General features: G+C 36.0%; 2 protein-coding genes across 2 annotated transcripts; one reads left to right on the plus strand and one right to left on the minus strand.

The window, feature by feature from the left end:
* The first annotated feature begins 1834 nt into the window (after nt 1-1834).
* LOC129247122 (cullin-associated NEDD8-dissociated protein 1) lies at nt 1835-16075 on the plus strand. Its single transcript, XM_054886065.1, has 10 exons — nt 1835-1990; nt 2048-2431; nt 7956-8245; nt 8307-8469; nt 12720-14087; nt 14139-15086; nt 15178-15421; nt 15483-15629; nt 15760-15892; nt 15966-16075. Exons 1-9 carry the CDS (start codon nt 1949-1951, stop codon nt 15888-15890), a joined length of 3717 nt encoding a protein of 1238 aa, XP_054742040.1. The 5' UTR covers nt 1835-1948; the 3' UTR covers nt 15891-15892; nt 15966-16075.
* An 11289-nt stretch (nt 16076-27364) lies between these two features.
* On the minus strand, nt 27365-28666 carry LOC129248785 (uncharacterized). Its single transcript, XM_054888400.1, has one exon. It carries the CDS (start codon nt 28664-28666, stop codon nt 27365-27367), a length of 1302 nt encoding a protein of 433 aa, XP_054744375.1.
* Between the last annotated feature and the right edge of the window lie 37252 nt (nt 28667-65918).

Raw genomic sequence — 65918 nt, forward strand, 5'->3', positions numbered from 1 at the left:
TCAGCTCATGATATTGTTGCTGCAAAAGTAACAGTAAAAATCGTTTGTGTTTTTACTAATATTACTGAAAACGAAATAAAATTGGATTTTCTTAGTTTTTATGGCCGATTCAATTTTAGTTGCGCGTAATATCTCGATTGAAAGTAACAAAATGGCACGAAGTGCGTATTTACCATTAGAAATGCGTAAACTTGTTATTAAATTCTACTTGGAAAAGAAGTCTCAGGGCGAAATCTGCCAAGAAATTGGCAAATCGCATTCTACGGTGCAAAGTATTATTGGTAATTACGTTAATACTGACAAATTGAAAGCTAATCACCACCAAGTCGGAAGGCGATAATTATTGACTCCAAGTGAGGAACGCAACAAAGTAGCATCAGCCGCGCATAATCCAAAAATTGCCTCCATGTTACTATGCCGAAATATTCAAGAGTCTTTGCATAAAAAAGTAAGCCCACAAACAGTTCGTACTATGCCGAAATATTCAAGAGTCTTTGCATAAAAAAGTAAGCCCACAAACAGTTCGTAACTGTCTGTACAACGCTGGTTATTATAGTAGAATGGCACGCCGCAAGCCCTACATTTCAGATACTAACAGAAAGAAGAGATTGCAGTTCGCCAAACGCTATAAATGAGACAGATTCTTTTTAGAAAAAAGTTATATGCAGTGATGAGTCGAAATTTAATGTTCTCGGATCAGATGGCCCTCCAAAAGTTTGGCGAAAAGAAGATACAGAACTGAGTGAAAAAAAGTGTATTCCTCTCGTTAAGCAATAAGGAGGAACTGCAATGGTTTAGGGGTGTATATCTGCATCTGGAGTAGGAAAAATGGTTTGTATTGATGATAAAATGGACAAACATTTGTATTCAAAAATTTTGAAGATTAATTTGCATGATAGTGCCGTTAAACTTGGACTGGATGCTAAATGGTTCTTGTTTCAACAAAACAATAACCCAAAACACTCATCTTATCTCGTGCAGGAAAGGCTTATTTACCACTGTAAGCAGCTTAAAGCTCCACCCCAATCAGCGGATCTGAACCCAATATATATCAAAGGCGTCATTAAGGACAGCTTTAAGTGTTGAGTGGGAGAAAATTGCAGCTAATGTACCAAGGTATTGGTAAAAAGTATGCATCCTCATTTGAAAGCAGTTATTAAAGCTAAACGCGGTTTAACAAAATACTGAATACGCGTTTTTTCTATTATTTTTTTTAATAAAATATTCTTTATATGGCTATGTACGAATAATATTTTTGCAGGAATAATATTTCCCATCTACGGTTCTTGAATTAATATTATGTCAGGCTTAATACACTTACTTGTATTTGGTTTTTACAGTTTTTTATACTGAATGTCAAAATTTTCATGGGAATATAAACAAACAAAGAAAGTACCAACAAAGAAGCAGGCTACTTTGTCACGCGAAACGCAAAATAAGTTGCATTAGTGCCATCACCTTGAATAAATTCGACTTGGCTATTTCTGCTAATTCAAATAATTTTTGGCAACCAGTCAGTGCACGTAAATTGAAAGAAAAAAATTAATTAGTTCAGCTAGTCGGCAAACCCACTTCAACCCGTCTTTCCTTATTTATCCATACACTACTCAACCGTGGCGCCTTCAAATACAAATTTTAAACATATATGTACATCATAATTTAAAATTTTCTTCAAACGATAAATCAAGCTTGAAAAGATCTCTATACACTACTCAAACAGTTTGGTCAAACTGGAAACTTGTACAGTTTGACTGGTGTATGCCTTCTAAATCATGAACGTGTAAGTACACAGTTAGTTTATCGAGTAGTCATTTAGAAATACCAGTACTGAAAAGTGATTTTCTATTCATCGATTGAAGTCTTTGTTTTATATACCGGTACAGAAGGTTGATAAGAAATACTTAACAGTGATTCTAATTTTGTAAGCGTTTTGATTTAGTTTGTGATCATGTCCTATCAATACCATCAAATTGCCAGCTTACTGGAAAAAGTAATGTTAAAATAGATGTGTGCTTGCAGGCTACCAAAATAATACATTTTTTTACAGATGACTTCTAGTGACAAAGATTTTCGTTTTATGGCAACAAATGATTTAATGACGGAGTTACAAAAGGATAGCATTAAGCTTGATGACGAGTCTGAAAAGAAGGTTGTGCGAATGATCTTAAGATTATTAGAGGATAAAAATGGCGAAGTCCAAAATTTGGCGGTAAAGTGTTTGGGGCCCTTAGTAAACAAAGTGAAAGAAAACCAAGTAGAAACTATTGTTGATTCTCTATGCTTGAATATGATATCAAATGTTGAACAACTTCGCGACATTTCTAGTATTGGACTTAAAACTGTTATATTAGAACTTCCGCAGTCTTCGAATTCGTTAGCACCAAATGTGTGCCGGAGAATAACTGGAAAGCTCAATAATGCAATAGAGAAGGTATTTATAATGGAACTAATATGAAAATTTTAAACAATGAAAACCGCTTGGGAAAAATTCATAGGTAGTGTAAAGCCATCACCCACACTCCAAAACAGAAATATTTTGGGTAAAACGTATTGAAAGCCGGGTAGAGGATGGTCTAAATGTGACGCTTCTCTTTCTCTCTCTCTTTTTACACGAATTTGATTTAACACAAATTAAAAAGAAAAATTCTTTTTTACCCGAATTGTTTTTTTTTAACACGATTTTCAGTATTTTATGAAATTTTCATGAATCTAATAGAGCAAATAGAGTGAGACGCATGTACGAAGAGTTTAAACTAGCCAGGAAAGGCCTCTGGCACTCGGTAGATTTTGCTCTCACCGTTTAATAATTTATTTCTTATATTATAATATATTTAATTAATTAAAATGTGTAAGCAAAAAAATATATTCTTAAGTGAACTCTAGAACTTGTTTAAAATTGTTTTCACCTTATTCTCTTTTTACACGAATTTGGGAACGTAGCTATCGTGTAAAAAGAGAATTAGGTGTAATTGTGACAATACCAAATTGCGTTTTTGAGAAATTTGTACTTAGAGTCACTTAATTATGTGAGCACAAGAACAGTGCTATCATCATCCGTGAATTTTTGATAAAGAACGAATCGCCATCGGATTCACCTGTCATGGTTCTCTGTAATTTTGTTCTGTTGGATCGAGTCAAAAAACCACTACGAGAAATGCGTTTTAACAGCAGAAAGGATGATGGCTATACCAAAAAAGAGTTTGAGATATGTTCCTAGAGCTGAATCAATCGCTGACATAAGCGCGTTGCAGTTGATGGGGAGTACTCAAGGCGCATTTATTGAAGGTGGTGGCACTAAACCGACAACAATGTTTTGTACGTTTGATTGTCACGGCAAGGTATTGGCGAAGTAGAAAACGAAAAAATGAATCGCCTTGTTTTATTCTGTGCGGACAATTACATGTACACAGCGAAAAAAAAAACAAATCAGCTGATTTACCACTACCACCTTTAATAGATTCGCCTTGGGAGTTCTTTAAAGATAATAATTGAAGAATAAACTTGTATTTTAAATTTTCTTAATATATATATTCCGGTTTTTTTTATCAAGGTGGTACTATGTATATGCATATGAAACAACACGGTGATCATTTTGTTGCATTATCCACGATGACGTGAGTCGTACTTTTTAGGTAAATTAAACTCAAAATTTTCAGAAACATTTCGGGTATGCAGTTTTATAGACCATCGAAATAAATTGCAAGTTCCAAGGGGTTGAAAAATCGCGTTGATTTTGAACCATGTTCTCTGCTGACGGTGTTGGGTATTTTCTTTCATATAAAAAATGTGGAGTAGGCGTTCAATGGAGAAAATGCATAAGACCGCGAGTGAAAAAAATTCTCAATAACCAGTTGGAGTTTTGGCCTACTTGAAAGTTGAATTTTATAAACCAAAATTTAATGAGCTTTAAAATTGCATACTTGAAAATTTTTCAGAAATTCTAAGTAAAAAGTTTAAAATTTTTATGAAAATTTGGCGAATTTTCACAAATTTTATACAAAGTTCGAATTTTTTACTTTATATGGTTCTTGTAGTGTGAATTATATTTTTATAAAAAAATATTGGAAATTACAAAATAAATAAATGATAGTCGAAACTTGTCAACATGCAGTGTATGGCGTTGACTGTATGTAAACTCGTATTTAAATCCCAGGCATTACTATAGCTGTTATAGCGACCGTCGTAGCCGTATGAGATTGTGTTTGAATACCATTCGGTAGTGCTCGGGCTCGAATCATGCTGATAGAAAAGGCTTTTTATAATAGCGGTCGCGCCATGGAAAGCAATGGAAACCTTCCGAGTGTGTTTTCGCCTTGAAACATCTCTTAATAAAATTCACCTGGCGTTCGTATGCGGCATAAATTTGTATGCTCGTCCATTTGTCGAAATCATCAATTATGCACAAATTGGGGGGAGGTGCTTGGCCAAACACCCAACAAATGGTGTAAGCTCCAATTATATGCATGTGTCTAAACAGGGTGGTATATATAGTGTTTTTTTTAATCATTTGTTATTCTGTCAGTGACAGTTCTTTCCCGCTATAGGTCTTGACAGAAAGTCAGTATCATCAACGATGCGAAACATTGCAAACTTATTTTGTTATGTAGTCCAAACAGTGCGTTCATTAAAAATAAGTCAAAATCATCTTCTGGCGAAGCTATGTTAACAAGCAAAATTGCCGCATCTGGGGATCGGCAAATCTGCAGCTGATCTTCCAGAAACCAATGCATCCTTAGAAAGTGACAGTTTGGTGCGGATTTTGGAGCGGTGCCTTCATTGGCACTTTTTTCTTTGAAATTGCTGCTGCAAACGTCTTTAGATCAACGGCGAGTACTGCAGTTGTTTAACGGGATGCGGGCCTGCTAAACCAGCATGAAATCGTATTCTATAAATATTTGGTATGTTACCTCTTTTGAATAAACCGACAATACACTGGAAAAAATTGATTTTTGCTCATTTCTTAGAATTGAAAAATAGAAACTACTGTATGGACCACCCTATAAAAGTGACGCATAAATCGGTCGATGAATAGTTTCATAGTGGACATAATTTTTTTTATGGGCACATTTCACGAAAACTTCTGTCGTAAACCCTACCATGGAACATAAGCGTTTAATATCCTTGGCGATGATAAAAAATCCTTGGAGTTGATTCTGTCATTGACAATGTTATTACAGAAGAGTAGTGAAGTACAGATTCTCCTATCATGCACTGTCTGAACATAAAGCAGATGTCGTCTTGCATTTGTGTAGAGTAATTTGTAAAGATCCTTTGGACCATATCGATTTTTTCTGAGCAATACGCCGGATTCTAGCTGAGCACAAATAAACCATCAGAGGTTCTTCTTTTGAAACCAATCATTGCAAACGCTACATTCCCATGGCAGCCGGTTCTACGTTACCGGAATGACTCGGGTTTTTACTCCCGACCAAGGGCTGCCGCCCCAGTACACTAGCCCTGTCTAGTGCACCGTATTTTACCCTAACGCTTTCGAAACAATTAAAACAATATGTTTTGAGAAGGAAAAGTTATAGTAAAAAAGAAATAAGGAAGTGCTAAATTCAGTATTGGACAATTCGGTACTAGCAGCATAGTTCGTTGATATACTCATATGAACATATGCAAAGATGATGTACCACGTTTATGCGTATGTCTATTTAGGAGTTGATCTCATAAAATATAGTTAAAAATGGTAACATACACTTACGCTCTTCGCTATGTACATACATTCTACTTATGAATTAGGTATGCCAATGCTAGCTGAAAATTTGCATTCCCTGATTTGGGGATATTTTTAATGTAATTCCGGTATACCCGGATTCGCCCTGTGATTCAGGCATGCGTATATTATTAATCAGAATGCAAATTCAAAGTAATTTTGAAATTAATAATTAAAAAAAACATGAACCTGGCGATGATAAACAACAGTTTTCGATTCATACTGTCAAAAATATAGTCATAAGCTATTTGAAGATAATGACACCAAAACTTCTTCTGATTTTCTGATTTTAAGGAATTTGAGTAGATTGCTTTGTAGTGCTTTCTTTTCTTTCTTTTATATGCCGATATTACAAATTGATATGCGTTCTGTGAGAATGTTGCTGAGCACATATAATAATGGAATAAGAAGAATTCAACACTTCCATAACTCCTATTTTTTTGTAGCAGTTAAAGTTTGAATTAAATATGAATTTGGGATCTTTTCGTGAATTGCTGACAAGAGCAAGAGGCATAAATGAATGTTATAATTTTTTACTTAATTGTACAAACGCATAAACGTGGTAATAAAATACAAGTTTGCCATATATTAGCTGTCTCCGCTTCGCCAAGCGTTAGCGAGCGGCGAATATATGCAGCAATTGGCATAAATAACGTATGGTACGTTGGAATCACTGGAAAATGGCTGCCGAAAATGGCATTTGTTTTGAAGCAATTAATGGGTATTAGTAATAAAACTTACCTAATATCAGAAAAGATAGTAAAAGAGAGTTGGCAGCATTGAATATAGTGAGTTATACCAGTTTTATGAGGTATAACCCAAGAATGATAGAAACAAGATTGTGCCCATCAGAGAGTGCGTGACGTCAAATTAGTTGATTTGTGCAGGGTTGCCAACCATTTGCTCTTTGCAATAAATTTAGTGTTTTTTATACCCAAAATGCGAAAATTTTTAAGTTTGGTGTTTGTTTCTTTTTTTAATGTAAAGCTGCCGAAAGTGTAAGTTAAAAAAACTGTATTATTCAACAAAAGAAGGTTAAAACAGGTCACTATGAGAAAATTTTGGTGCTAATTAAAATTTGTTGATTCTTAAACAATTCGATATTTTGAGAGTGCAAATTTAATGTTTTGCTTCTTTTAAGGTTATGCAAGAATATTAAATCTTTTTCTCTCATCTCTTCTTAACATTGAAAACCTTTGAATTGAAGCGTTTGAATTTACTGCATGCGAATTAAAACCATAGAGGTGTAATCATTTCTTCCGGTCTTCAATTCTTAGTGGGATCATCAATACGTGTATTCATAGTAAAAATAAGCAAAAAAAAAGGCCAGAAAATACTGAAGAAACCATAACGACATTTTTACAAAAAGAGTACCTTAACTTGTTACATAACCTCAAATATATCAAAAAAGTCGTTTTCTTAACAAAAAACTCATAAATTAAATTGTACATTATATTTTATTCAAAATAACACATTTATTAAAAAAAAAAACACACATTTAAAAAACAGTTTGGCACGCATACAATTTTTTTAAGTAATTAAATAAAAATTTGGTATTTTACTTTCTTTAAATGGGTATTTTAGTGCGTTTTTATATCCAAAGCTAGGCAATACTGCAATAGCGAGAGAGAGATTTGACTTTTGGAAGGAGAAGAACATCAACAATAACCGCAATCGCGGGCAATGTGTCCAGATGTTAAAAAAATGATAAAGCTAAATAAAACTGAGTGAATTACTGAACAAATTTAACAAAAAATATATTTTACAAAATTATAAACATTTAATTTTAATTAGAACATGCTAGCAAAATGTCACGAAATCTCTCATTATTTTTTCTATCATGGGTATAACCATACTCGCTAGTGGCGAATCTTGCTCGATAACTTTGTTATTGCTTTCATATGCAAGTTTTTCGTCAAGCGTAGTACATATCGATCAGAGAAGTGGCGAATCGCAGGTGGCTATTGTTAGTAACCTACCTAGTTCAGATACGAATGCACGTTTTGCGCATTCGTAGGTTTTACATGTATTGCTAACATCTGAGAATATGTGAATGTTTGCTGACTGCACTTGTTGATACTGCCAATATAAGAGTATTACATATATGAAGATTGTGCATTTCCTTGCGTGATTTTTTTTCTTTACATACAAATTTTTTTTAATATTAATTAAATATAAGTCGCTCTAATGTTCGCATCTAATAACGTATATTTAACGAATACTTTCATTATAACAGGAGGACGTTTCTGTTAAGCTCGAAGCTCTTGACATTCTCACCGATTTGCTTTCACGTTTTGGACCGTTTCTGGTTCCTTTCCACAATCCAATTTTAAAAGCATTAGTCCCTCAACTAGAGTCTCCTCGACAAGCTGTGAGAAAACGTTCAATCATTGCTCTTTCACATCTACTTTCGTTAGCAGATGATTGCATCTATGACAGTGTTATCGATCGCCTCCTCAAAGGCTTGAAAAACAACCCTAACTCAGGCGCTGTTCGCACTTACATCCAGTGTTTAGCATCGATTTGGTAAAGTATATCCACATTTATTTTTTCAATTATTGATTAAATATACATTTTTGAACCGTAGCCGACAGTCTGGACCACGTTTATGTAATCATGTCAATCCAGCTATTGAACACTTAAAGATGTATAGCTATTGTGATGACGATGAAGTCCATGAATTTTGCCTGCAGGCGTTTGAAGCCTTTGTGTACCGATGCCAAGACGCCGTTACTCCTCATGTGTCTAAGGTAAGAAGATTTTTAGTTTATTTTATTTCACAACTCAAAATGTTATTGTTATTATTATGAGGTGATTTAGCGTTGCGACTTGAAATATCTATTTTGGCCTTCATGGGTTAAAAGTATTACTCTGAGTATAAGTATATATACATATTTGCCCTATTGTATTGAGCTTTATTTCCTTCTCTGGTAAAATATGTTTGTCCAGCTGTTTGGTCCGCTTATGCATCTGTAGTACGATCCCAGTGATTTAATTTCCCTCCCTATATGTGGTGCTGATTTTCATCCCTTGGTAAATATCCTGATAACACCATAATCGGTATTTGTACCGCTACTAGGTCTCCAGATAAAAACTCCAAAAGACATAGAAAATTCATATTGTAAGTGAATACCATTAAGACTCTGGACCAGCACATCTAATGTCTCATAGTACCTGTGTGTTGTTTGCGCCCAAATCATTTATCTGGACCCTTACGTCCCAGGGTACTTGGACAAATTTAGACCTGAGAATCGCCGTTGCGATTACCGTCAAGAAATTATTTTGGCGGTATTAGTGCTTGTTGTTGTTGTAGCATGAACATTCCCCTTACATGCATTTGGAATGCTACTGGAGTGACAGCCCTTGATCGGATATAAATCCGTTTCGTTCCGGTAACGTTTTACCGACCGTCGTGGGAACGATCCTATAGTTGCTCTCCCTGATTGCTTTTATTGACTGGTCGTCGATGTTCATTGTCAATAGTTTTCAGCTCCTTGCTGTTGAAGTCCAGAAGCTTCTTCATTTCAACGGTAGCTGCTCGTGGTAGGTATTCAGTCATTAAGTGTACACCCTTTATATTGTTCCAATTACATGTGCCTAATTCTGGACCTTCTCAGTCGGATAGTTTTGTCGCCGTTCCACACAACCAGTTGACAGCTTCCTCGGTTGAAGAATCGACTAGTATCAATCCGGCCGAAAGTGTTTCCCTTTAAATTTGAGTTGGGATTTATACCTCTAGTACATATACATATTCTATGAGGAATTCCTCATAGATTTGGGTAAAACAGCCAGTCTTAAGTCCTTAACGATGGTAGCATAGAAACTCTAGGGCTTGGAATTTATTGCACTCGAATCTTCAAGTACTTTACACTTGCTTGCAGGTTGTGCAGGTTGGTCCGTTTTTTGGGACAGTTGCTTTCAGCTGGGCTTATTTTCGCAGCGTCACGTTTACTTTCCTTTGGAGAACATATGGCACGGCCCAGCACATACAGCTTCGCGACCTCTGGCGTAAAGCATTCTTTAAGTTAGTGTAGGTATCATTTGCTGTCTCAGTATCAGACCAGTAATGTTTCTGGCCTCCCCGAAGCTGGTAGTTTGCACAGAACCCTACCCAGTACTAGTGCTTGACTTTGGGTTAGCCCTATTAGATGTTCGACCACAGTTGCCTTGCACTTTCCATCCGGGAGGCTGTTACTTTGCGGGTCGTAATTTCTGTCGACGCCGATCCAAATCTATCAGGTACTTTGGTATCGTTGCCCTCCGCCAGTCTTGTTGCCCACCGTTCGGGAGTTAGTACCTAGCTAGCTCAGCCCCCGCGGCTTCACAACGGACCCATTTCGTGGTCTAAGTGGCATCGTTGTCTCTATGTGCGATGCGGCTGCCAAACCTAACCTAACCTAGTACCTAGCTATCCTGGAAATGTACCTCCACTAAATCGGCTAGTTGAGATGCGGTTTCGATGGCCCTTATGGCATGCCTAAGCAAACCTGCCGAGCACGTCAGTGATGTACCCAAGCTCAACCAGTCAAGGTTTAGATACCAAGGAAAGGTAATTATTCAGAATCATGTGACATGTGATGAAACTTGTTATTAACTATTCGTGTTTTCGTAAATCAAATCATTCCTTTGTTATTGTTGTCGGTGCAATGTAGATACTTTCCATAGTTTTTTCTTCTTAAGTATTTCTATTTTTTTCAAATTGAATTTTCGAATACATAATTAATTTTGGCGCTTTGATTTATTTTTCTAGAATATAACTTGATTATTATAAAATTTATTTGGTTGCCATTTACTTTAAAATTTGTTCTGTAAAAACTTGTGTTATATTAATTTTAATCTTATCTGAGAAAAAAAATTGTGTTTAAAGGTGGAAATATCTATCGTTAATTATGTATTTACAATATATGGGCGAAAACTCTTGAAGTGGCCACCCCAAAAGCTGTGGGTCAACTGAATTTTAATCCTAATTTCATATACCAAAGGCTTCGATTAAAATAATTTTTTGTTGTTAATTTTAACAATCGATGATTTTTATTATCTCTTTATCCAAAACACCATCATAATTTCAGCTAGGAGGTATCGATTTGAAAAATTCGACCGGCTAGCGATTCAAATAGGATTGTACTTTAATACAAATACAAATTTCTAGAATTATAATATTTATTAATTAATTTTGTTATTTTTGCAATGTAATTGTTTACAACAAAATAGTACCGTTATATAATAATTCCATTGGGGGATAAATGAATTGCATTTAGTTTCAAAGCTATAGGGTGGGCCATGTAAAATTTGCTTTTTGAATCGGCTATAAAAAAAAAAACAAATCAATGTTTTTTCAAACTTTTTTTTTATTTTGAAGGTTGGACATTAAGCACATTTTCGATTGTTTGGGCTCCAATTTCATGAATGGCAACTTCGATTTCGTGTTTTAAAGCATCAATTGCCTCTGGATGGTTCGTATAGCATTTGTCCTTAACGGCTCCCCACAAAAAAAAGTCTAACGGGCTTAAATCACAGCACCGAGGCGGCCAATTGATATCGGAATTTCGCCTGATTATTCGGTTTTCAAAAACGGTAGCCAAAAGTTCGAGTGTAACTTTGGCAGTGTGACAAGTTGCACCGTCCTGTTGAAACCAAATGTCGTCCATGTCATCCTCTTCTATTTTTGGAAACAAAAACTCGTTGAGCATGTCACGGTAACGCTCGCCATTTACTGTAACCGCGGCTCCTCGCTCATTTTCGAAAAAAAATGGCCCGATGATGCCGCCAGACCAAAAACCGCACCAAACAGTGACTCGTTGTGGATGCATTTGCTTCTCTACAGTAACGTGTGGATTTTCTGAGCCCCAAATCCGACAATTTTGCTTATTGACGTAGCCTCCGATGTGAAAATCAGAAAAGAAGAAAAAAACCCACCATTTTGGGAATAGGTTTTCAATATTTCCCAATTTTTTTCAAGCATATGGGACGCTCCCATTTCGTAAATGTCAAACCTTTAAGTAAATTATGAACACATTTGACATGTCATTTGTGTTACCATTCTCAAAAAATAGGTGGTTCAAAAAGCAAACGCTATATGGCCCACTCTGTATATACGGTATATTCCTCATACTTACTCATTCTTTTGAAACAAAACAGCAGACTTTCTTTTTTTAATTCGCACTTTTGGTGGCATCTTTGGATACAATGACGAATTCTTACGAATAGTAAAAACAAAACGTACAAACATACCTAGTTTTGCATATAAAGTACGAAAATTGCTAATTTTAATGTTCGTTAAATCGCGCCTTGTGTAATTTTCAAAGTGATCTAAGTCATATATGTACATATTTCTTGTTGCGCGATAATTAAGAATTTGCAGTTGAGCAAATTAGAAATTTGTTTTCTCTTGCGACATATTTTTTCGGCTTTCTTTAGTAATTAATAATAAAAATTTGTAATGAATGTTATATGGCCGATGATTAAATGGGCGGAGGGAGAGGGGACGTTGCGCCTCTCATCCCGATTTTTAGAGATGACATGAACTGCCATTTCCAAAAATGAAACCCCCACCCCCTATGCCCCTTATGGATACCTAGTGGATCCTTAGAAAAAAGGCCAGAAATGAAAGTTTTTACTTGCGTTCTCACTTGTTTAAATTGAGGTATTGAATTGAATAAAAACGTATCAAACACCTTCAATTTAGACAGTTTACCACAGAATAATTTCTAATATGCTGGCATAGTTTAGCCAAACTATCCACCAAAACAAAAACAAACTATCTTTATGAACATTAGTTTTTTGTAGATAAAAAAAGGCCTACCACAGAACAATGAAGTTTATTTTTTCTACTTTTACATTGTTAGTCTATAATTAAACGAGACACTTTTTGTTTGAAAATATTGACATATATGACATAATTTTATTTTTTGTGTACTAATGCATTTTAGGTTTATTATAGTGCCATACTAGTATAATACTAAAATGGAGATATATATACTAATTTTTCCTCGCAATACAGATATTGGACATCTGTCTGAAATATTTGAGTTATGATCCAAACTACAACTACGAATCTGATGATGGTCAAAGCTGCCTTGCAATGGACACTGAAGAAGGAGATTATGCTGATAGTGATGATTACAGTGATGATGATGATATAAGCTGGAAAATTCGGCGCGCTGCCGCAAAATGTTTAGAAGCTCTAATAATAACTCGCAAAGAATTGCTTGAACGCTTTTGCCAAGATTTAGGTCCCATATTAATATTACGTTTTAAAGAACGAGAAGAAAATGTCAAATCGGACATATTTCATGTATATATAACTTTATTGAAAAGTACAAAGGCGCCAAACGCTTCATCTCCAGACCCCGATTCGATGGAAGAAGTTCCACGCACTATTGCTCTCCTTCAAGACCAACTGAAAGACATCATTAAAACTATTCAGCCCCTAATGCGTGATAGGTCAATGAAAACACGGCAGGACTGCTTTAGTTTGCTACGTGAATTGCTAAGCGTATTACCAGGAAGTTTAGGACCCTATTTGGATGATATTGTGCCTGGCATTAGTTATACCCTAAGTGATAAGAACTCAACAAGCAACATTAAAATCAATGCATTAGGATTTTTATGCTTATTATTAACAAGTCATACACCTTCGCATCTTTTTCAACCACATTTTTCTGTATTGTTACCACTTATCGTTAATGCAGTATTTGACTCATTTTATAAAATTTCTACAGAGGCACTTCAAGTTTTGCAAGAACTTGTAAAAGTTATTAGGCCTTTAGAAGATCATTCAGAGCTACTTCCCGCTACTTTTGATATAAGTCCGTTTGTACAAGATCTTTACTCTGCCACTTTAAAAAAATTAATGACTGCGGACGTGGATCAAGAAGTAAAGGATCGTGCTATAAGTTGTATGGGTCAAATAATAGCAAATATGGGGGATTATTTAGTTCCACAAGTAAAAACTTGCCTCCCAATTTTGATGGAGCGTCTAAATAATGAAGTAACCCGCCTAAGTAGCGTTAAAGCAATTTATATGATTGCGGCATCTCCTTTGCGAATTGATTTAACTTTGATAACAAAAGAAGTTATTCCAGTTTTAGGCTCATTTTTAAGAAAAAACCACAGAGCTCTAAAATTACATTCCTTGGATTTACTCAATAAGTTGATAGAAAATTATTCCCATGCATTTAATCCTCAAATATTACAGTTAGTTATTATTGAGCTCAAGCCACTTATATCGGATTCTGACTTACACATTGCTCAATATTGCTTAATACTTCTAACTACAACTGCCCTTAAGCACCCAAAAGCATTAGAAGGTATTCATGGACAATTTTTGCCAGCTGTGTTACTACTTGTACGCTCTCCCCTGTTACAAGTAAGTTATTTCTTTAATTCTTGCTTTTTTTACTAATACGTCTATTTTTAGGGTAGTGCACTTTCATGCACTTTAGATCTTCTACAAGTTTTAGTTCAAACTAATATACATAATTTGGACTACAATTCTTTGCTTAACAAACTTATGGATCCAATCATTATTGAAAACGAACAGCTCCACAAACAGGCACATCACTCCTTAGCTAAATGCATCGCAGCACTCACTCTAAAATGCCCCTGGGAAGCTATTCCTCTGGCATCGCGTCTTCTTGATTACATTCAAAAATCAACTCAATCTAATGATACTAAAACGAGCTTTTGTCTTCTGTCAATTGGAGAGATCGGTCGAAATTTTGACTTAAGCCCAATTTTTTCGTTGCCACAAACTTTAATTGAATGTTTTGGCGCAAGCTCTGAAGATGTAAAGAGTGCCTCAAGTTTGGCCCTGGGCGCTGTGGCGGTTGGAAGTTTAAAAACTTACTTACCTCTAATACTCAGAGAAATAGAAGGGCAACCGAAGCGTCAGTACTTATTATTGCATTCTTTAAAAGAAGTTATTTCATCATTATCTGCTAGCCAACATGGACTTTCTCAACTACTACCATCCGTTCCATCAATATGGGCACATTTGTTCAAGCACTGCGAGGGTTCGGAAGAAGGTTCTCGAAACGTTGTTGCAGAATGTCTCGGAAAGTTGGTTCTTGTTAATCCAGGTGAACTTTTACCACTGCTTCGCGATGCTCTGTATTCTAATAATGCAATCATGAGAGCCGTGGTGGTCTCTTCAATAAAATTCACAATATCTGATCAACCACAGATGATTGATCACTTATTGAAACAAAATTTAGGCGAATTTCTTTCATCCTTGCGTGATCCAGATCCAGGAGTGAGGAGAGTAGCATTAGTTACTTTCAATGCTGCAATACATAACAAACCAACATTGATACGCGACCTCTTGCCCACTTTATTGCCTCTCTTGTATTCGGAAACAAAAGTAAAGGTAAGCTGCGATCACTCTGTACAAAAATTAGACACTGAAAATACGTTTAATTTTTTAAATTTTATAGTGTGAATTTTTTTTAATTTTATAGTGTGAATTAATTCGTGAAGTTGAAATGGGGCCTTTCAAACACACAGTTGACGATGGTCTTGACATACGTAAAGCAGCATTTGAATGCATGTACACGTTGTTAGAACAAGGGCTTGATAGAGTTGATGTCAAACAATTTCTGGGGCACGTACAAGCTGGTTTATGCGATCACTACGACATAAAAATGCTAACATATTTAATGACGGCCCGGTTAGCTGTCTCGTGCCCAGATGCAGTTTTACAACGTAGGTGTACTTACAATTTTGGCTAAATTTATATCGAAAATAGTGACAATTTTATATTTAGAGCTTGACCAGTTCATACAACAGTTACGTGAAACATGTACTTATAAAGTAAAGGCAAATTCTGTTAAACAAGAACATGAAAAACAAGATGAATTAAAAAGATCTGCTTTAAGAGCTGTATCTGCATTATCGCAAATCCCTAACGCAGGTAATTTCATATTATTTTATCCAAATAAGCTTTTGTGGTACAATATCTTTTATTGCATTATTTTTGTTTTTGTTAGCTCAACGCTAACATTTTTAGTCTTTTAACATAATCGTGATTTTTACCTTTTCAGATAAAAATCAAAATTTAATGGAATTTTTAAAAACCATTAAGGACTCGCCGGAATTGTGTAAAGTTTATGACTCAGTACAAAAAGACTCAAATTCAATCAGTCCCGAGAGCACATCAATGGATCAGAGTTAAATGTAAATGGCACATATATTAAATTAATAATTTAAATAAATTAAAAGCCTTATTTACATATCTGAAACGTATTAGGTTGCCGGCGGATATGGATACCAAAACATATTATCTTAAAATGTGAAACTTTTGCCTACGTGTTATATGTAGATATGTTTTTATTTGAATAAACACACTTTTATTAATTATTTGCTTCTTTAGTTACAATAGTTTACAAATAAAAAAAATTGCGTGACACTTTATTTTTCTAATGAGCTTTGGTCTACCAAATTTGAAAAGTTTTTGAAAAAAAAAGAATAAAAAAGCGCCTACCGTGAAGCCACGTTAACTATATTAAAAGTTCCTATTAAGGATTTAAAAAGTTGAAAAGGTGGTAATCAGCGGCCCGAAATACCCTCGAGTAGTCGTTTTTAATAGCTTCCAACGTAGAGGAGGCCTTCCTCTTCCTCTGCTACTACCAGGTGGTACCGCATTGAATACTTTCAAAGCCGGAGCGTTTGTATCCATTCGGACAACATGACCCAGCCAACGTAACCCCTGGATCTTTATTCGCTGCGCTATGTCTATGTCGTCGTAAAGCTCATACAGCTCACCGTTCCATCGCTTGCGATATTCGCCGTTGCCAACGTGCAAAGGTCCAAAAATCTTACGCAGAATCTTTCTCTCAAACACTCCAAGCGTCGCTTCATCGGATGTTGTCATCGTCGAGAGAGGACTTTACTGCTCAGTTGCCTACTTAGTCCAAAGTAGCACTTGTTGGCAAGAGAGATTTTACGTTGGATTTCATGGTTGACATTGTATCGGTGTTAACGCTGGTTCCTAAATAAAAGAAGTCTTTTACAACCTCGAAATTATAACTGTCTACAGTGACGTGGGTGCCGATACGCGAGTGCGCCGACTGTTTGTTTGATGACAGGAGGTACTTCGTTTTGTCCTCGTTCACCACCAGACCCATTTGCTTTGCCCCTTTATCCACTTTGGAGAAGGCAGAACTAACAGCGCGGTTGTTAAGGCCGATGATGTCGATATCATCGGCATACGCCAACAATTGTACGCTCTTATAAAATATTGTACCAGAGCGCTTAAGCTCTGCGGCTCGTACGATGCTCTCCAACATCAGGTTAAAGAAGTCACACAACAGCGAGTCACCCTTTCTGAAACCTCGTTTGATATCAAACGGCTCGGAGAGGTCCTTCCCAATTCTAACGGCGCTGCTAGTGTTGAGCAACGTCATCTTGCATAGGCGTATTAGTTTTGTGGGGATACCAAATTCAGACACCGCGGCATACAAGTAACTCCTTTCCGTACTGTCGAATGCGGCTTTGAAATCGACGAAAAGATGTGTCTCGATTCTCTTTTCGTGGGTCTTTTCCAAGATTTGTCGTATTGTAAATATTTGGTCGATGGTAGACTTTCCAGGTCTAAAGCCACACTGATAAGGTCCAATCAGTTGGTTGTCGGTGGGCACAGAGCACATTTAAATTCCAATCGGCAGGCATGCTTTCATCCGACCATATTTTGCATAGAAGCTCATGCTTGCACCTCATCGCCGCAATGTTTGAATAGCTCAGCCGGCAGTCCGTCGGCGCCCGCGGCTTTGTTGTTCTTTAGCCGTGTTATTGTTATTCTCACCTCGTCATGGTCGGGTAACGGAACGACAATTCCGTCGTCAACGATTGGGGTATCGGAATCTTCACATTCTCTGTTATTGTTGTTTTAACAGCATAGTTTGCCCTGTCAGTGTAAGTATATCATCGGTCGTCTTCGTCTAGCTCATCTAGGGGTAGGCCCAGGAAACATGCTGTTTCGACGGGTTGGGTCCAGAGGGAGAGGGGGGTTAGATGAGTCTGATTGAGGGGGCATGTGAAGAGGTGGTTAGTGTCGTGCGGGGTACCTTCACATGCCGGACATGTGTTTGGTATGTCGGGGTCAATTCTGGATAGGTAGAAGTTTAACCTGCTACAATATCCAGAACGTAATTGTGCCAATGTTACACGGGTCTCACGGGGAAGCTGGAGCTCTTCATCTGCAATGGGTGGTGGTTGGACTACGATTACGGAGTCACATTCTCTGTGACATGCGCAGCTGTCACTGTTTAACAGGTTCGAGAAGTGCTCCCTCCATAATTTAAGATTGCTCTGTACGTCAGTCACCAGTTCGCCGTCTTTGTTCTTACAGGAAAACGCCCCAGTCTTAAAACCTTCTGTAAGCCGTCGAACTTTCTGGTAGAATTTTCGGGCGCTGTTCCTGTTGGGCAGCATCTCAAGCTCTTCGCACTCACGTATTTCGGCTTCTCGTTTCTTCTTTCGGATAATTTGTCTCTCTTCCTTTTTTAGCTCTCTGTAGCGATCCTACATGGCTCGCGTTGCGCCCGATTGCAGCGTGGCTCTATAGGCGGCATCCTTTCTTTCAGCGGCAGAATGACATTCCTCGTCGCATCAACAGGGTCTTCGGATCGTACGTACATCTAATACACTAGAAGCGTGTCTCCCATCTATCACAACATGATCGATCTGGTTTCGCGTTTTCGATCAGGAGACAGCCAGGTAATATAGCTTGATGTATCTTTTCGTTTTTGCTTAATAATAATAAAAAATGACGCGACTAAATATTTGTAATTATGTGTTTAAAAATTAATTCAATTGAAACGTAATAATTTAAATTGAAGGGAGTTTTGGAATTTTCCAAAGCCTCTTATATCCTTTTCGACTTCTACTTTCAATTAGTCTTACTTACATAATGTAATTTTATTGAAAACTGTGTGTTGGCTTATGTAAGTTTGTATATACGTAAATATTCTATGGTTGAAAAGCGTAGGTAAGGGAATTGAATTTGAGTTTGAGATATTTTAGAAAGATTAAAGGTAATCGGCTTTAACTTATTCTGTTCGTTGTTTGAGAATTTTTTTTGTTACCCACTTTCTGTGTTATATTCAAAAATCACAATATGTCATGTATTTAGTTAGAACTTATGTTTTTCGTGTTCATTACTATATTATTATTAAATTACTTTTGTATTTCAGTTTTAAATAATTTCATTTACATATAATTTTTTAAATTTTTTGCTTATTTATGTACATATTTCATACGGACCTATTCGCGGGATTAAAATTTCGCTCTAGTTATTTTTTTCATGAGTTGGCAGCACTGTTAATAACATCTGGTCCAACTTTCATGTGAATGTCATTATCAGTAATATATTTACGCTTGTGTTTACCAAACGACCAAGAGTGCATTATTCGATTTTTACAATGTCTGATTTGATTGAGCAGAGAAGTGCCATCAAATTTTGTTCGCGGAAGGAAATTTAGGCTGCGGAAACGTGTAGCATGTTGCAGAAGGCATTTGGTGATTCGACCATGTCGCAGAAAAATATTTATAAGTGGTACAAAGACTTCAAAGAGGGTCGAGAACGTGTTGATGACTTGGAGCGCTCCGGACGGCCATCGACGTCAACAGATGACCAACACGTCAATAAAGTGAAGGAGTTAGTGCTCAAAAATCGTCGGTTGACTGTTAAAGACCTTACTGACATGATCGGAATATCAGAAGGATCTGTGAAAACCATTTTGAAAGACCATTTGGGCCTACGAAAAGTCAATTCTCGTTTGGTACCGAAAACTCTCAATTTCTTGGAAAAAAGTCGTCGCGTTGATGTGTGTGAAACAATGCTTTCAGACTATCACGACAAGCTCAAATGCATCATTACGGGAGGTGAGACTTGGATTTATGCTTACGACCCTGAAACAACCGACCAATCAAGCGAATATCGTGCTAAAGGCGAGGCCAGACCGAAAAGAGAACGTCAAAGTCGTTCAAAAATAAAGGTCTTGATGACAGTTTTTTTCGATTTTCGTGGTGTGGTGCACTATGAATTCCTTTCACCTGGCCCAACTGTTTATAAGGAATATTATTTGAGCGTTATGCGTCGTTTACGTGAAGCAATTCGTCTAAAAAGACCAGAATTATGGGCCAACAACTCTTGGTTTTTGCATCACGATAATACACCGTCTCACACTGCACTCGTTCTTCGTGACCATTTCGCCAAAAATTCCACGCATATCATTCCGCAACCACTGTATTCGCCTGATTTGGCTCCATGTGACTTCTGGCTATTCCCAAAACTCAAGAGACCACTCCGGGGATCGCGTTTAGAGTCGGTTGAGGAGATAAAAGCTGAATCGAAGAAGGTGCTGATGGCTATACCGGAAATGGACTATTTGGCATGTTTCGGGGATTGGAAAAATCGTTGGCATAAGTGTATTTCATCGAGAGGCGACTATTTTGAAGGGGATGAAATTGATTTACAAGAATAAATAAAGATTTTTCATTATATAGTACAACCAAATTCACCTTACTTTTTGCCCACAGTAGTACATTAACGTTCTCTGATTAAGGTTAGTTGAAAGAGAGTAAACTCTATCGAAAACTACTGACATATAGGAGAACAGTATATGCATGTGTGTTCGTATGTTACAATTTAAATTGATTTACAAGAATAAATAAAGATTTTTCATTATATAGTACAACCAAATTCACCTTACTTTTTGCCCACAGTAGTACATTAACGTTCTCTGATTAAGGTTAGTTGAAAGAGAGTAAACTCTATCGAAAACTACTGACATATAGGAGAACAGTATATGCATGTGTGTTCGTATGTTACAATGTGATGTTGCTACACATGCGGCCTCACCGTGTTAGCCAGTCGACATGCTAGATAGATTATATAATTTATCGTTTACTGCATTCGAACACAAGCGGCTTGTTTCTTGAGACCTGGAAACGGTTCTTTTACGATTCAATGAACAAAAAAATCTCAAAGTGCAATTATTTTAAAAACATTAATAAATTTTATTGTTGAAAAAATACTGTAAACGCAGTATAAACTAGTCAAACAGTTTTTTTTAATTACTTTTGCTTTCGACTGTTCTTTAATATTTCTTCCTTTTTACCTACATTTTTTTTTCAATGCCAATTGCCTTGCTACGACTTTGGTTTGTAACCGTGCTGCAGATGTAATCGATATTTGCTCTCGTCGATAATGGCACCATGTCCGATTAGCCAACAATCCTGCTAATTGTGCATCGGAATTGATTCATCACTTGCTTTGGTGACATGGACTGTCATGATTGTTTTTAGCCTATAGTTGCTGGCCAGCTTCCAAACAAAGTTATTTCCAAACAATGCAATATATGTACTTCCAGAAATTGTACATTTTACTCAGCATTACTAGCACGTTCGGGATAAACTTATAACTTAAACATCGTCCTAGATTAATATTAGCGCCTAAATTCAATATATGTGACCTGGTGTATGAAAAGGTACCTTACGTGTCAAAAAATCATTTTTCACTTTTTTGTTGATTCGGGTAGTGTCTTGAATAGCTCTTTAAAATGGTGAAAACCAGAAAGTCATAATTTGTTTAAAAGTTTGTTAAAAGTAAAAAAAAAAGAAAAGTACAAATACAAAAAAGACTGATTTTTTTAGAAGTTTAAACTTTAACTGCTGTTTTCCCGAAAACCTGTTTTCGCACGTAAGGTACCTTTTCGTAGACCAGGTCACATATGTATGTATTTACTATCACAAAGTACGTATGATGAACATTAATGTGACATATTTTTTTTTATTTTAAGCGTTTTTTATTTAAAAAAAAGTCAAGAACTGCTTTAAAACTGACAAACTGGGTCTTAATATCCCCAGTAAACAACAACTGCTCATCAAAACAACCTAACCGTTTTTCACACATGTTTTTTATGAATATCTTAAGTTTGACAATAAAATAGTCCGAAGAAGAGCAGAATGGTGTATCATTGCTATAAAAGAAGTATCGACATCACAACACGAAAAATTCGGTTAATTCCAGCTACTGGTGGAACCGCTGACGGCTTTGGATAAAGTTGTTTGTCTTCATTGGCAGGATTCACCAACTGATAAGCCTAGAATTTCGCCCAGCTTCATTGGTGGTTTTAGTAGCTGTAAAGTAAAAAATATAAATAAGACAAAAATAATTTAGTCATATAGAGAAGTTATATATGTACATATTTGAAAATGAGTGTTCAAGAGCGTCCGCCGTGGCCGAATGCGCTTGTGCGTGATTAACACTCGGTGGGGCCCGTGTTGAAGATCCATTCTAGATCTAAATCCAATGACTTATTTGAGGAGGAACTCTGTGGTTGCCATATTTTGAAAGGGTGCCATTGGGAAAATTCTCAATAAAGGCTCGGCCTTTGGAGACGATCCAACAAAGTTTGTTTAGGAATATATTTTTTTGAACATCCTCGCCTGGCAAAGAGTTTAAAAAATTAAGCTAGAAAGGATGGCGAATATAAATCATTAGTGCCTTCTAAGGGGATTACTTGAAGCGAACAGCAGGCAAACAGACAACCATCTCTGCCTCAGAATTTTTTGGTGTTGAATGGGCCTACGAACTCGACTACTCACGAAGATACTTGTGGAAACTGTCAACATACGTGCGTTTAAATGTCTCGCGTTATGATTAACGCTGCCAGTGCGATCAGTACTGCCAATGGGACGACACACCACAGATCCAGCTGGATTGGAGCTATTCTGTCACTATCTTTGGGGCGCTAAGGAAATCTAAAGAAAACGAGCTTTAGTGAGGTACGGGTAATCAACAGAGCATGTACTCGTACTGATATCATAGGCAAATAGCATTGACATTGTTGGATTTATAAAACACTAATCACTGTTTATACCATCTTAGCCTCGCTCGAATATAGGTATATTACGGTGGTATATCTTTATTTTTAAAGTAATTGTAAATAATGGTAGCCTATATTATTAAATAAAACAAACAACAGTTTACAACACTCTTAACATTTAGCCATAACCAAGTGAAACAAACAACACTTGTACAGAGACACGTATATGCTTCGCTCCGTGCTCCTTGGTAATTTATAAAATGAATTGGTTTACTATTTGTATTGAATGCTTGGCCCGGTGGTTCTTAGATTCTGAGTCTATCACCAAAATTTTGCCATAGTGATATCGGTTCCCAACTCTAAAATTTATCCTCATAGTATTAAAACCATTTTTTCAGCTAAGCCGGCTGCAAAAAACGTTAATGTATGGAGAAGTCTCACGGGCTATGAATAGTGTAAATTGTCAAAAATGAAGTCTAACCAGAGAACGCAAATTCATAGAGAAGGCTCAGGAACGAATGAGCAGGTTTAATGTCAAATGCTAACAAAACGCCGGTAAAAAATTGTTATCATTTCACCACCGCCTTGGAAAAGTTAACAGAAGAGAGTTAACATAGTGCGGGCGTAGTAACAGAATTAAATATAGCGTTTGCATTGAAATGTAAAATGCCATGATTTGGTGTTAGGCAAAAGAAAATAACAGCAGACTCGTACATTTTTCTTTCATGATTATTTGCCGTCGGCATTTTGCATGCGCAAATGGATTATTTCTTGTGAGATAAATAAATTAATTCTAAGTATATGCATGCAGGCGGCCGCCGTAGCCGAATGGGTTGGTGCGTGATTACCATTCGGAATTCACAGAGAGAACGTTGGTTCGAATCTCGGTGAAACACCAAAATTAAGAAAAATATTTTTCTAATAGCGGTCGACCCTCGGCAGGTAATGGCAAACCTCCGAGTGTATTTCTGCCATGAAAAAGCTCCTCATAAATATATCTCGGCTTGAAACTGTAGGTCCCTGCATTTGTGGAACAACATCAAGACGCACATCACAAATAGGAGGGGGAGCTCGGCCAAACACCCAAAAAGGGTGTACGCGCCAATTATATATATATATATGTGTATATGTAGTTCTTCAATTGATAAAAAGTGCATAAAAAACATATGCATATATCTGTAAGGTAGAAATTTACTCTGAAATCAGAGTATCTGAAGGTTACTGTACATATGATGCTGTGCCTATGAATGTGCGCTGGATTTCTTGAGAAGTTTTAGGGAATCGTAATCGGCCTTATCACTAGAGCTGTGATAGTCATGCAAAATAAAAGGCCAAAATATGCATGCAAAAATGCATGAAAAACTCTGGAATATGCGCGAAAAAATGCAAAAAAAGACAAAATATGCACGAAAATATGTATGAAAACATGCAAAAAAAGCCCAAAATAGTATTCGAAAATCTCTCAAAAAATACCGAAATGTAAAAAAGGTATTTTTTTCTCCTGGGCTAGTAAACATTTTTATTTCAGTTAGCCAGATACTTATAGTAATTCATTGTTGCAAGTCAAAACAAGATGTTGTTTCAGACTATCGAACGAGAAACACCGCCGTTTTTCAGTTAAAATTGACTTGTAAGTTGAGAAGGAAAGTTCTAATTCCACCGATGTAGCAACAGAAAATTTAAAAAATGTTATTTCACATGGTGTCAATGCTGTTATATACTCATTTGAAGCGCTAGCTCGTGAATCTCCATTCAAAATATCATTAATTTCAAGCAAAGAACTATATCCAACATTCCGAGATAAGACTTCTTCGAACTTCTTCAAAAAACGGTCGTCGGTCATTGTGCCCAAGATAGAATGAACTTCTTTATACAGCTCTATACACTTTTTCAATTCAAGTCCTTTCGATTTTAATATTTTGATCTTGTCTGCGTCGAACATGAAGTTAGCTTTTATGAATGCCAAATCTTGTCAAATATTGGACGCTCTAAACGCTGAAGAATGCAGAAGTGGTAGAAACTCGTAGACACAACCAATCCATGGAAGATTTGATCAATGGTAAAAATTTAATAAAAAAACAAATGTTATTAGTTGAGCAAAAAAGCTTAAATGCGACTTCCAAAAAAAAAAACTGAAATTTATACATATGTATGTATGTATATGTACATTCCTTTAAATATATACAAGTGCCTATCAAAAGTTTAATAATATTTTTGAATATTACAGTCGTGTTAATGTTGAAGATATTGATTCCCTTATCCGAATAGCTGCATCACTATATGTTGAAGGAGAAGGTTCATACGTTTGATTAAAATGGTATTCTTGAACATTTTCTGAAAAATCATCAACCACGCAATAATGGACACAAATATAGTGCAATGCTGCGGCATCTGAATCGGTTCTTAAATACACCTATGGTCCTTTCTATAGTATTTCTCGCTTTTGCATGTATTTTATTGTAGTTTCCTTCGACGCTTTCTGTTGTAGGTGAACGAAAAGGTGTCTTTAACCATGGCTCCAGAGCGTATCCAGCGTCTCCTGTGGAATAAATAAAATCATTTTAGCAAAAAATTATTCAAACGGTCTATATAAGTATGCACATGCCTAAAAGCCAAGTGTTTCGTTACCCGTTTAGGTTTTTATTTTCAAAAAAAATTTCGCGCGCTACTTACGTTCCAAATATGAGCATCGTGGTTGCTGCCAGGATACTGCGCATTCACGTAACGAATTCTCATTTTATTATCGCATATCAGCAATAAATAAAAAATTAGAGATATATTTGAAATATCAGTTTTTGCAAGACTTACAATCATAGCATTGATGTTATAGTACCCTTTACGATTAAAATACAGAAATTTGTCTTTAGCTGGCGCAACAATTTTAATGTGTGTTCCGTCTACACCTAAAATCGCACCAGGAAACCCATATTTTTGATAAAAGTCCATCTTTGCTTGTCTTTTTTCTTCGTTGCTCAAATCAAGATTCACCCATGACATTGAAGAGTGGATAACACGTCTTTTAATATGCCACAAAATGTGGATTAAGCCATGGGAATGTCAAAGTCCTTTCCCACTCCATGTTGGTACCCACCCTCCGCAAAAAAACGTAATACGGAAGACAAACGATGGAGCGAAAGGATGGAGCACGGCCTCTTTGAGCGTGCATTCCCATCTAGGACATTTAAGACGTACAAAAAGGCCGCCTTATTCAAGCGGTAATTTTTAGTAAACCTGTAAAATAAAGTTAACCTATGAAGTTATGAAGATATTCCTATACTTACATTGTGTCCTCAACATCGAGCGGATTGCTTGCGTCCCTTAATATTTTTCGTTGAATTTTCATATTCGATCTACTTCTTTCACCTTCCGCCTCCATAAACATTATAGAAAATACCAACGAAGAATCCATAAAACTTAAAAGCTTTGTTTTTCCAATATATATTTCAGTCTAATTAAATTTATTTACCCTTGTCTTTATTGAAATTTCAATTTATTGCAAAACATCTGATTTCGAAACGTCAAAATTTAAAATATGCGTATAGCAACAACTATTTATTTCGAATTCACATGGGTTGCATGAGCGGACATTTACATTAGAAGATTTGCTACGATGGATTGTGTGATAGGGCAGAATATGCTTTGCTGTGGCAAGTACACACAGCATATACATATACATATATGCGCATATGTATATAAATTCACATATTTAAATTTGCATATGCCATCTCTCTGTGTGCCTGGTAATGAATAAATTCTCTATGAAGGATTTGATTTGGTTGAAGGGAATTCAGCAAAGTTTTACAGAAGTTAGACATAATATATGTACATATATATTTTGGATTATTTGCTCTTTCTACCTCACTTAGCATTTTTTGACGTGATAACGTCTTATAATTCGATTTAGCCGGCTGCACGCGCGAAAAGATGCGTCGTTATCTTGCTCAATCGTCGTTATCTTGCTCATGCGCCGTTACCTTGCTTGAACTGCAAGCGAGAGGGCGGAACGAACGACAAAGAGCGCAATCGGCCCCCACGTTCGGCAACGTTCGACATCTGGCTCTCTCCTACTTGAGTGAGCATATATATTTATGTATATGCGCATATGTATATAAATTCACATATTTGTATTTGCATATGCCTTCTTCCTGTGTGCATGGTAATGAACCAATTCTCTGTTGAGAATAGGACGATGATAGGAAAAGTAGGAAATGAAAGGGAGTGCTTCGAGTGTAATGTGTCTTGAAAAAGGCAAATCGATGATGTTGCCTCTTAGTGTTGTTGACTTATTAAAGTCTGATGCACAATCGAAATTGAATTTGATAATTGTTTCGACATATTTTACGTTTGTGTAAATGTAACTTGACCTATTCCATTGCGATTCCATTTACCACTTTCTCTATATCCAAGTTACGGACTTTGAGTCTGTTACACTAAAAAAAATTAAGGGCCAGCTGCCCAGGAAAGAAACACTTATAATTCTTTAAATAGTTTACAATTATTTTTATTCTACACAAATTACTTAATCTAATACAGCTAACCCGGAACCCGTCTCAAACTCCACTAACTGGACGTGGTGACGGTCGCTTACTTTACACCTTCATTCCCCAGCTGCGGCGCAGTCGTTGTGTAATTTGTCTGAGACCGGACTTGGCCTTGACTTCCCACGGGTGCATTATTGAATGTAATTGTGCAACAGGTAACGTCTCCTGTTGCGTTGCATTGTGAAATTTAAATATGCTGACACTGCGGCACGTGTAGCGAGCGGCCGTGGGAGCGTCGCAACAAATGCGACTGCAGCGTGTTAACTCTTTCCCCTCTAAAGATCTGCGTCCCGCAGATCATGATTTGGAGAGGTGACGTTTTTTGGTCGGTTCCGAGAACTTGATTGTAGTATCGACATATTCAGCTCAGGAAGTTTTGCTCCAGTTGTTAGCTTTCTCCAAATTAGCAAAATGAAGACCATTAGCAAAATAAGTCCTAGGGCTTCGGATGTTGCAAACCAGTTGGTTTTATCTTTCAGGTAACCCAAGAGTCGTATGTTTCCGGAGGTCATCTCGTGGACGAGATTGAGATCCACTGCCAGGCTTCTATTTGTTATGGTGGACAACACGGGTGGGAGCACCTGCACGCCTGAGCTGCTAGTACTCCAGTAGGTTTGGTTATTTATTGTAATAGTCTCGTTCTCCATCTGCAGAATATAAGAGCCAGATAAGTGTTTAGGTGTTTTACCTGACCATATGCTGCTGTTGAAATTATCCAAGAATATTGTGTCCTCCTTGAGCACCTCAACCGTTGTTTCCGTGCCAATTACGTAGCGGCAACTTGTTTGCCCACCCTTGAGTAGACGTGGTAGACATTCATCTTCGGACAATAAATCTAGGGCTTCCTGCTTGCAGACCATGGCGGTGGCGAGGTGGAGACAGCTATTTTTAATACCATATGTCAGCTGTTTATTAATTAAGATTGTCTTGTACTTCAGATCAACTCTATGACCATCCTTCAAAATAGAGCGCGTGATCAAGTGATTAAACCTCGTTTGAGCCACCTTTGGCATGGACAGCACGTAAAGTAGAAGAGTGCCGTTCGTGTAGATTGATGGTTCACTATATTCAATGGCTTCGACGACGTTACTGTACGGAAGGACTTCGATTTCGCTTATTAGGCTATTTATTTCCTCTTTATTCAAAAGATTGCTGTTTGCTACGCCTGCTTTGGCCATTTGACATGCCCGTATTAATTCACTAACGTCATCCTTGAGAATCATCAATTTGTGCTGAATCTCCTGTGAAAATTTGGCTTGGTGAGTACGTCCCAGGACGTCGTTCGTGGCCGTTGCAATCCCGTTCACAACCTGTAATAACTCTTCAGTTTTCTTGAAAATTTCAGAGTTTACCTTATACTGTAAGTTATTGTTGTCTATTATTTCATTTTGGCTCCGCAGGATTTCATCCCAATCTAAAGCATCAGGTGAGCCAGCAATCCACTTCCAAGCTGACCCAATCCAGTTGATTGAACGCTTTGGTATTTTGGCTGTAGGACCCTTCAGCTCCTCAAGTTGAGTTCGAATTTTTTGTAACTGATAAGTGGTGACATCTGTGATTGGATCGGTCTCGTTCATCCTGGCAGTTTCATATTCTAGCCGGTTTACAACCCTCTCGTAGCGCATTAAGTCGATGATGTGGACCAGTTTGAAGTGTCCGTTGATTATCCAGCCGTACCCATCACGAACAGTTAGAACAGGGGAATCTAGGTTGAATACAACATATGCTTGTGCGTTTGCACAGAGGCAGATTCTACAAATTAAATTACAAAATGTTAACTTAATCCTACTTTATTTTCCACACAGTTTACCATTTTATAAATTGAATTTAGACTAAGTAATGTTTACATATTTGGTTGGAAATTACGACAGAGGGAAATTTAAACGTAAATACCAATTAAATAGAATGCAATTGATTTTGAACTTAATTATAGCTACTTGAAATTTATTGTAGTTACAACCTTCGAAAACATTTCTCCATCTATTGGCAATCAAACTTAATAATAAGGCCTTAAATTTCTAATACTATTACTAGTGAGTGGAGTCTGGGAGGCTAAGGGTTATCGGAAGTTCGTGAGGACTCAGGAAGTGATGTTAAGAGTGGAACTTTCTTTGACAATTATTTTTTAGTATTTTATTACTATGGTTAGTTTCATTAGTAAACGTTAGTAAGTTAGACCAATTTTATTGTAGTAGTTTCTGTAGATTAATAAGTTAGTTTCGTTTATTAGTTTTAGTTAGCGAGTTAGTGATTCTTTATTTTTTTCTTTAGGAATGCTTTCCCGTTTTTTTTTTTTTTTTTTTTTTTTTTTTTTTTTTTTTTTGCGCTTTGTAGCGTTTATTCGTGTGCAATTCATGCACTTTTATTTTTATGGTCTTAAACCTTTCATATTTCCATCGCTTTTGTTTGCCATGGCACAATTTTATTTGTCGTTTTTTTTTTTTTTATGTTTTTTTTTCTTTAACCATAGGAATACAGACGTAAACTCAGATGACATTGGAAGGCTCGCGGTTATCCCTTTTAGCCATAAGCGTTAATGATTGCAAATGGCCTACTCATGGCACGAGTGACTTCACGTCAATTAAAGCCATAGCCTTTTGGTGGAGTTGAACCACTTCGATTGTCGTCACTCGAACCATCGAGTAAACTGGAATTGAACCAATATGACTTGATCGAATACAAACAAAATTTGTACCCAAACGCCTGGGACTTAAGGATCTATGCATGAGTTTTTTTGTCTCTTGACCAATGTTGGTTGAAAAATTCTTGACATTTTTTTGTCTCATTTGTGTGTGGGATTTCCCACTTTGGATAACATTAGTATTTTTATATTTTTTTTTCTTTTTTTTATATTACTAGACATTTCTTATGTCTGATTTGTGGAATTTTTTCCCACTTTGCGTGATAATAGTCGCATTTCTATTTTCAGCGACAGCTTCTTTTTTATAAAGCGGTTTCTTTTTGCTTTTAATTTGTTTGTTGGCGATAAATAATTCATCACCACTATGGAAATTGCGAGGGGGCGAGCGAGTTTTATTATGTCTTGTATTTCTACTTTCTTGTTCGTGTAATAGAAGGGCTTTTATGTCATCATTAGTATGCTCCCTAAAGTTTGTCAATTCTTGGTAATTTATTCTCGCAGTTCTGTTAAGGAAAATATCAGCGGGCTTCCGTTTTATTACCGAATGTATTGTATTATTGTACCTGTCTACCGTTATGGCAACGCGCTCTTCGGGTATTAATCTAGGAAACTCAACGCAAAGGCAGCGATATATTTCAATCAGAGTGGAATGTAACCTCTCGACTTGACCATTGGCCTCACTTCGCTGCGTTGGCGTTTGGTAAACCTCTATTCCTAAGGATCTAATATAGTTTAATACAAGTGGTGTCAAAAATCCACGCTCATTGTCCATAACTAAAGCCCGTGGCACTGTGAAGTAGTGCAGCGCAACTGTTAGTTTTATTCGCAAATGGGTGGAAGATTTATTTTTTATTGGAAATAGTTTGGCAAATTTTGTAAACTTATCGATGCAACTCAAATATTTTTGTCGCTCTATTTCGAAAATATCGATGTGTAGGATCTCACACGGATAACTAGGAATTGGGGTTGGCTGAAGATACGGTTTTGAAGGGTGCCTATCATACTTATTTAATTTACATGTTTCGCATTGACTAACATACTCTCTGATTTGCTTGGACATTGCTGGAAAATAGAATTTTTCAAGGATTTGTTCCCTGTTTTCGCGAGCATTTCGATGAGCACGTTTGTGTTCTTGCTCGATTATGTTGAATACCCTATCAGCAATCGTTACATCCTCTACTATGCGTTGCGTGATCCTGATTTTGTATCTACTGAAGTTATTAACATACGCATTTTGCAGATTATGAATTGAACCTTCAGGTATTTTAATTCCGTTTATTACGTTTGGGTTAAGATTCTTTTTGAGAAGAGGCACCAGGCTTTCACAATTTAGTATGGGCATCGTAATAAAGTAATAGGACTATGAATAAGTTCGTGCGGTTTCACAACAGATGGCGTAACTTGATTATTATTCCATCGATCCACATTTCCAAACATTCATTGGAGAGCTACTGTCGTAAGGCACAAACGTCAGTATAAGTTTTTTATTTGAAGCGTAAACAACAATATTTTTACCACACTTGAAAATGTCGAATTTCGTGCCAAATAATGTGTTTTTGCGGGGAATTCTTCTTCATTATTTTAATATGAAGAAAAAAGCAGCCGAAAGTCATCGTATCTTGGTGGAAGTTTATGGTGAGCATGCTCTAGCTGAGCGAACGTGCCAGAAGTGGTTTGCACGCTTTAAAAGTGGTGATTTTGGCTTGGAAGACGAAGAACGCGAGGGTGCGCCGCCAAAGTTCATGGATACCGAATTGGAGGAATTGCTCGATCAAGATCCGGCTCAAACGCAAGAAGAGGTTGCAAAAACTTTGGGAGTTGATCAATCAACCATTTCCAAACGTTTAAAAGACATGGGAATGATCCGAAAGGTAGGCCATTGGGTGCCGTATGAATTGAAGCCAAGAGACGTTGAACGCCGTTTTATGGCATGCGTACAACTGCTTCAACGGCACAAAAGAAAGGGTTTTTTGCATCGAATTGTGACTGGCGATGAAAAGTGGGTCCATTACGACAATCCAAAACGTCGGGCAACGTATGGATACCCTCGCCATGCTTCAACATCGACGTCGGCGCAGAATATTCATGGCCTGAAGGTTATGCTGTGTATCTGGTGGGACCAGCTGGGTGTTGTGTATTATGAGCTACTGAAACCGAATGAAACGATTACGGGGGATGTCTACCGACGACAATTGATGCGTTTGAGCCGAGCACTGCGAGAAAAACGGCCGCAATACGCCGATAGACACGACAAAGTTATTTTGCAACATGACAATGCTCGGCCACATGTTGCACAAGTGGTCAAAACATACTTAGAAACGCTCAAATGGGATGTCCTACCCCACCCGCCGTATAGTCCAGACCTTGCGCCATCCGATTACTATCTCTTCCGATCGATGCAACATGGCCTGGCTGACCAGCACTTCCGTAATTACGATGAAGTCAAAAAATGGATCGATTCGTGGATTGTGGCAAAACCGACCGAATTTTTCACAAAGGGAATCCGTGAATTGCCAGAAAGATGGGAAAAAGTAGTAGTAGCCGATGGACAATACTTTGAATATTAAATTTGTAACCATTTTACGTCAATAAAGTTTCAAATTTCGAAAAAAAAACCGCACGAACTTAACCATAGTCCTATTATCTTTTATAGCCCCTATGCGGTTCTTCGCTACATTCGCAACTCGCCCCCTGCCTAAGGATTATTTGGTTCCTAAATACGTTTATGGGTGCTTCTACGTGTGGTATGAGGTCTGAGCTATCCTGTTCGGCAGAATGCATAGTACCTTCCGATGCAGTATCTGTATCAGATGGTGCGTCAGCTACAGTACCCGATGGCTGAGCAACGATTGAGTCTGTGAGTGCGTTCACTTCCGTCTTAAGACGGGAGAGTGCATCGGCGACCACATTCGTCTTTCCTGGTTTATAAATTATTTCACAATTATACTCCTCTATTCGAGCTTTCCATCGCTTGAGCTTTGCGTTGTAGTTGCGATTACTCACTGAAAAGGTCAGCGGCTGGTGGTCTGTGTAAATCTTAATTTTCTTTGCACCATACACATAGGAACGTAGATTGTCAAGTGCCCAAACAATAGCGAGGAGCTCTTTTTCATTCGTGGCGTAGTTCTCTTCTGACTTATTCAGGGATCGCGAAATATACGCTATAGGTTTATCTTCGCCTATCACCCCTTGTGATAGAACCGCACCAATAGCGTAGTTCGATGCGTCTGTCGTCAGGTTGAATGGTTTGGCGAAATCTGGGAAGGCTAAGACATCAGCAGACACTAAGAGTTGTTTCAAATCGTGGAAAGCTTCCAGAGACTTTTCGTCAAGCTCAATTTTTACTTTTTTAGAGGCGTTGGCTTTTACCTGTGCATTTACCCCTCGTGTGAGGTTGGTCAAGGGTTTAGCGACCTTGGCATAGTCCCTAATAAACTTCCTATAGTATGAGGTCATACCAAGGAAACTCTTTAAATCCTTCAGGTTTTCTGGAGGTGAAATTATTTTAATTGCTTCGACTTTTTTAGGGTCAGCGCGTACTCCTTCGGGAGTAATTATATAGCCAAGAAATTCGACTTCTTTTTCAAAAAAACATGTTTTTTCAAGATTAACTTTCAAGTTCGCTTCTAGGAGTCTTGAAAAAACCTTCTCAACATTATCCAGGTGTTCGTTTGGATCTCTGCCAAATACGATGATGTCATCGATGTAGACATAGCAAATTTTGCCAATGTATTTCTTTAACACATCGTCTATCATTCGCTGGAAAATAGCGGGCGCATTTTTTAGACCAAACGGTAAACGGAGGAATTCATATTTCCCGTTCATCGTAGAAAAAGCCGTTTTAGAGATGTCCGAGTCTTTCATTGGTATTTGGTGGAATCCAGACGTTAAGTCTATTGTCGTGTAGTAATTCGCCTGTCCAAGGCTGCAAAGGGTCGCGTTTATGTCAGGAATTGGGTAAGTGTCAGCGATCGTCACTGTATTCAGTCGTTTGTAGTCGATCACCATTCGGTACTGTTTTTCCCCGTTCGCCTTTGGTTTTTTAGGCACTACCCATATTGGTGAATTATAAGGACTCTTTGAAGGCCGGATGACACCTTCCTCAAGCAGCTCATTCACTTGTTTTTCAACTTCGTCCCTCATACACGCTGGGTACGGGTAGCTTTTACTGTATATTGGTTCGGTAGTTGATGTTTTTATTTCAGCACGGATGTTTGTCTCTACGAGCTCATTGCCATTTAAAGGTTTAAAGAGCTCCGAATATTTTTTTAATAAGGTTTCGACCTTCCGATGAATTCCCAGAGGCAAATCCTTGCCTATTGTAAAATTGACATGGCAAGACGTGCGTGCCTTGAGTGGAATTTTGTAATTCCCTATTTTTAGTAAGTTATTTTTCCTATCAATTACCGCACCTAATTCTCTCAAGGTGTCGTCCCCAATGATCCCGCAGAATCCACTTAGAGTAGGTAATACAAAGAAGTCAAATTCAGTGGATTTCCCAATGCTTCCAAATAATTTTATTTGTACCTTATCTTTTATTGGCACAGTACCCCCCACAGATGCCACACTAAAAATTTTCTGCACCGGAGTCGTTTTTTTCGAGATGGTTTGTCTAATGAAGTTTTTGTTGGCACCGGTGTCTACTAAAAAATCTAAAACGCGGCCATCCGGCATCGTATATTCTAGGTATGGTACGCTAGATGGCCGGAGGACAGAAAATCCTCAGATTCTTCGTCATTGCTAGGTTCTTGATTGGCATCCTGTTCTTCGCTCACCCCTTCAGCTATGTGACTTTGCTGTTTGACGTCCTGCTCCTCGCGTTCCTCTTGCACAGTGTGATACAGCCTTTGTTGCTTCCGTGGGAGATTTTCAGACCTCGCACTACGTTTAAAAGGATTGGGTCGATTGATATAGTTTACTTTGCGTGTCTGCACTGAAGGATCAACCTCCATCCTCTCGACTGGCGGACGCGACGTGGAACTTTGGATGTCATCTCTTGAAAAAGGACGATAATTTTTTGGGTATTGTGCACGCTGCTCTTGAGCGTGCCATGTAGGTTTTGGTGGCAATTGTGGAGGTTTGAACCTATTTGGGGAGTAAGGGGTGCTCGGTAAGTTGTTTATGGGCACGACCACACGATTGCTAGCCGTGGAAGAATGAATTGCAAAATTTCTAAAGTCGACGTTTTGGATCTCTAAGCATGCCGAGTAAGCTTCCGGCAATGTTTTAGGACGCTGTATAAGCATCATTCTCGACATTTCCCCATTCAACCCGCGTATGAATACGTCTAGCGCACGGTTGCGGTAAGTTTCAACTAAAACTCTTACTGTTTCGTCCGTGTAGGACTCGGTTTTTATTTTGTTGATAATGAGAGAGAATTGATGATTTACCTTCGCGTAGAATTCATCAATTCTCATTCCCTTTTGCTGAAGTTGATGCAACTGGTGCTCAAGGGTGCGAATATCCCTTTTATCTGCATAGTGCAGAGAAAGGCACTCTTTGATTTTCGACCAGTTGCTATCGAAAATGTTATACGAAATTAGTGCGGAATCAGCAGCACCCCTCACCTTTTGTCTAATGTGCTGTAAAATTGCCCGATATAGGGGCTTACCCCTCACGACCTCGAAGTCCGAAAGGATGACTTCTACCGAGTGCACCCAGGACACGTAGTGGACAGGATTCCCGTCAAAAATCTGCAGCTCCTTGACACAGTCAGGGAGTCGACTGATGTCCCTTATGTCGGCTTCCGTTTTAGGGGCTTGTGCTACCATCTCTTCACTGGGTTCCGTCTGGTCATTGGCGGTTGGGGTAAACATCCTGGAGCTTATTGAGTCCAGGCGGGATACCCGTCTTTCGATAGTGTTCATTTTGTCAAGCAGGGCGTTAACTGCACCCGTTAAATTTGTTACCGTGGCCCTCAAATCTTCCATCTTTAAAAGAAAATATAAAAGAAAATGCTTAAGTCAACTTACGCAAGGATACTCTCTAGTTTCATCAGCGCCTTTATTGTGCCTTTATTGTATGTTCAGCGTATTGTGGCTCTCCTTGGCCTTACGTCCTATGATCCTTTAATTATTTGCTGAGCAGGTTTATCAAAAACCCTTTTTCACTTTTTAAATTTTTCCAATGGATTTTTTATTTATTTTCTTTTTTTATTATTTGCTGAGCGGCTTTATCAAAAACCCTTTTTCACTTTTTAAATTTTTCCAATGGATTTTTTATTTATTATTTTTTTAATTATTTGCTGAGCGGGTTTATCAAAAACCCTTTTTCACTTTTTAAATTTTTCCAATAGATTTTTTATTTTTTTTTTGTTTTTATTTAATACACTTTCTTTTATTTCATCCACTCTTTTATTTTAACACTCCTGGGTCCCTGCTCGGGCGCCAGTTACGGACTTTGAGTCTGTTACACTAAAAAAAATTAAGGGCCAGCTGCCCAGGAAAGAAACACTTATAATTCTTTAAATAGTTTACAATTATTTTTATTCTACACAAATTACTTAATCTAATACAGCTAACCCGGAACCCGTCTCAAACTCCACTAACTGGACGTGGTGACGGTCGCTTACTTTACACCTTCATTCCCCAGCTGCGGCGCAGTCGTTGTGTAATTTGTCTGAGACCGGACTTGGCCTTGACTTCCCACGGGTGCATTATTGAATGTAATTGTGCAACAGGTAACGTCTCCTGTTGCGTTGCATTGTGAAATTTAAATATGCTGACACTGCGGCACGTGTAGCGAGCGGCCGTGGGAGCGTCGCAACAAATGCGACTGCAGCGTGTTAACTTCCATATAAAATATCTATCAAACAAATAAAATTAAAATTTTGTTTTGAAAATTGCAACCATTACATCAGTAGTTTCTTATGACGTTGTCACGTTAGATTATCGTCAGTAAACCGACTTTACAGACAACCTCTTTTTTTCTATGATAAAGTGCCTGTAGCTAGCCTACAGCGTTAACATTCTTTCTTCCTTCATACAAACGTATTTTACTCTACTTCTGTTTAATTTGACCAGTTGAGTATATTTCTGTTAACTTTTGGTGAAAAATATGTCTGTGGTGAACTACGCGCGTAAAACGAGTACCCCTTCAAATTCCATGCGTTCCCGTCATTGAAACTTCTCTATACATTAACGTTCACTGCTGGCCGTGTTGACTACTCCTAACAATACTCTTCCGTAATAAAGGTTTCTGTTCCGGCTCTCGCTAGCACCACTGCTACATTCTTAACAATGCACTATGGGGGTTTTGGCGTTTTTTTGGCATATATTAAAAAAAAAACGTATTCTGTATTTTAAAATAAGCTTTATTTTTGTTTTTACCATGCCGTAATTATTTGAGAAATTAGTCGTTAAAATTTTTTACGGTCACACTGATTGAACGGTACGCCATCAAAGTCAACTGATTATCGTGTTCGCTTTGTGCACAGTTTGGTGGAATACATTGAAAAAAGTTTGATTGCTCGAGTTATCCAAATAAAACAAAGAATCCCAATTTAAATGATGGAAGGTCATAGTCCAGGTATATAAGATTATAGTTTAGTAATATAACATTTTTTCAATTATGTGTGGTTTAGATTTTGTATATCGTGTTTTATTCATATGTATTATTTAAATTAGTCTTAACAAGTATAAGTGCGTTTCGTATAATAGAACTTCCAAGGCGCACAGAAGTGCGCAGAGTTCTAAATGTAGAGTTATTTACTAAAACGTCCACAATAATATGTAAGTAACTTTGTTTGCACAAATTTGCCCCTTTTTGATAAAATCGCCTTTTATAGAGGGATATACGTTCGGAAATGTAGAGCTGCTAGATATTTATATCAAAAATAATCGGGCAGAGGTCGCAGTTAAGCAGCATATATTAAAAAAAATTGGTGAAAGTCTTAATGAATCTAAGGTAGCCCAAATTAATAAAAAAGTACGAGCTTGTGTCAAATATTTTGAAAAACACTGGCCCCATTGTCATCGAGTTATGTCAAGATTTAGAAAAAAACATTCAGAATGGCTTGATAAAAGCCTAGTAATCAACACCGAAATTAATCGTGTATCCGAAAATAAAGTTGGTCGTCCAAAAGTGGACTACGAGAATGTTAGCTCCCGACTAAAACGGAAGTTTGCAAAAGAACTTTATGGATATGAACAGTTATGGATATGATGGTTCGACCGGGCACAGTATGTACAAGCAGCGTTTTCAAGACCATGGTAAAGTGTCTGATTATTCATTGTTCGTAACAACAATTATTCCTTTAAAACTGATTAATGAGACCGATCAAATTATTTGGGTCAATAAAGCACCCCATTCAGTTCGGTTTTGTCGGCCATTGAAGATTGAATTCATCAAGGAAAGTCATGCTCTCATTCTAACAGAAAAAGAGTACTTGGATACTGGATATACATACCTATGTATATGTACGGGTATAATGGTAAAAAGATATTTGTGGAATATTTAGGACAAATGACCCTAATTGATGGGAAAGTTTTAAATATATTGTCGGGATGCAACTCATGCCAGTCTTGCCCCATCTGCGGAGCAAAGCCAACACAATTACTTAATATTAAAGATATTAATTCAGAAGTTTTCAAGGCCAAAACACATGCCCTTCAATATGGAATCAGCCCTTTGCATGCTTGGATCCGCTTTTTCGAGTTTGTGTTGAAACTTTCATATAGAGTCGAGATGAAAAAGTGGCACGTTAAAGATTGCGATAAACCTCAATTAATAGCTCGAAAACAATTAATACAAAGGACATTTTTAAAGGAAATGGGCCTCAATGTAGACAAGCCTATTCCAAACGGCAGCGGAAACTCCAATGATGGCAACACAGCAAGGAGGGCATTTTCTGACGTAGCCTTATTAACCTCAATTTTAAATGTTGAAGAGCAATTACTGAAAAACTTCTATATAATTTTAGTGAGCATTTCCTGTGAGCATGAAATTAGCTCAAGCAAGTTTGAAACCTTTTGTGGAAAGGTTTTTGAACTGTACCATTATAATTATCCTTGGTATCCTATGTCTCCTACTGTTCACAAAGTACTAGTACATGGTCATCAAATAATAAAAAAACTCCTTGGTTCCTGTTGGCTGTCTTGGGGAACATGCATCCGAATCCCGAAATAAGTTTTATAAGAGCGATAGAAGGGGGCATGCAATGCAGTCGGCTGGATAATATGACAGATGTTTTTAACAGAGCCTTAGATACTTCGGACCCATTTTTGTTCACTATCTTTTTAAAAGAACGACAAAACAAAAATAAAAAGAAAGACAAACCAAAAGAAGTTTTCGCGCTGCTTCAATCGCCATCTTTAAATATTTTAACAAATAATGACAAAGATTATCAGGAAGAAGATGAAGAAGATCATGTAGATCAGGACGAAGATGAAGAATATGACGAAGATATTGAACTTGATGTGATTACTTCTGACGAAGAATATATTAAAATAGAAGAAAACTAAGTTCATATTGGTAGTAAGTAGTCTCAATAAGCTGTTTGTAAGTTACCTAATATTTCTTTCTTCTTAGAACACATATATGCAGTTTAAAAATGTATCTTAGCCATTTTGGAAGGGAATTATCCACCCAGACAAATTTAATATAAATTAAAGAAATAATTTAATTAATTTTAAATAAATACTTATTGTTTAAGAATGCACAAATTCGCGAAATAAATGAAATATATGGAAACACAAATTTACTATAAGGCGGAGGTGTAGGCGTAATCGAATGAAAAAATAAACAAAAACCGAAATTCTACTTTAATCTACGTGATTCACCTGCAAAAATTTAAGTCATTATCTTTAAATTTGTGATTTATGCCAAAAAAATTAAAAAAAATCCCATAGTGCAATGTGGGAAGTTCACTTGCTATTCTCACGAATGCTGCTCTCATGCCAGCTCCAGTTTGCAAGTCCTCCCGATCACATAGTGCTTTGGTCTAGTTTGGCTAAAAAAGTGCACAAAAAGGAAATACATGGCGTGTGTACTAATGATTTTAAGGATAGCTTGAAATATTTACAATTAAGATCTCTCTCTACATCTGTGTTGGCAGATAATATTAAAAATTACGTTGTTAAACAGACTGTTATTAATAAATACTCTCTTTCGTGCTATAAATTAATTAAGGGGTTAGGGGTAGTCAGAATTTTCAAAAAATCGATCTTTTTTTTGCATTTTCTTAAAGTATAATGTTTTAAAAATATTGTGTAAAAATTTGAAGTGAATCCGACAAATACTTTTCAAGTTATTCAACAATTAACAAAGGGCGCTCGGCCGCTCCGGAGCCGATAGCAAAACTTTAAATGCGTTTTTCTCAAAACTATGTTTTTCAAACTGGTGAACACTGTAACTTAAAAACCGCTACGTAGATTTCAATAAAATTTATACAGCTTTTGAAAAACATAAAAAACTTGTGCCTGATCGAAGGATTTTTGTTTTTTTCAAAAATTTCGATTTTTTTTTAACAATTAACTGTTGGTTTTTTTTTCTAAAATCTGGAAAAAATTTTCTGAGGCCGCCATTTTGTTCATTTTGAAAAAAAAAGCTTCGATCAGGCACAAGATTATCTATTAATAAAACTAATTTTTCCTGTCCGATTGGTTTTAGATGAATCTGCAAGGACTTGTGATGTTCACCGCAAGGGACTTCTGGAGAAACGGGCTTCACACAAACAGCGATAACTTTTGCAATTATTAATTTTTTTTTTGAAATTTTGGTGAAGTCAAGTTAAAACATGATGTTTTTATGCTATGTTTTTATTTTTGTTAAATAAATTAATTAAGTAGCAAAAAAAAATTCGTGAAAATCATCATTTTTTCGGGCCTCTGACTACCCCTAACCCCTTAAGACACCGACCACAGATTTTTGGAGAGTTAACTTTAATTTAGCTGTGCCAGAGGCTTAGTTTCTTGAATTATTAAGGTCCGAAATTTTTAAGACCATTTCGGGGTTTCCCAAAGGATCTACAACAATTACCTCTAACGCATTCCTTCAATGTACAAATGAATTTTGTCATATTTGCTTTCGTTTAGGCAGGGTTTCTTCATAGCATCATCTTCAAATTAAGCTTGCATTGAGCTAGCACCTTAAGCGTCGGCCTCACTACTTCCATTTAGAGTACATACTCTTTAATCTATATGTGAAGCAGCGCAGTTTTTGTCGTGTACGTATGAAATCAAAAAAGAAAAATTTGATACGGGTGCCTATGAAATGGCCAGCTCTTTTCTTAAGATTGTAACGAAAATGTTACGCTTTCTCCAAATAAAACGATTTCAATATTCAATACTTCCTCATAGTTTGACCACTGGATTGTTAAATAAAAGTCACAATCTAAAGACAATATAATTTGCTTTATTTCAGCTTTACTTTACACGTTCACATGTTTAACTTATGACCGATTACTCTGTGTGCGTGCACCTCTACTTATATGCATGCAGAGAACGTATATCCTGGCAATTTCTGTATCACCTTGCCTGGTGCCAAGTATCTATGGTGCCAAGGGAAGTTCATGTTTTTGTTCTAGTATCTCATTCGCTTGGCTTTTGTTGCCAGTTGGTTCGCGAACTTTCGTGTTTTGCCACAATATTGTAATCTCAAAGGCAGCAGCATCACTGTTGCTTCAAAAATGTAAGGCGATTTGTTGAATGTGAAGTTGAATTAAAAGTTGAATATGAAAAAGTTGTCTACCCTGTTTAGACGAGGTCATTTTTAGTTGAAGAGGAATTCAGTCTTTTGTAAGTGGAATGGAAATGTTAAAGTGCAAAATCAAAAACCAAAAACTTTGTAATATTGATTTAATTCAATAAATTAATGCCAATCGTAATGGATCTACACAGAACGTAAGCAAACTCAGGGTTATTCCAAATAATTTTAATGCCAACCAGTCTGTAAAGACTTAAAAATGATGTTTCTCCAAGCAATTTCAGTGCATTTCCAGGGATTGCATGCCAACGTTTTAAAATTGAATACAATAAATGCTAAAGTGGTGTCTAACCAGGAACTAAGTGAGAGGCTCAGTATGGGGATTGGCTGGGTACCCCTCGGTGGAACGGCGGTAATGGTTTACAGTTAATCACCTATGCGGGAAGGACCATGACCAGGCCTCGTTTCTCATTACCTTGTAAGGAATATTACCTTCCTGCTTTTTCAGACAGCGAAGGTGCATTCAACGATATGCCCATGAAGCAATATCAATATCGCTGCCTAAGCTGTGAGTAAGTAGTGTGCTAGTCTCGTTTATAGAATGATAACGAAATACACACGGCACAAAACATATTTTCAGTAGATCTGAAAGAAACAGCGCAGCACAAGCTTGGTTACTTTAAATAAGTGGTCGAAAACTAGCTATGGTTACGGTAAAACCCTAACCGTTATTTCCGAGCTTCCCGGATTGGTAGACCATGCACTCGGGCGTCCAATTACCACCACAATATTCACGATACTCTCATCCTTAAGGGAAAAGTGGAAGAAAGGCAAGGGCATGGTCATCTACCTATGTGAACACAGATGCAGGCGCGCAACCAGGATTTTTTTAGGGGGCTTTGTATAAAATATTCTCATAAATATAAATATATAAATAATAATAAGTCGGCGTGTACAGGTTTTCGTACAATACTTTATTTATAGAAAGTAAGAAAAACTTAAAAATATTCATACATATTAAGGTACGTAACTACATATCAGATGCCTCAAAACTCGAAGGTAAGGTGGGAGGCGGTGCAAATTCCGAACATCTGGGGATTTCCATCAGCTTATGGCTCCACGACTGCTCGCAGTGCTTTTCAGGAATACTGGTACAATGCAATGCGATACTTGGAGATGATATCTGTAATTTCACTGGTAGCCAGGCAGCGATAAAAACTCCACGATTCAGTCGGGAGCCTCCACGATAGCCATGAATAGAATTAGCAAGAGTCGGCACTAATGGTTATATGACAATGACATAGGAATACCCCAAAATACACTTATTATAGTTATTTTTGAGAAATTTGTAAGAGTACCAAATGTAACATGGCGTAACGAACCCATCTGCAGAATCACCCGGCAATTGTGGTCGGCTTTCAATGTTAAACGCATAGAATCTCTGTTGAGCCAATTTAGCATAGTCTTATCACACTAATTTCTGTTATAACGGAGTACTGTCTAAGGCACTTCTTTCACACCACTAAGCGCTTAGTGACAGTGCATTTATAATTCGGCCATGTCCGGCCTCAAAATTTCAGTTCGGCTTCGGTTTCGGTTCGGTAATAAGATACATAATTAAGTCACTCTTTCCTTTTACAATAGTCGCAATATTTTTCATGCTATTTTTTTTATAAATTTCATGGTAGTTTAATAAAGTGTAAGTTTGAAGTCGCGGCTGGAATTTATAATAATGTCTATTGGGCGATTTTTGGCAAACTATAATGTCCATATTAATGAAACTTGGTGGAGATGTTAGTGAGGTGTTAAGGAACACTGTTTATAACTCCAAATAATAATTTCGTAATTATTTGCCTTCAAAATGTCCTCGGGAACCTCACTATAATTTGGCACATCACACTATATAAAGGGTGATTTTTTAAGAGTGTTTTTCAAAAAAACACACGTAAAATTCAAAAAAATTAATGAAATTTTTATTTAAATCGATAAGAAGGGTGATCCTACAATCTGTGCCAATTACCGCGGGATTAGTCTTCTAAATATCGCCTATAAGGTTCTAGGGAGCGTATTGTGTGAAAGGCTGAAGCCCATCGTCAACTAACTGATTGGACCTTATCAGTGTGGCTTTGGAAGTCTACCATTACAATACGCCAAATCTTGGAAAAGACCCATAAAAGGACAATCGACACACATCATCTTTTCGTCGATTTCAAAGCTGCATTCGACAGTACGAAAAGGAGGTATCTATAGGCCGCGATGTGTGAATTTGGTATCCCCACAAAACTAATACGGCTTTGCAAGATGACGTTGCTCAACATCAGCAGGGCCGTCAGAATTGGGAAGGACCTCTCCGAGCCGTTTGATACCAAATGAGGTTTCAGACAGGGTGACTTCTTTAACCTGATGTTGGAGAGGATCGTACGAGAACTTAATCGTTAATACACAATTTTTTATAAGAGCGTACAATTGTTGGCGTTTGCCGATGATTTCGATATCATAGGCCTTAAGAACCGCGCTGTTAGTTCTGCCTTCTCCAAACTGGATAAAGAGGCAAAGCGAATGGGTCTGGTGGTGAACGAGGACAAAACGAAGTACCTCCTGTTTTCAAACAAACATTCGGCGCACTCGCGTATCGGCACCCACATCACTGTAGACAGTTATGATTTCGATTTTGTAAAAGACTTTGTTTATTTAGAAACTAGCATGAGCATCGATAATAATGTCAGCCTTTAAATCCAACGTAGAATCTCTCTTGCCAACTTTGGACTAAGTAGGCAACTGAGCAGTAAATTCCTCTCTCGACGAACAAAACTAACACTCTACAAGACTCTCATCATGCCCGTCCTGACGTATGGCGCAGAAGCTTGAACGATGACAACATCCGATGAAGCGACGCAGTTGATAAGATCAAAACTAAGCAATGTTAACTAACGAAATCAGATGTACCTACTAGTCCTGAGGAAAGTTGGTGAATTCTCGTACGCGGAAATCTTGAAAAAGGTAAAATCACAACCTGAGCTAAATGAACTTAGTCAATGTGAAAAGGGCATCAGAAAAACATTAAAGGACGAACTGTTGTTTGAGATAAAACGGTAAGTCGATCTGGTCACAGATAAATTCAAGGCAGCAGGGGTTCCCTCCCTAGCCCAAGAAACTGCTATCGAAATGAAAGACATCGAAGAGGTTGTTTCTAAGGAGAAAGTCGTAGCGGCAAAGAAAATAGCCTCCGTGACGGGAAAATTAGAAAGATTCGTATTGGTTGGATTTACTGCCGGTTACTAGAGAAAGTCATGTGGCAAGAAATTTTCAAAGCGAAGAAGATCGTACCACTTGCTGCTTTAGATGTAGCGGGCAAGGCCACAAGAGTAAATGCTCTATAAACGCGCTGGTGTGCGCCTTCTGTCTTACATAAGGCAAAAGCGACCCCAACTATGTTTCAGCGCCCGAACGTGTCCCGTATTCTATTACCCTCACCATAGCTGACCTATGTGAACTTGGCATGGTAGCGCTGGAGATGTGTGCAGTAAAAGACATAAGGTGCAATAAAAATCAATGCGAGCCCAATAATCACATAAAAATGGTACAACTACCTAACGTTGTCCGATTACTGCCTTACCCAAATCCTTAGTAATCATGGATGTTTTAAAGCATACCCTCATCGCTTTAGGCTTGAAAAAACTTCATACTGCGAGCATTGCGATTTAAAAAACGACGAAGATGCGGAACATGTGTTTTTCGTATGTCCCCTTTTCAAAAGACTTAGAAAAACACTGGAAGAACATTGGCTGCAGCGTCAGGCTCGAGAATCTACTCCCCCACCTGCCATGCCCCTGTACATAGGCATAGAAACTTACCTTTCTATGATATGTACACGGACCTGCCATACCAGGTGGGGGAGTACTGATACGATGGGAGCCATCCACCTCTCATCAAATGATTTAAGTAGTAGATGGTAAAAAGTACATGCTACTTTCGACGTATTGCATGAGGACAGTAACGCACGTTTAGTCTAGTGCTCAAACTGCCTCTCGACGAAATACTTAATGGTAGTACCGAGGGGTCGGTACTTTGACGGTAGGAGGTTTAGTTTGGGTTAAAGTCCTACACTGACGGGGTTAGGCCTTTTGTTTGTTTAGTTTATTTTGTTGTTTATAACGTCATCGTTTATCAAAATCGCGAAAAATAAGGTAGCCGTGTTTGGAAGGCGCCACCTTTTGTATTCTATTCGCTTTGGTTATACCTCTTAAAACTGGTATAACTCACTATTTTCAATGCTGCCAAGTTTCTTTTCTGATATTAGGCAAATTTCAATAGACGGTGTTCAGACACGACAGCTTTTGTTGTGGCAACTTGTAGCTTTTGGTAGAGAGATTGACGAGGAAAGGAGAAGGCACAGAGTTGCTTGTGGTCGGGTAACACGCTTTGTGTTCTCGTTCTTCTCAATGTTGTTGTTGACTGTATACTAAAGTCAAAAACAAATGCAAACAATTCGATTAGTCGTGTCTGAATGCGGTATTACCAATTCTCATTAAGTGTTTCCTAACAAATGTAATTTTTGGCAGCCTTTTTACTGTGCTGCCAACGCATGTTTATTTATGCCAGTTGTTTCATCTATTCGCCACCCACTAACGCATGGCAAATCGAAAAGGGTTATCATTGTTATTGTTTTCCGAGTGATAATCGCGAATAAATAAAAAACGAGTTGGCGCAATATTACCGCATACGAGTGTACCTGGTCATGGATGTGAGTGTTTGACCTTCTGCGTTGCAACTGCCCTGTTTGTAGCTATTTGAAAGAAAAGTGTTTGTTTATAGGGCGGCTTCCTTAACCATTTACGTACATACTCGTATATGGTATATAATTTTTTTTCCATATGGCTTCTGCTGATTCTATGTTCATGTCGTGCGATGTAGGCTCATGCACCGTTGATCGTTACTTGTTGCGTTAATTTTTTAACTTTGCTCTGTCTATTCTGCTTGATATTTCTAGGTCTGTTTCTGACGTTTTGATTAGCCCAAATATATAGAAGTATTATAAATGTGTTTATTACTTTGGATATATTTTTGGCATTTTTAGTATATTTTTAGATGTGTTTTAGGCTTTTGGTGTATTTTACTGAATGCGTTGAGTGTGGTTTTTGCCTTTTAGTTTTGAGATCATTACAGATTCGTTTAGTGATGCAAAACCATAGCACACTCCGTGAACTCCTTGATGGTGCCCCTTTGAATTTGTTTTTCCATTGTTCCTACAGGAGAATTTTTTATGTGCTGGCGAATTTTTATCTTCTATATTGGGTTTGTTCTATGTATTTGTAAGAATTTGAAGATCCAGCTTTGGGGAATGGAGTCAAAAGCTTTTTTGTAGTCAGTGCAGTACTTATGTTGAGAGCTTACGTTTCTGGATTTGTGTTTGTTTATACTCGCATACAATGGGGTATACGATTATTTTCTGCCATTTTTGTTCTGAAAATATTATTGTGTTCTGAGATGTGATTAAGGGGTTAATTATCTTCAATAGAATTGATAGTTAAATGGGTTCAGTGTTTTCATTTTCATTTTCGATTTCGATTTGATTGTTTTTCCGAGTGAGAGATGCGCTGGTGTAGTTGCATATTCTGCTATTAATTTGTTATTACACTTATTACACTTTTCTGGTCACCCGATGGCTACGATGTTTATATATTTTTGGTGTAGTGCTATGGATAGCAAAATTCCTCAGGATACATTTTATTTCATCCATATTTATATTTCTGCAATATGCCCTGTTTTATTTGTTCTATGTTCGCACTTCTGTACCATCAGTGTATTACAATGCTTTTCATCTCCTGCGCTCATACCATGTGTTGCCAAGGTTTTCCGACTGCTGGTTGCTCTTGCGAAACACTTGCTTCCAGTGCTTCAGTGTTCATCTTAATCAGGACACCTGTTCGTGCGTCACCTCTGATCATTACGACCCTCGTTCGAGGCCGATTTTTCATTACTACTATATTTAATGTATTTTTTATTATTATTATAATTATTATCCAATCTTCTTATACTCATACCACTTGCCTGAGAAATAAAATGCTTTATATTTTTGTTCAATATGTTGTGATATTTATACCGCTAGGAAACGCCTTAAACAAATTTGAAAATTATTGCGAGCATTGCCCTCTATGGCTCCATACTTCTTTACATTCCATATGTTAATTTCAGTACTATCGAATGCAAGGAAGAATGGAACTAAATAGGCTATTGCAATATTCATTCGTTCGATATTTCATATTTGCATTATTAACTATTAACAGTCCTACTTGTAGAGTTTTGGAAGCTTATGAGAAGAGAGAATTTGTAGTGCTTGGTCGAGCTTATACTCACACCCAAAACTGCTTTCTGTAGCATTTGATTCGATTAGATTCCATTCAAGTTTATTCATTTTAAGACTTGAATGATTTTACAGACTAGATTAAATACAAAACAAAAAAAAATATCACTTCAGTTTATACATTTATAAATAGTCAATAACTTAGTATAGATTAATAATGGTATGTACATTTAATCGAATATCTTGTTATTGATAGCCCAATGGCCCTTTGGCGATGTGTGAACTGCAATTTTAATTGAAACTCAATTTACTTTATTATTCTGTATTATTTATTTAATTCCTGTAATATATTCTATAATTCTTTTCATTCCTCGTTAAAATTTCATCCCCCGCATAATGAAAGTATCTTTTTTATTGCTTCTAATGGGTTGTGTGTGGAAGGATAAAATTGCGAGAGTAACTTTGGCTGCCATGTTATAGGCGACTCCGCAGCAGAATTCTGTTTGCTCATTTCACACACTCTTCCAATCCGTCGTGTTTCAGAGGGCTACGAAGTGTTATGAGTGAAGATAGCATTGATTTTTTCAGCAACTCAATCTCAGTTTTTTCGCAAACAAACCTCTATTATAACCTCAGTTGTATCAGCAAATTAGCTGATTCCTTTAAAATCGCTGAGAGTCGGTTCACGCTCGATGTTGGTCACACCTCTGCATTCTGTACATCGTGAATATTTTAAGTTGGTATTTGTACATTTAAGATGGTTATATAAAGTTGTATTGATAGCGATTAAGTTAAATACGATCTAATTTTTATTGTCGCAATAAACTATTGAAAAAAATGGCAACAACGTGTACACTTTCGATTGGCAGTTCATTGCATCGATTATAAAATGTTATTTTAAAGTTTTGTGTTTAGTGAAGCGAGTTGTATGCAAAATCAATACATTCTTCAGAACCTCTGCGATCAAGGTAAAAAGTTGGGATGTGACTACCATTCGGAAGTGCCTGGGTTCAAAACACTGGGTATGAAACACCAAATGATAGAAAAAGTTGTATCTACTAGCGGTCGCCCTCGGCAGACAATGGAAGGTCTCCAATTGTATTTCTGCCATGAAAAAGCTTCTCATAAAAACCCATATGCCGTTTAGAGGCGACATAAAGCTGTAGGACTCTCCATTTGTGGAAAATCATCAAGACGCACACTACAAATAGGAAGAGGAGCTCGGCTAAAATAGCAACGGGTGTAAGCGCCAATTATATGTACATATATGTATATAATTGAGAGCAATACTTATTTCTTTTTTGGATTTATCACTTTTACCTAATTTGAACAATTATGATCAATTTATAACGGCATTCCTAAGCAATTTATTGTTAAATTGTGTATTGATAAGAAGTCGAATATATCGATTACTCGAAATTTTTTGTCACTAAATATATTCTTGTTATTTGTAAACAGTTCGTTTTTGAAAAGAAAAGCACAATATTAGCGTTTACATGTGGTTTTTATTTTACTGCTCATACCCGTCCAAATATTTTTCGATTTCCATAACTGAATTCATTTAAAATAGTTTTGTTTAATTTCGTTTAAACAAAATCTACTTCTTATAGTACTATGACGATGGCAACTTCACGACAACAAAATGTAGTTGGCTGAAAATGTCGTTTTAAAGCCAGATCCATAAATATTTTCAAAACGTCAGCTACATTAAAATATTTCGTTCAAAGTGATGTTTTTTAATGAAATATAGAACACGAAACTATTATTTGTTTATCTTTTTTTTTTGCTTAAATATCGTTGCGATGCCAAAGTTTTTTATAATTTACAAATATAATTGAGGTACAATGTTGATCAAAAATAAGAAAATACAGTTCTGACTTGTGCCTATGAGAAAACGGAAATACACCTAAAAATCACTCAACCGCTTGAAATTTTGCTTTGAATGCACTGCACTCCAGCTACGGTGGAAAGTTCTTTCAGTACTGTAAAAATAAAATCATTTTTAAAGATAACCACTACTATAAATACATTATATTTTCCTCTTCAAGGTTTATGTTTGCTTAGTGTCTACAGAAAGTTAGTAACTCGGAGTTAAAAGAGTTTATATTAGATGAGCTTGCAAAAATTTTATTTTTTCTATTTCTTTATAACGCTGTGAATAAATTGAAATATTCAGAATTAAAATAATTGAGTCTCGTTATTTTATACCATGCCAAATATTTATGCAAAGATATGTATGCAATCTTATCGATGACAACATTACACCCAAGTAAGTAAACGGCAAAAAATAAATGCATCAAAAACAGTACGAAAAAGCAGCTGATTTCGTTGGTAAGGCTACCATGAATTCTGCGGGAGCAAAAGAGATGGCCAATTACTTGGTACATATTACTCATTGCTATGCGATACGTTTTCCAAAGCAAGTTGCGAGAAACCAAAATAAAAATCGGAAGAATAATAAAAAAATTAAAGAGCTGAAATATTAATATATTTTGATGAAATGGAACGCGCAATCAATGTATTTCAAAATTAATAACTTACGGTGAGTTTAAATAGAGAAATTTTTGTACTGACACTTGTAATACATCAGTTGATGTAAATTATCCCCATCGATAGTAAACACGTTTACGAAAATTTAAAATATAACTTCAAGTCAATTTTACGGCTACAAGTTCAAAATGATGTGGAAATAGATTTTGGCAACACTGATTCTTACATAGGTTCCAGTGTCGTATTTTCACTTAGTATTTTCTCTTCATTTAATAATTTCCAAAATACCTAAAAAACCAAAAACAAAAAATATCTCAAACCATTTTGTATAAGCGGGCGTAGTCTGAAATTCACTTTCATAGTGAAATCAAGCGAACCTATTTTTGTACATTTACTCGTCATGATGGAACTTGTGTTAGTAGAAACTTGTGATAATATTAGCTCTAGATAAAAATAATGTAGTACACTTTTCTTAGTATCTTCAAATATTTATATGAACAAATTTAAAAATAAATTACGTAATTATCATAATTAAACCAAAGATTTTAAATGTTCTAATGATATTTGCTTGGTCGGAAATTATAAATTTCTCGCAAATACAGTTAAGCAGGCTTGCATGCGTGTATCAAATAAATAAAATATTTGCATTTTATTGAATTGTTTCCACGCATTGGTTGGGATATTGAAAATGCCCCAAAAAATAAAATCCCATGTAATAAGTCTTCACTTTGTATGTATAAGTATACGTGCCATCTAAAAATTCTTAATTATGTTTTTCCGATTGAGAAACAAAAAATTCTCGACCTAAATAGAAATATTACGAATGTAAGCACTTGTTTTGTAACTTTTTTATTCTATTGTAATCAACTAGCGAAAGTCACTTAGAAATTTGGAAATTGTGTATAAATTATAAGCACATTATAGATTTCTTACAGATTTTAGAATTAAAAATATGTATTTCAAATAACGAACAAACCTACTTTTATATTTCCAACGAGCTTCAGCATAGCCTATAAACAGCATTTTGTTTATTTATCAAATTTTTGTGATAGAGTCCAATTCATGAAAATCTATCCATCTATCCAGAGCTACGAAAAATATTTTTGGAGAAAGGTTTCTTAATAAGAAAGATATATTTAATTAGTTAATAATATTACATATTTTATGTTTGGCCGAGCTCCCATTTTGTCTTGTGCAAACTGATGGACCAAAAGTTTTATACCACCTCTTAACTGCAGATAATTTTTATGAGAAGCTTTTGAAAAGTTATTAGAAAACACTTTTTCTGTAATTTGATATTTTATGTCGTTAGTAGGCTTCAAATTCGGACCAACTGAATGGTAGTCAACCGCTACAGCGGCCACTTATATATACATAGATATAAATGTAAAGAATATTGAGTGCATCTTTATTATTTCCAATTTAGTTACACTTTCCAAAGCTCAACGAATATAAATATATTATATGTGTATATTGTTCACACATAATTATTAGCAATATGAGCCTGTCTACAGGATTTGGCGATACATACTGAATACTTGTTTCAAGACTCAATTTCCGTATAACTAAAATATATTTAAAGTATTTTAAATATATTAAAAAAAAATTTTAACAGATTTTACTTTTAATTTTTAATAAAAAAAAGTTGTAGGATAATTATAAATACCAAATTCTAATGTGCATACGAAAACTATTAAAATTCGGACCAAAAATTCACATTGAGAGCAAACTGCTTCAAATATTTTATATCAGAGAATAACAACTGTATTGTATGCAAGAAACAGAATAAAAATTGAAAAAAATTTAGTCTTAGTCTTCCTTGTTATATAAATGGAATGACCTCCATAAGATTTTTTCTCATATTCTTTGCTTTAGAACATTAAATTAATGTATAAATTTGTTTTGGACATAAAAACTAGTTAAATAAAAGAAATTAAAAAAGTGCAAAAGGACATTTTTCCTATGTATGTGTGTACGTATATTAACGAATTTTTTTAGTAATATTTAAGATTGGAAGCAAATCCCATTTATGTTTATAAACTATTGCGCAATACAGAATAAGCACTTTTTTGGTTATTTTCACCCTCGCTTTTTACTGCTGCTTTTCTGTTTCCATTTATAATTTCAATGACTAAATGTATTACGTTGTTGCAATTATTAATATTCTTTAACAGTAAACTTTTTAGTTAAAACTTAATCAAAAATCATTTCATTTGTCATATGTGTATATATATACATATATGTATATGTGTGTATATATGCACTTCTCCTGATTTTATTTAACATATTTTCAACGTTCTATTCACGTCATCAAACTTTGTTGCCTATGGACGGAATTTTCAAATTAGTTCCCATGTTTTTCAACCTACATTTTATTCAAGTAAATTATAGCTTTTTTACCTTAACTTTGATTATTAATGAAATTTAGTACACTCACTTTGGAACACATATATCTTTTAAATTTCTAACAGCGACGTGTACTGATCGGCAGAAGAATTGATGATGCACTAAAGGATTTAATGTTTTCAACTTAGCTTCGCACCATAGACTGTACTTCTATACTTTCAAAAATCTCATTACATGTAGATAATAGAAAAGAGATCGACACGGAGACTGAAAGTTAAAAAAACGCATGCCGTTAACCCAGAGCCACAGATTTGCTCTCACTCACACGCATTCGTTTGACTGCGCCGACTTGTATGTATGTAATACAATTATATATGAACTAAGAGCCATGTGATTCGATCTATACGATTCCTGCGCAGTCGCAATAATTTCATGAGTCTAAACTTAGAACACAACCATTATTGCCCCCTCAAACTCCCGATTTTGACAAAAGTAAAAATATCATTGGACATTAACAGCACTAGGAATAGATAAAACAAATAAGAATTTATAATGCAACAAAAAACTCCATGGCGTGGATTTCGTCACCTAAGAAGGCATAATTATTGTCACATAATAGAAAGTAAACTTAAATTTTGCATAAATAAGTTGAAATAATGCTAATTTGAGTAGTCAATAAATTAATAAAATAACCCAAGGAATTAGGTAAACATTTAAAATACCTTGCCTTTTTTGAATTTCCGTAAAAAAAACAACAACAAATTCTAGTTTTATCTAGTATTCTTACGCAGAGTTATTCGAACAATTTCAACTTTAAATAGTACTTACATATGTGTATGTATGCTGGTACTCTAAAAACGTTGAGTACAGAAATAACCAAAGGGAATTATTTTTTGTGAGCAAATTAATGTTTTTTTTAAATGATTGTTTGTGTTTGATTTCATTTAAATTTTATTGAAATAGTGCCAGGAGAATAAACTTTGTATTTAACATATCTTTTTGTTTTGTTTTAGAAGAGCGCCTTTTGAAATTACTGAATCTGTTCTCTATTATTATTTGATTTGTAAATTTAAAATTCGCATGGTAAGAGTGTGTTGATGATCTGCAAAAATAGCGATGCAAAATGTCGTACGGGTTTCAAACAATTCTTATAAGCATTAACTTTAGCTATTGACTAGGCTAGGGATTTCTGCGTGTTGCAATAACAAAGAATGACTATCATTTTAATAAAAAACAATAATAATTAACAAACACTATAAAAAACAACAAAATTTTTTATTATTATCGTTTATTAGAAAATATAGCAGCTAAGCCAATGGAAGGGCGAGCTTGCTTTTCTGATCGTGATTTCACAAATTGGAGCTGAAGTTTTGACGTAGCTTCTCTCATTTCTTTGCAGAATTACCCTACGAAGGTTATGCTGATTTTTTCGGTGAATACTATCAAACTTATTCTTCGGTGCGAAGATTTATATTTGAAAAATCTAAAACAACTTATATGATACGAGTATGGCTTACATATCATTGAGGCATATTCAATAAGGTAGAATTGACAATCAATTACTGCTATAATGTAAAAAAATATAAATAAATAAACAAATTAAGCCTTTACGGCGTTGGTATCATTTTGACTCAAATCTACAATAGCATAATTTGAAATTGTGAATATAATAATATTAAAAAAATACTATTACACATAACAGCTTCAGTTGCATTCGTTGCTGGAAATGCATACATACAACTTAAGGAAAACCACAGTTTTTCTTAATAAAATGCAACTAATTTATTTATAAAATTATTTTAGCGATTCCTTGTTATTAATTGCCTAAGTTTTATGTTTTTGTGAATTTAGTTTCTTCTTTAGGGATTTGATTCTAAATATTTTTACCCATTTATAAAAATATAACTTCATATAATCTTCGAAATGGACTTTTAAGGCGTGTGATTTCTGTGATTTTCTGTGTGACTTCTTCCCTAACAAGCTGATAAACCGTTTCGGTAACATATCCTGGTGATCCAATCTCCCGATCTTTTTTCTGGGGGAGTACCTCAAAAGTAAAGTCATGAAGCAAACCCAACGAACATCTCGGAACTAAATAGTTAATGGCTTCCCAACATCACTTCTCTAGCGAGTGGCATGGAGTACGAAGGCCAGATTAAAAGATTGTATCCTACTTAACGGTCAACATTTATAGGAAAGAATTTTTCAAATATAAAATTATTATTACTTAGCTTTTAATTCCTGATTTTACCACCGGACGGCCTGTACTTGTGATATCTCAAAATAACTGCTATTGCTAAAAATGGTGATACTTTCTTAATCTATTTTGAATCAATATTGGCCATTTACTTGATGGTTTGTGCTGCTATTATTTTTCCATCAATAAATAACTCAGAAACAAGAATATGATCAACTTTATTTAATGCGGAATATCTGCAAACGTAAATTTCTTCGCGTTATCGTCTGCTGAATATATCATACAAAATCATAATTTTTCTGATAAATAAAAATACCTAATCCATACAGAGAACCATTTACTATATCATGTCAAATACGTCCTGCCACATTTCAACCTTCCTTCATCTCCTACCAACCTTCAATACGCTGTATTATTCGTGACCATGCTTGAAATGAGCCCCACTACACAATAGCCAACTGCATGTAGTGCAGTTACGATACTACTCATAATTTGTTTAGCCATACAGGAACCCTTCATTCTTATAGCCATTACCATTTGCACAAAGTTAAATAGGGTTTTAACCATTTTATTCCACGCATCGGACTCGTACAACTTCGCAACTTTCATTTTATCTAAATAAACCATACACAACCACAATCGGTCATCTTCTGGAGTTTCGATTCGAGACTTATTTCTCGAGCCCATGATTGAAGTATTTTTATATGAGTCGACGGAAAGTTGTTCACTTATATAAGTACATGTATATGTGCCCAGGTGTGGCGAGCGAAGAAATTGCTACTGGTATATAACTCCACTCCTGATTTTTGTTTTCGTTAGGCAAACCACTTTTTTAAATATACCACCAGTAAATAATTTTGCAACTGATGCTTGCAAAGATTTTGACTCGAGCATCTGTGCATTAAGAGCAGCAATACGTGTTTCCATTGTTGCAATTCTGGGTGTAAGAATATATGTATGTATGAATATGGTATTTCGGTTTTGAAACTGGATTGGGCAGAATCAAAGCTGAAGCAAAAATTGGACAGAGTGATAAAGAATGGACACGAAAAATATTGGTTGGGAGAAAATTATTATATTGTAGCATTAAATTTATATAAGCTATCGAAATAATATTTATTTTACCTTCTTCTATATAAAGTGTACTATGTTAAACAAAAAACGCATATACATTTTTTTGTTATAAACAAAACGGCGCAATTTAGATTTGATTCTTTTCTTGGCATGATTCTAATTCTTGGCGGTGGTCCTTTTGAACAATATTTACCCCGTGTTTTTCATAACAGTTCTTGGCAAGACGGCTATAATGACACGATGATAAATCGGGCGAGAACAGAACGGAACCTTTATGTTGCTTTATGAATGGCAGCAAACGATTCCGCAAACACTTCATCAAATAAATTTCTTCATTTTTGATATCTGTGGTAATGAACGTTTTGCAGTTCATATTACACTGGTAGATGGCTTGCCAAACCAAATATTTTTAAGGGAACATGTCCAACTTGCTTTAGGTTTACTTTGACTATGTTTTATCGTCCATAACAACATATCTATATTTATTTGTGTCTTGACTGTATAACACGCACGTGTTTTAGAACTTTTATTTTGTTTACAATTTCGATTTGGTGCTACAATCTCTTTATACGCACTTTTTGGAGGTAATCTTTGGACGTATGGACCTGTTTTGCAGCATCTCGAAGTGAAAGACAAGGTTTTTTCGAAATAATGAAACCACTTCTTTGGCTTTTGACAGCGACATGAAATTTCCATTCCTTCTTCCATTCCCAGGCCTTTGTTCCACTGACAAGGTTTTATCAAACTTTTTCAACACATAAGTTTCCGCACTTTTCAGACAATTTAAAGTTTTTGCTATGCCATTGTGCGACAAATGACACATTTCTTGCTTTTTGCACGGAATTTTCTCTGCAAGATCGCTCTTAACCGAACACATGTTAAAGAATACGTAGAAGTTGCAAAAAGTGAATACGCCAAATTAATGACAACAAAACACTATGAATATGTAAATTTTTTTATTTACAGTTAATTTTACGCAAGTGATGAATAAACACAATCAACTAGTTTTTTCGTGTCTATTCTTTAGATACTAGATAATAGCAGATATTCCTACATGCTTATAATATACTAGAGGATCCGGCAAAAGGATCTGGATTCCCAAATATTTTTACCAATCTTCAGAATCGTTTTTTGATATTTAATTATTTATGTATTACTATTTGTAAATGTTTTTTGGTTTTTCTTATATTGTAGACCAAGCAATTGAAAATACATTAATGTGCTTACTTTTTTAAATAAAGCTATTTATTTGAGTCTGTTTTTTTTGACATAAAAGATATTATATAATATAAAAAATGTAGCTATTTTCTTTATTCAAATTTGGCTCAAAAACGAAAGAACAAACTTCAACCAAGTTTAAACAGTATATTCCTTAGGCCCTTGGCATGGACTAGGCTATATTTTAATCCGCCAGGTGGTGTTACAGCCACGCTTTTCGGAAAATCTGTATTTATGGTCCGATTTTGATGAACTAAGATTAGAGATTAGATTACAAATTAGAAATACTTCTAGGGAAACTGGATCCGCTAGGTGGCGCTAGAGTCTAAATATTCATAAAATATGCATTTAACTTCCGATTTTGAAAAACTAAAAACGTACGCTGCAGGTGCGATTATAAATACTTCTATAATCAGATTAGTGCGATAGGTGGCGCTGAAGACAACTCAATCCGCCAACTCATTTCAATGCCATTCGGGACATATTCCGTTTGAATAAAGTGACAGCGTGGCTGGAGGCAAGGATGATACGGCAAAAAATATAACACGAAATATTTTATTTGCCTTAACGCCTAAAGAAATGCTTCTGATGATTGTGCGGGACATGATGAAAGTTTCTGCCAGCATTAATTATAAGATTATATGTGCAGTTTTGGTGTACGAAGAATTCATTAAGTTTACAACAAAGCCAAGACTATTACTAACAGTACTACAATTTTTATAATAACGATATTTATATTTCTAAATAAGAAATCTGAAATGTCAACAATAACAATAGAAATTGACTTAAACTGAAATTTAACTTTGTGATCTGAAATTGACTCCTCAAAATTTTTAATTCATACGAAATCATTGTTTCTCTTTAACCTTACTTTAGGACGTGGTTTTCGATTGTTTATATTTACTTTTATATTGAATCAAAATTAAAGTTTTCTTTAACACTTTAGCGCAATTGCACAAATAATTCTTAGTAAGAATTCTATTTACATACACTACGTTCAATATCTATAGCACATTCGCAAAGCCTTATATATTCTAACAATAGGCTTTTGTATTATCATTTTTATTTATTTATTGAATTGAATATCAAAAAAAACAAAACAAAAATAACAATAATAAATTTAAGTTGTATGAAAAAAAGGAAATTTAACTAATTTTTTAATCAAAATTCTTTCAAAAGTTTTGAGTATGTTAAAGTTTCAAAGTTTAAGCTAAATCCTTTGTTTTAATTAGCAATTTTTTCATAAAACTCAATTTGTTGAATTTTCTTGATTTGTTTTTTTAAATATTTACATTATATTTTAATAGCCAATTATTTTAAATAAATAAAAAGGATATGAAATGGAAAATATGGATATTTGCGGAAGGGCTATAGTTATTGAACCCAGTGTATATAAAATCTAATATTTGTGTTTAATATGTAGCAATAAACTTTTCTTAGTCTTTGGTAGGAAGCACAGCAAAACAGAATTTATCAAATTGAACTGAAAAAAAATTAACTGCATATCATGACACTTTTACTTTAAATACCTCTAAGCTTAGCACTGAAATCCCCAACAAAATAAATGTATTATATATTCATTCTATATTGTATTGAATATTGTACATTGAACTGAAACTAAAAAATGCTGTTTAAAGTACACGAATTTCGAATGATACACACGATTTTAAGTGGGAATACAGAATAAACAAAACGCGGAATATTTGTCAAAACCGTATGAGATCGTGCGTGATTACCATTCCGTAGTCCCCGGGTTCGAAACTCCGGGCATGGAGCATTAAATAACAGAAATTCTTTTTTCCAAAAGCAGGCAATGACAAACTTCCGAGTGTATTTCTGCCATGAAAAAGTTCATAAAATACCATCTGCCATTCGGAGGGGGCATAAAACTGTAATTCCCTCCGTTTGGGTAAAACTATTGAGACATACACCACAAACAGCAGCAGGAGCTCAGCCAAACACACAGTGAAGGGTGTAAGTACCAATTATACTTGCATATAGTATAGGCACACAAACGTTCCTATAATAACAGTATCATAATGGATTGGTATGATCTTAAAAAAATTTGTTAAATTTAAATTTTCGTCATATCGCGTAATGAGTTATTTTACTAATAACTACGGTTGTTTTATACCAATATTATTAAAAAAGTTATACAACATAATCTCTCTAACTGCGAGTTTTTAAAAAGAGTGAGAACGCAATAGTTTATTGATCAACACATTTAATCAATTTCGATTTTATAGATATGTGGAAATTATTTACATTGGAGAAGGACTTGACTACGCTTGGTGTGTTCAACTGAAGCCGGTTAGTATTTTGTTTAACTCGGCCAAAATCGCGTAAACGGTTATTGCGCCAATCAAGAAGAAGAAATTACTTACCCACTAATATCAATTCATTTATAGATGTATACATATGTATATGAATGTGCGTACTTGCATGTATGTATATGCAAACAGAAATGTATCAAAATTCAGTACAAAAGACGATTTATAAGTTTGTTATTAGTTTTTGCGGTAGATGGTAATTCTACACAAAAGTATGGTATATGTGCATGAATGATATTAGAATACAAGATTACGCCTTCCGAATTCGCCGTGTCGTAAGAGCCCATGAATAAACAGGCAAGAGGAAGAGGAATAACTTGTTTAGGTAGAAAAAGAGTAGGCGCAAGCAATGGAAACAATCAAACACAAGAAATTATACGCACACATACATACCTTCTTGCTACGACGTCTTCCACAAAAAACGCAAACAAACTACATTTAGAGGTTTTATATTAATTTCGGCTTTCACAATTTAACACACGGCACTTCGTTTTCATTAGTTTGATTAGTTTAAATCTCACAAATCACTATACTGCCAAGCCATTCACTGAATTTTCACAAACATGTATTCTCTCCTACTCTTGTTTGTTTTGTTCGTTTGTTTTGTATAGGGAGCTGACGTCAGGCTTGTCAAAATCGCGAAAAAGGTAACTGTGTTTTAATAGCGCCACCTTAGATACTCAATTCGCCTTGGTATATATACTCGTATATGCTCCTTTTTTTCAAATACGTTCCGTTTGATGGTAGTGTTGTTATATTACAATATGTATATGCGTTGTATACTGGAATATTCCTTTTGCATTTTTTTTGTTGATAGGCGGCAACCCTAGCCTTAGTTTTCAATATTTTTTAAATTCAATATTCTAATACATTCTTTGAACAATCAGAAAGAAGCAAAACATAAAAAATTAAGCAAATTTGTTAAGCCGTTCCTCGGTGATACGTAACAACGAATAAACAAAAAAATACAAAGATGCAAATCACGAAATCATTTCTATATATAGTACTTAGAGTATAAGAATACCCGAAGTCTGTAATATCATACATTAGTTTTGCAAGCGCATCTATGTGCATACATATGTTTAATAAGAATCCAAGGGGGTCACCAAACAGTGCCCGCGTTTGAGAGGATATGCTTCGGGGTTTTAAGCCTCAATGACCGCTTTTCTATATCTGTATTCAATGTTTTGATTAATAATAAATCCGGGGTGAAAGCGGCTATTTTATTTATAAATATATGATTGTAAATATCACCATTTCGGTCTTTGTGGGGTTGAATTTCAGTGCAATCTTCCTGGCCCAATGCAAAGACTGTTTGTAATAGCTATTAGAACTTGGAGATACTCCCTTGTTCATGTTCATGTAAAGTCGTCCGCACAATCTTAAGAGTACAATGTTTACAGTAATAGCCTAGACAGGCGGCGGCGTTAATCGGGATTACGGGCGCAGTTAATTCTGATTAAAATTTAGTGTGACAGACGCAGATTATTGAATAGCTAATTTTCTTATTGGATAGTTTTGTCATTAAAATATGGGCCTCAGGCAACAAATACCGGTATTAGCTGCCTTGATACTAAAAAATAATTATTTGTTTAAAAAAATCTTAATTTGCAATATGTTAAACTGCACCTAAATATCAACACAATTAATATAATTTCGAATGTGTTAGTGCAAACAAGCATTGCATCCAGACTTTCTTGTTCTTCTCTTTAAAAGGTTCATTATTTTTTATCCACAATAGATATTAACTGTCATTTTTCGGCAATGTTGCCGATTGATTTTTAGTGATTGTAAAATCTAACGATATGGAATTCGAGATCTCATTAAATTCGCGTAATAGCTTCGTAAAGTTTTCACCGGACTAAGAAAGTTAATGCGAGGCAAAAGAAATGCGCAATCAATGTCATCTTGGATTAAATTATACTCAAAAGAAAGCTATAGAATCGACCCTTTGCACTCAAGCGACTGTAATCCAATTAATAATAAACGGGAGCTATAAGAGGAAAATGCGATAGACTAATTTCTCTTAAAATAGTTTGACTTAAAAGATCATCTGGGCCAATTTTCAAAACTTTTCTGAGTATAAATATTCGCTATACTCAAGGGTTATCAACCCCAACTAGCTTTGTCGTCAATGACATACACATTCGCATCGGTGAACAAAATATTCTCATTACACCCTAGATATAGGCATGTTTGCCTTAATTTAGAACAACAAAGCATATAAATCTCCAAATGGATATGCATATCATTCAAAGTATTGCTGTTTCATTATTTTAAATTTACGAGTAAAACCTTTTTTAGCTTCGGTTTCATCTGAACTTTGCTCTGTCCTGCTTGTTGTTTAGAGGTATCGAACTTTAAATTGAAATAAAACAACGAGAATTCAAATAGATTGGGCAATCGGTATTATTTTTACGTTGAACCCTTCATGACATTTATTCTTTGAGGATAATCCTTTTCAAATGTTAGCCGCAACTGCGCCATAATCTGGCTATCCGTAAACACCAATTTTGAATGACTCGCTGAGGACTTAGGTCGGAATCCCGTGAATAACTTTGTAATGTAGGCTTCCGATGCGTCAATCGAAGCTGGTTTATCAACAAATCATTTAGACATTACATACCCTCATAAATAAAAGTCCAAGGTGTGATAGCTGTGGGTCTAGACGAGAAATATATTGCTCACCGAAACGTCGACGCAGTAAATTGCCGTCTTGTTGGAATCAAATGTTGTGGAGATGTTGTGCTTCAACTTCCAGCATCAAAAAGTTATTCATCATAGCGCGTTAACGTTCGCCATTCACTGATTTCCACTGTTGTATTGGCGCCAGCCTTGTCTTTGAATAAATATTGACCCATGACCAAGTAGTGCCATAAGATAGGCCAAGTTATTTTATTGGCGCCGAAACGATTCTTCCGGGTCTTCGGCAAAACTCTCATTTACAGTCGCAATATTATCTTTACTTCGGGCTGTACGTGGTCTAATAGGTCGAGTATCATCCAATAATATAAGATTGTTCTCTATTTTGCCGGTGGTTTTCCGAATAGTACGGCACCATAAGTTGGCCTGAGCGCGCGATGGACGCTTTTCACATAGTGTCGATTTTCGTAATACAACCGTACGATTTGTAACCGTCGTTGAGGCTTTTCCATGACGAAACAATGAATTCTGCAAAAATTATGTATTTATTTTGACAGTAGTCTCGCGTGATCTGTCAAAAAACCATATTTGAAAAAGGAACCTCCAATCTGATCACCTTTTGTAGTAACGGAGGTAAATACATAGAGTAGTCTTCCTTACTTGAGTTCAAACGGAATTTTAAAATTGAATATATTGTGTATATTAATGATTCCAAAGTACTAGTGCTTTACGATCTTTTGTTTGGCTAAGTTGAATTTATGATTATATGATACAAACTTACTCAGTTTGTGTTAACACGTTCTGATGGTACCTTACTACGATCACTGCTTCAGAGCTGGACTCACTGCTATATGGTTCATAGACATAACTGCAGTTTACCTGTACAACAAATTTAAAATACTTACCCTTCTGCTCTTGGCATGGCGTTTCTACTTATCCATTGCGGGCAACTAAAGTGGATGGAGCAAATAAACAACTCAATTTACCTCTTCTCTGCTCGCTTGACGAAAATTTGCATGTTAAAGCAATAATGGAGTTATCGCGCAAAATTCGCCCTCGCTAGCGGTGGTTATACCTCATAAATCTAGAAAACATCTTTCGTCGTGTTCATACACGGCCACTCCGTTGCTTGCAATTGTTTAGTTTGTAGTCTATAGTTAACAACAAAATTGTGAATTGTTTTCCTGTATGACGCGGTATTACTAACCCTCATTAAGTGCTTATAAATTACATTTTTTGAAGCGCTTTTCCAATGCTACCAATATATCATATGTTTATTTGTACCAGTTGCTGCATCTATTCGCCACCTGCTAACGCTTGGCGCATCGAAGAGGCCCATTGCAGGAAATCTAATGTGTTTGATGTTCAAGCCCTTTGGTTTTGGAATTTTTACACCAGCAGCAACTGATTTAAATTTTTTTTTTCTAATAGCAAAAAATCTAGCATTGTTCTTGTTTTCAGTTGCTTATTAATGTTAAAAATACCTGATTTTCTTATAAGCATTAAAATACGGAACCCAGTTTCTGTCAAATACCTAATATCTCGTCATGATTGCAAGTATTTATACTTTAAAATTAATGCTACAACAGCAAAGAACTAGAAACATGAGGATAGAGAGAAGATAGAGTTCGATGAACTATAATTTTCTTGCTTTGCCTTGGGTGGTATTCTATTGTCGCGTACATGCATATGTACAAGTATGAAGAGCAACAACAGTATTTGTCCTCGTTATTTATACTTCATCAGCCACAAGTGTTTCAAAGCAAACGTTAAAAGTAAGTTATTTTTCACAAAAAAATTTTCACCTAAATTTTTGTTCCGTTTAATAATTAAAATTTTATTAGTTTTAAACTTTGTCACGTTCGTTATCGCACTACATCCTAAAAATGCAGCTAAATGTATCGAGACCCCTTGCTAATTATAAATATTATATTTAGAAGTCTAGAAGGAGCTGTAGGGCTGCGAAGCAGTGAGGAGAGAAGTTGAAAAGGTATGAATAAGATATAAAGAAGTATTTTAATTGCTTTTGTCAAACCGAATACATATTTTTAAGGTTTCTTAGATTTGTTGTACACATTTGTACACGTGCGCTCACACAAATAAGTCACTTTATCTTTTTATAATATTCGAAACATGCTAATTTTAAATAAATAATAAAATAATAAAATAAGAAGATATCAAAGAAGACTACGATGTCAAACATCAGTGAAAGCTAAGAAAGGTGTACATACTACTAATTATCATCTTAGTCCATGGACTCGTTCATAAACATTTAGCAAATAACGTTAAAAATCTTCAACTCGAAGAACCTCTAATTTCGACATACTCAATTCCTGTCATATAGTCCAAAACATTTTACAGTATACGTTTTAAGGTTTGTTTTTACAAATTTTTGTTAACTTTTTTAAATAATGTTTATATATATTTGATTGTAATATTTTGTCCTGCCATAAATTATTGTACCTACCAATTAATGTAAATTACTCCTTTTTTGGGATGCAACAAATAATAAAATAAAAATTGTATAGCAAAAGCCTTATAAATTAAAGATTCAAACTTTTTAAAGCATTCACAATAATTATAAGTAGACAAATTTCCGAAACTTTAATCAAATGTTCAACTTTTTAATCAGAATCTTTAGAAAATTGGTATGTATGCAGTTTTATAATCTATTCAATTTTTATATAATAAAGTGTAAGTTTGAAGTTACAATTTTTTTTAAATACGATGTTGAAAATTTTCCTCCATATAAAGCACATACTCGGGAGTCTTTTATGTGGAAGAAAATTGGTGTTAAAGGAACGAAAATTCGGTGTTGGATTTATAGTGGAAAAGAGCCTTCGTCACCAAGTACTGTCGTTCACTCCAGTGGACGAGCGTCTCGCTATAATCCGCATCAAAGCGGGATTTTTTACTATCTCGCTGATTTGTGCCTACGCCTCGACACAATAGAAGGACGATGTGGCCAAAGATTCCTTCCATGAGTGCCTGAAACGTTCCTATGAGCGCTGCCCCCGCCACGACATAAAAATTGTGCTTGGTGACTTCAACGCCAGGGTGTGTAAAGAAGACATTTCTGGTCCCACAGTCAGAAAATTCAGCCTGCACAACGAAATATCCGGTAACAGGCAGAGGCTGATCGACTTCCACTTCGCCATCGAAAAACTGCAATCATAAAAGACAGCCAGAAGATTCGCCACTCGACTCTCACTCCTGCTCGCAGAGAGTACTGCCCAACAAACTGGCATGCGCGAGCGATGGAGCAACATTTCTCCTTCCCTACGTACCGCCGCCGAAGAAGAAATCGGAATCCGACGAGCCCGAAAGAATAGTTGGTACGACGAGGAATGTCATGTTTCCGCAGAAAGCAAAAATGTTTACCGAGAGCTACAAAGGAAGAGACACGTATTATCAGACAGAAAAAACGAGAAGCCGAAATACGTGAGTTCGAGGAGGTTGAGATCCTGGCCAATACGAACAACGCCCGAAAATTCTACCAGAAAGTTCGACGGCTTACAGAAGATTTTAACACCGGGTGACAGCCACGCAAGTCACAGAGAATGTGAAGAACTCGATACCCCAATCGTTGACGACGGAACTGTCGTTCCGCTACCCGTCCATGACTAGGTGCATACATCAGCTTCTATGCAAAATATGGTTGGATGAAAGCATGCCTGCCGATTGGAATTTAAGTGTGCTCTTCCCAATTCACAATAAGGGTGATTCTGCAATCTTTGCCGATTATCGCGGGATTAGTCTTCTAAATATCGCCTATAAAGTTCTAGCAAGCGTATTGTCTGAAAGGCTGAAGCCCATCGTCAACCAACTGATTGGACCTTATCAGTGTGGCTTAAAACTTGGAAATCCGCCATATATGAGATATTCCCAATACGCCAAGCCTTGGAAAGACCCATGAAAGGAGAATTGACACACATCCTCTATT

The sequence above is a fragment of the Anastrepha obliqua genome, chromosome 5, assembly GCF_027943255.1.
Source record: "Anastrepha obliqua isolate idAnaObli1 chromosome 5, idAnaObli1_1.0, whole genome shotgun sequence".
In the NCBI taxonomy this organism is placed as follows: domain Eukaryota; kingdom Metazoa; phylum Arthropoda; class Insecta; order Diptera; family Tephritidae; genus Anastrepha; species Anastrepha obliqua.

Coding starts and splice junctions, on each gene's coding strand:
- LOC129247122 (XM_054886065.1), top strand. CDS start 1,949: ATGTCCTATCAATACCATCAAATTGCCAGCTTACTGGAAAAA. Junction 1,991..2,047: donor TTGCCAGCTTACTGGAAAAA/GTAATGTTAAAA, acceptor ATTTTTTTACAG/ATGACTTCTAGTGACAAAGA. Junction 15,087..15,177: donor ATTCGGAAACAAAAGTAAAG/GTAAGCTGCGAT, acceptor TTAATTTTATAG/TGTGAATTAATTCGTGAAGT.
- LOC129248785 (XM_054888400.1), bottom strand. CDS start 28,666: ATGAACGAGACCGATCCAATCACAGATGTCACCACTTATCAGTTACAA.